The sequence below is a fragment of the Leuresthes tenuis genome, unplaced genomic scaffold, assembly GCF_036924035.1.
Source record: "Leuresthes tenuis unplaced genomic scaffold, fLeuTen1.0.hap1 SCAF_20, whole genome shotgun sequence".
NCBI classification, from domain to species: Eukaryota; Metazoa; Chordata; class Actinopteri; order Atheriniformes; family Atherinopsidae; genus Leuresthes; species Leuresthes tenuis.
Genome location: NW_027325374.1, coordinates 32756670 through 32828758, shown reverse-complemented (window position 1 = coordinate 32828758; position 72089 = coordinate 32756670). Strand labels below are relative to the sequence as shown.

At 41.3% G+C, this 72089-nt stretch overlaps 2 protein-coding genes and 1 long non-coding RNA gene across 5 annotated transcripts in view; 2 read left to right on the top strand and 1 right to left on the bottom strand.

The window, feature by feature from the left end:
- The first annotated feature begins 12572 nt into the window (after nucleotides 1–12572).
- LOC140278448 (uncharacterized) lies at nucleotides 12573–13394 on the top strand. The gene is made up of 2 exons (XR_011909198.1): nucleotides 12573–12650; nucleotides 13044–13394. It is a non-coding gene; the product is annotated as an uncharacterized lncRNA (long non-coding RNA).
- Nucleotides 13395–13461: 67 nt separating this feature from the next.
- Nucleotides 13462–57206, bottom strand: reep3b (receptor accessory protein 3b). The gene is made up of 8 exons (XM_072373460.1): nucleotides 56861–57206; nucleotides 41989–42061; nucleotides 37912–37988; nucleotides 33796–33916; nucleotides 33546–33659; nucleotides 23238–23385; nucleotides 14565–14698; nucleotides 13462–14428 (listed from the first exon to the last, which is right to left on the bottom strand). The coding sequence occupies exons 1-8, from the start codon at nucleotides 56890–56892 to the stop codon at nucleotides 14357–14359; spliced, it is 771 nt and encodes a 256-aa protein (XP_072229561.1). The 5' UTR covers nucleotides 56893–57206; the 3' UTR covers nucleotides 13462–14356.
- Nucleotides 57207–66979: 9773 nt separating this feature from the next.
- The window catches only part of jmjd1cb (jumonji domain containing 1Cb), a 179787-nt gene continuing 174677 nt past the window's right edge, over nucleotides 66980–72089 (top strand). For 2 of the 3 annotated variants that reach the window (XM_072373442.1, XM_072373441.1), the window contains exon 1: nucleotides 66981–67409. In XM_072373442.1, coding sequence (XP_072229543.1) covers nucleotides 67254–67409 — 156 coding nt within the window. In that variant the 5' untranslated portion in view covers nucleotides 66981–67253. Of the gene's footprint in view, nucleotides 67410–72089 lie in introns of all 3 variants that reach the window. The other variant, XM_072373443.1, reaches the window with a different exon arrangement.

Below are 72089 nucleotides of genomic sequence, written 5' to 3'. Positions count from 1 at the left end.
AGACAGAAGCAGAGAGACACAGACAGAAGCAGAGAGACACAGACAGACCCAGAAGGACACAGACAGAAGCAGAGAGACACAGACAGACCCAGAAGGACACAGACAGAAGCAGAGAGACACAGACAGAAGCAGAGAGACACAGACAGAAGCAGAGAGACACAGACAGAAGCAGGGAGACACAGACAGAAGCAGAGAGACACAGACAGACCCAGAAGGACACAGACAGAAGCAGAGAGACACAGACAGAAGCAGAGAGACACAGACAGAAGCAGAGAGACACAGACAGAAGCAGAGAGACACAGACAGACCCAGAAGGACACAGACAGAAGCAGAGAGACACAGACAGACCCAGAAGGACACAGACAGAAGCAGAGAGACACAGACAGAAGCAGAGAGACACAGACAGAAGCAGAGAGACACAGACAGACCCAGAAGGACACAGACAGAAGCAGAGAGACACAGACAGACCCAGAAGGACACAGACAGAAGCAGAGAGACACAGACAGACCCAGAAGGACACAGACAGAAGCAGAGAGACACAGACAGAAGCAGAGAGACACAGACAGACCCAGAAGGACACAGACAGAAGCAGAGAGACACAGACAGAAGCAGAGAGACACAGACAGAAGCAGAGAGACACAGACAGACCCAGAAGGACACAGACAGAAGCAGAGAGACACAGACAGAAGCAGAGAGACACAGACAGACCCAGAAGGACACAGACAGAAGCAGAGAGACACAGACAGAAGCAGAGAGACACAGACAGACCCAGAAGGACACAGACAGAAGCAGAGAGACACAGACAGAAGCAGAGAGACACAGACAGAAGCAGAGAGACACAGACAGACCCAGAAGGACACAGACAGAAGCAGAGAGACACAGACAGAAGCAGAGAGACACAGACAGAAGCAGAGAGACACAGACAGACCCAGAAGGACACAGACAGAAGCAGAGAGACACAGACAGAAGCAGAGAGACACAGACAGAAGCAGAGAGACACAGACAGACCCAGAAGGACACAGACAGAAGCAGAGAGACACAGACAGAAGCAGAGAGACACAGACAGAAGCAGAGAGACACAGACAGAAGCAGAGAGACACAGACAGACCCAGAAGGACACAGACAGAAGCAGAGAGACACAGACAGAAGCAGAGAGACACAGACAGACCCAGAAGGACACAGACAGAAGCAGAGAGACACAGACAGACCCAGAAGGACACAGACAGAAGCAGAGAGACACAGACAGAAGCAGAGAGACACAGACAGAAGCAGAGAGACACAGACAGAAGCAGAGAGACACAGACAGACCCAGAAGGACACAGACAGAAGCAGAGAGACACAGACAGACCCAGAAGGACACAGACAGAAGCAGAGAGACACAGACAGACCCAGAAGGACACAGACAGAAGCAGAGAGACACAGACAGAAGCAGAGAGACACAGACAGAAGCAGAGAGACACAGACAGACCCAGAAGGACACAGACAGAAGCAGAGAGACACAGACAGACCCAGAAGGACACAGACAGACCCAGAAGGACACAGACAGAAGCAGAGAGACACAGACAGAAGCAGAGAGACACAGACAGAAGCAGAGAGACACAGACAGAAGCAGAGAGACACAGACAGACCCAGAAGGACACAGACAGAAGCAGAGAGACACAGACAGAAGCAGAGAGACACAGACAGAAGCAGAGAGACACAGACAGAAGCAGAGAGACACAGACAGACCCAGAAGGACACAGACAGAAGCAGAGAGACACAGACAGAAGCAGAGAGACACAGACAGAAGCAGAGAGACACAGACAGAAGCAGAGAGACACAGACAGACCCAGAAGGACACAGACAGAAGCAGAGAGACACAGACAGAAGCAGAGAGACACAGACAGACCCAGAAGGACACAGACAGAAGCAGAGAGACACAGACAGAAGCAGAGAGACACAGACAGAAGCAGAGAGACACAGACAGAAGCAGAGAGACACAGACAGAAGCAGAGAGACACAGACAGAAGCAGAGAGACACAGACAGACCCAGAAGGACACAGACAGAAGCAGGGAGACACAGACAGAAGCAGAGAGACACAGACAGAAGCAGAGAGACACAGACAGACCCAGAAGGACACAGACAGAAGCAGGGAGACACAGACAGACCCAGAAGGACACAGACAGACCCAGAAGGACACAGACAGAAGCAGAGAGACACAGACAGAAGCAGAGAGACACAGACAGACCCAGAAGGACACAGACAGAAGCAGGGAGACACAGACAGACCCAGAAGGACACAGACAGAAGCAGAGAGACACAGACAGAAGCAGAGAGACACAGACAGAAGCAGAGAGACACAGACAGAAGCAGAGAGACACAGACAGTCACAGAAGGACACAGACAGAAGCAGAGAGACACAGACAGAAGCAGAGAGACACAGACAGAAGCAGAGAGACACAGACAGACCCAGAAGGACACAGACAGAAGCAGAGAGACACAGACAGAAGCAGAGAGACACAGACAGACCCAGAAGGACACAGACAGAAGCAGAGAGACACAGACAGAAGCAGAGAGACACAGACAGAAGCAGAGAGACACAGACAGAAGCAGAGAGACACAGACAGAAGCAGAGAGACACAGACAGACCCAGAAGGACACAGACAGAAGCAGAGAGACACAGACAGAAGCAGAGAGACACAGACAGAAGCAGAGAGACACAGACAGACCCAGAAGGACACAGACAGACCCAGAAGGACACAGACAGAAGCAGGGAGACACAGACAGAAGCAGAGAGACACAGACAGAAGCAGAGAGACACAGACAGAAGCAGAGAGACACAGACAGACCCAGAAGGACACAGACAGAAGCAGAGAGACACAGACAGAAGCAGAGAGACACAGACAGAAGCAGAGAGACACAGACAGAAGCAGAGAGACACAGACAGAAGCAGAGAGACACAGACAGAAGCAGAGAGACACAGACAGAAGCAGAGAGACACAGACAGACCCAGAAGGACACAGACAGAAGCAGAGAGACACAGACAGAAGCAGAGAGACACAGACAGAAGCAGAGAGACACAGACAGACCCAGAAGGACACAGACAGAAGCAGAGAGACACAGACAGAAGCAGAGAGACACAGACAGAAGCAGAGAGACACAGACAGACCCAGAAGGACACAGACAGAAGCAGAGAGACACAGACAGAAGCAGAGAGACACAGACAGAAGCAGAGAGACACAGACAGAAGCAGAGAGACACAGACAGACCCAGAAGGACACAGACAGAAGCAGAGAGACACAGACAGACCCAGAAGGACACAGACAGAAGCAGAGAGACACAGACAGACCCAGAAGGACACAGACAGAAGCAGAGAGACACAGACAGAAGCAGAGAGACACAGACAGAAGCAGAGAGACACAGACAGAAGCAGAGAGACACAGACAGACCCAGAAGGACACAGACAGAAGCAGAGAGACACAGACAGAAGCAGAGAGACACAGACAGAAGCAGAGAGACACAGACAGAAGCAGAGAGACACAGACAGAAGCAGAGAGACACAGACAGACCCAGAAGGACACAGACAGAAGCAGAGAGACACAGACAGAAGCAGAGAGACACAGACAGAAGCAGAGAGACACAGACAGAAGCAGAGAGACACAGACAGAAGCAGAGAGACACAGACAGACCCAGAAGGACACAGACAGAAGCAGAGAGACACAGACAGAAGCAGAGAGACACAGACAGAAGCAGAGAGACACAGACAGACCCAGAAGGACACAGACAGAAGCAGGGAGACACAGAAAGACAGAGAGTGACACAGACAGACCGGTCGGTGAGTGTAACACACATGCAACTTGTGTGTTAGCGCACCCGTAAAACTCTGAGAATTTATGACCGCACATTAATAGAGATGCATTGATTTTGTGTCTTCTCCCTTCTCGCAGGAGAAAACACGTCATTTAAAGAGATTCATGGGGTTGTTTGTTTTGTCTCCCTGGCCTGCACGTCTTTTGATGCACTGGTCAGGAATAGTGGTCCTATGTCGTTGTTTTTATTTAGTTTTTAATTAAATAAAGACTGTTTCATATTCAGTGGCAGCTGGTAAGATATATTTTAGATGAGGCTGTGCCACATCCAGTGATTTGGCAGTGAGTTGCTGCCAAAAAAGTAAAGTAAGATATTTCCACCTAAAAGGTTATACACTCCTGTATTTCATTGTAGCGCAGCACAAGCACCAGCTCACAGTGGGTGGAAATGTCCGTCATCTCGTCTGCTTGAATGGCGACAAAATTGGCGTTCTTCACTTGGTCCTGAATATAACTCCTCACCACGGAAAACACACATTCTCAATACCAAGTACGTCAAGTACGTACTCGTGTACTTGCTAGTATGGACTTGTCGGAAGTACGGATTTCTGAGGACGCGAGTACGCAAGTACGCTCATTGTGCATTTGGAACAGAAGTGTACTTGATTACGTCAAATACGCCAACGTTGCCGCCAAAAATATTTTCTAAAAAACGATCGTTTTTGATTTTTCTGTTCATCGCAGCCTCTCTGCTCACTGCCCGTGTGTGCAACAGCAAAGTAAAATCAAAACCAAAAATGGACCAAGCTACAATTGCATTTGCAGTTGGAATGCTTTATTTTAAAGCTGAAGAGGAAGCGGTGAAGCTGAGGAGGGAGCTACGGGAGCGAAGAGCCAGGATGTGGAGGAGCAGGAGGCTAATAGCATACCTGTCAACTTCGGTACGTTTTTTCCAAACAGAACTTCTCTGCCATCTTCTCTTGTGCCGCATTGCTTTCTGGGATACGCAGAAGCATCCTCGATAAAATGGGCGGAGCAAGTACACACCAGGGAATGTGGAGCGTACTTGCATACTTTGAATTGGAACAGTACTTGGTCCTTAAGTGATAACGTTAAAGTACAGACAAGTATGCATATTGAGAAACGGCCACAGTCGCTGTTTTCAGGTGCTCCTTTAGCACGTTATCCAGGAAGGGAACAAGATCTACCAGACCCCGAAAAAATACCGGAGTTTTCTGACAAGTCAGTCTCATCATGTCCACGCAAGGCCAACTCAAAAGTACCACAAACTTTCCTCACCGCCAGCTTGTGACCGTCATCCAGCTGCGTAGCGATGTTCTGCCGTCCTAATATGGCTCGCTTCACAGAGTTATCCATGTGTGTTCTGGTGTTTCCTTATTTTCTCGTAAAGATGTTTCATATCCCTTACTCCTGTAACTTTGTAGGCGGGATCTGTCCTAGTCGTTTTAAAAAAGCATGGCTGCATCGAGCTAGCCAAGCCTTTCTGGTGTACCAGTTAGGAGAGAAGCCTCTCATGTACCGCTTTCCCTTCTCACTTGCCGGTTGTTTGCTCGCAGGTCAGGTTGATCCGGGCACAACTTTTTTTATCCGAAGCTTCTCCATCAAAGTTCTCCTCTCAAATGGGTCTTGAAGGAGAGATCTTACAGAGTTAGGACTGGGTCTCATCGGGGGTTGACATTTTTCTTGCTGTCATTTAGAAAAATGGAGCCTGTTGAGAGTCTAACTGTTACCGGGCGCTCACACCAAAAGCATCTTGAGGCCGTGGCCGTGGTCATCGATACATCGGTTCACTCTTTCACCATAGATCGCACTCTGGGCGGTTACATGCTGCCATTCCGACATCTCGCCATTCCGACATTGGCCTCCAATTGTCTGAATGGCGACACTTATTTTTTTTATCAAACGTCCCGTCATTCCGACACTTTTTTCCTCCTATGGTCGGAATGGCGGTATCTTTTTTTTTTTTAACATACCGCCATTCCGACAGTTCCTTTTAATAGCCTATGTTTTACCCAAAACATTTTACACTAATGATATGCCGGCGCAAATACGCCCTAAAGTTTGGCGCACAAACTCTGCACATGCAGAGGCCACAGCCCCACAAACAAACTTTAATAATCTATTATCAAAAACCCCTGAAATGTCAAATATAAAAATACAGATATTAATGTAACTCTGGCGAGACTGAAACTGATTAAGCAGAAATACAGTGTCAGTGAGCTGTCAGGCAGCCAGCTGGAGCGGAGCTCTCCACAGAGCCCATGCGTCTTTTGCACGCTGTCATCATATGCAAAAGTAATAATTGCAGTTACAGATATCACGGCTACTGTACAGGACACAGTTGCGAGCACTCTGCCTTGCCTTGCCAATAGGAGAGGAGAGAAATGACAGCATAGAACGTATAAAACACAACAAAATGCAGTAAAAACGTTTATTCATGTTATTCACGTGATTTATGAGTACTCGCTCCAATTTTGGGAAGCGCGGATGGGCTTTGCGCATTTGGCACAAACACACAGCCGTTGCGCAAGGCTTTAAACAGCCTGTTGATATCTTAAGGACCTAACTGGTCACACCTGGGAGTAAATGTCATGTAGAGATTGTTTTTACATGACATTAAAGCTGAACATATAGCTTTCATCCACAAACCAACGTGGGAGAGCCCGAAGACGCATGTGCCAGACGCACATAGGCATGCGTAAAACCAATTTTGAACACTTCATGCTGTTTATTTGCTTTCTTTTAGTTAACTTTCGTTTCTTTTGGATTCTTGTGCGTGTTATGGAGCCGTTTCGGTCCATGTTTGTAAGCCTTTTTTTCCTAGATTAAATTTTCGGAAGTGGCATTGGAGTGTATGATTGAAAACCACCGCGGTCTGCTTCTCCTCCTCCAGTTGCCGAGACTTTGTGTTTTTAATAACGCTTATCTGTAAACATGTGTTAAACATATAAATTGCATGAACAGAAAGAAGGGACTCACCTGTTGAGTAATGCACATTTCCTTATACTGAAAGCCTTGTCGGAATGGTGGGACGTTTGAATGTCGGAATAGCGGGATGTCGGAATGGTGGGATGTCGGAATAGCGGGATGTCGGAATGGTGGGATGTCGGAATAGCGGGATGTCGGAATGGTGGGATGTCGGAATGGTGGGATGTCGGAATAGCGGGATGTCGGAATGGTGGGATGTCGGAATAGCGGGATGTCGGAATGGTGGGATGTCGGAATAGCGGGATGTCGGAATGGTGGGATGTCGGAATGGTGGGATGTCGGAATGGGTGTTGCCACCCCTCTGGGCAGCCTTCTTTGTGTTGCATCTGCATATTTGCGATTGAAATGCAGGACTCGTTGTCGTCGGCCCATCTGGGTCCATAACGTCCTGCGAACAATAATAGCATATAAATTATATTAGAAATAAAGCAACATTTTAGAAAAATAGTTTATGTTCCTGTTTTTTTATTTTAGATAAAGTTTTAATTAAGTTTAACCCAAATGTCTGTTCACCTTGAATGTGTTGTTTATGTGCACAATATATGATTATGTGAACGTGTGTGTGTTTTTAATATAGCCTAATCACTTGTCTTTAACATCTAAATTTCTCGTTTAACAGATACCTTGCAACTGGGTACTCTTTCCGCACTATAGCTATACAGCTATCGTGTGGGGCATTCCACAGTGTGCAGCATTGTGGCAGAAGAGGCCAGGGCAATATGGGATTGTCTGGTGGAGGAGTACCTGCCTGTCCCAACAACAGAAGATTGGAGAGCCATTTCTGCTGACTTCTACCAGCGCTGGAACTTCCCAAACTGTTTGGGATCCATAGATGGGAAGCATGTAGTCAACCAGGCTCCAAACAACTCTGGCTCACTGTTCCACAACTACAAGGGGACATTCTCTATTGTCCTCTTGGCAGTTGTGGATGCTCAATACTGCTTCTGTGTGGTAGATGTCGGCAGTTATGGGAGGAGCAGTAATGGAGGGACCCTGGCACACTCCACCTTTGGTCAGGCACTCGTGGATCACACGCTCCAGTTTCCTGAAGATGCCCTGCTTCCAGGAGCGGAGAACTTGGGACCACAGCCCCATGTGTTTATGGCAGATGAAGCCTTTGCCCTCTGCAGGGATGTCATGAGGCCTTTTCCAGGAGCCAAGCTCCCTCCCAGGAACAGGGTCTTCAACAATAGGCTGTCAAGGGCGAGGATGATAGTTGAAAACGCCTTCGGTATCCTGTCCAGTCAGTGGCAAACGTACTGCTGGGTCATTTGTGTGAGCCCTGAAAATGTAGACGCAAGTGTGAAGGCGACCTGTATCCTGCACAATTACATCAGGAGGAACACCAGCACCAGGAGGAAACCAGTGCCAGTGTCAGCAACAATGCTGCACAGAAGGCAATTCGTGTGAGGGAGATCTATGCTTCCAACTTCTCAGCTGAGGGTGCAGTGCCTTGGCAACCTAGGCTATAGTCACAAAACACATCAACAAAAAAGGTTATTTAAAGAACCAACCACATTAAACTAAAGTGCATGTTCTCCTCCTCCTGTCGTTCAGAAATAATAGTTTAGCAGAATTATTAGCAAACACAGAGTTACATTCCAAGCGTCATTGTAATGATTAGTAAAAAAAACAACATTTTTTGGATCAGGAAATATTTATTAAACATTTTTATATAACAAAGGAACGTGCTTTGAACAAAAATAAAAAAAGAGAATGAAAATGTAATAAAAACAAATTGGAACAAAAAACACAACAAAAATAATGATTGTTGGCAGGTGGCCTCAAAAATTAGCTTGTGCATTTTGAATTTTATATCTGCCTTCCTCTTTGCTGACAGGGACATGAGGTCTGGGAGAAGGCCTTAAAATAATTGCCTGTCCGGATCATGGGGTGCTGTCTGGGTCACAGCCTTCTCCACAGCACCCATCAGCTGCCTCTCAAAGGGAGAGAGGGAATCTTCATGTGGCCTCTTTTGTGCCGTAGGCCGAGACCTCTTCCTGGAGGTAGATGGTGATGGTGATTGGAATGTGTATGATGGGGCTTAAAATTCAAGGGGCACAGGTTGCAAAAACAGAAGGAATTAATCTCTGCATCACTGGTGGTGCTGGCATCCTCCCCTCCATATCCCCCATCTGCCTGCCCCTGACTGTCACCTTGAGGGAAATTGCTGCTGGTGGCCCTGTCCTCTGTAAAGGCATTTAAAAATGATTTGGCTATAATGCCATGGCCTGCTGGTAGATGCCTCAGCCCCGCTCCTGCACCTCTCCTTCTCTTTTTTTCTCTCCCTCCCTCCTAGAGTAATTGTTTCTGTTGTGGAAATTACTGTATTTCTAATGCCTTGAACTGTCATTCAAGAATATTGCAAAATCGTTACACTTAGATGTAGAAATGAGTTCTAAAGGCAGTGAAACTGGAGGGTTTGTTCATCTGTTTACTGTAGCAAAAAATACACTAGAGTTATTACTGCAGTTTTTGATGATTTCAGAAAAATAACTCTCCCTTGTTCTACACAAAGTCTGGTTGAACACACAAAGCTGTTCTTTGTATTTTTTCTTGGTCAAACTGTATGTTTCCTTTTTACAACAAGTTTGTACTTGTCCTTAATTTTAGACACAACTGACTGCCAATAACATATTTTCTCTCAGTCATAGTTTAATTATCTTATCGAAGGAATTTTTTAAGTCCAATAACAATGCATGGTCTTTGTTTTCTACTGTTGACAGATCTTCCTGTGCCAGTAGTCTCGGAATTTCTGCCTACAAAACCCTGCAACTTTGCCTTTCCGCAAACGTCCAGTTCTAATATAATGACTAAATTTTATCCATTCCTCAACTTGCTGTCTGGACGTTTTACGTTTTATCTTTTTCAAGAACACTTCCAGTTTTTTAACTTCAGACCTCCTGGATGTTGTTAACATATCTCCTCTAAAAACAGCGATTGTCAAACCAATATTAAAAAAGAACAATTTGGACTCCCCACAAATGAATAACTACAGGCTGATTTCAAACATTTCCTTTTATGGTAGAAGAATAGAAAAATCAGTTTTTTAACAGCTGAACCAGTTTCTGACATCTTCCGGTCAGCGTTCTGCCCACACCACAGCAGAAAATCCTTGTTAAAGTGATAAGCAACATCCAGTTAAACACCAACAGTGACATTTCTGGCTTAGCTTTACTGGATCTGAGTGCTGCATTTGATACCAATGACCACATACTGTTCCACTGACTGGAAAACTGTGTGGGACTTTTTTCACAGCACTGATTTCACATTGAAATCTTTAATAATGATAAATACCACTGCAATATAATATCCCTTTGGGGATTAATGAGGTGCTGAATTGTTACCAACGATTGTAGGACCCACAAAACTGAAAGAATTACACACGTGGACAAAATTGTTGGTACCCCTCAGTTAAAGAAGGAAAAACCCACAATTCTCACTGAAATCACTTGAAACCTACAAAAGTAACAATAAATAAAAATTTATTTAAAATGAAATAATCAAAATCAGCCATTACTTTTGAATTGTTGATTAACATAATTATTAAAAAAAAAAAAACTAAAGAAATAGGGCTGGACAAAAATGATGGTACCTCTATAAAAGATAGAAAACTATTTGACCAGAGTGACATGATTAACTCAGCTGTGTCCTTTAATTGACATCACAGGTGTTTCCAAACTCATAATCAGTCAGTCTGCCTATTTAAAGGGAGACAAGTAGTCACTCTGCTGTTTGGTGAAAAGGTGTGTACCACACTGAACATGGACAACAGAAAGCGGAGGAGAGAATTGTCCCAGGACATCCGAAAAAAAATGATAGACAAACATCTTAAAGGTGCAGGCTGTAAGACCATCTCTAAACAGCTTGAAGTTCCTGTGACAACAGTGGCTCATATTATTCAGAAGTTCAAGACCCACGGGACAGTAGCCAACCTCCCTGGACGTGGCCGCAAGAGGAAACTTGATGACAGATTGAAGAGACAGATCGTTGGAATTGTATCCAAAGAGCCCAGGACAACCTCCAAAGAAATCAAAGGTGAACTCCAAGGCGTTGTTTGAGCCAAAGTGGACTTCATGGGAGACGACCAAGGAGGACACCACTGCTGAAAATAAATCATAAAAAAGCGAGACTGGAATTTGCAAAAATGCATGTTTACCAGCCACAAAGCTTCTGGGAGAATGTCCTTTGGACAGATGAGACCAAACTGGAGCTTTTTGGTAAGGCACATCAACTCTATGTTCATAGACTCAAAAACCAAGCATACGAAGAAAAGAACCCTGTCCCTACGGTGAAACATGGAGGAGGCTCAGCAATGTTTTGGGGCTGCTTTGCTGCATCTGGCACAGGGTGTCTTGAATGTGTGCAAGGTAAAATGAAATCTGACGACTATCAAGGCATTCTGGAGAGAAATGTGCTGCCTAGTGTCAGAAAGCTTGGTCTCAGTCGCAGGTCATGGGTCTTCCAACAGGACAACGATCCAAAACACACAGCCAAAAACACCCAAGAACGGCTGAGAGAAAAGCGTTGGACTGTTCTAAATTGGCCTTCCATGAGCCCAGATCTGAATCCCATTGAACATCTGTGGAAGGAGCTGAAACATGCCATTTGGAGAAGACACCCATCAAACCTGAGACAACTGGAGCAGTTTGCTCATGAGGAGTGGGCCAAAATACCTGTTGACAGCTGCAGAACGCTCATTGACAAATACAGAAATCGTTTAATTGCAGTGATTGCCTCAAAAGGTTGTGCAACAAAATATTAAGTTATGGGTACCATCATTTTTGTCCAGCCCTATTTCATTAGTTTGTTTTTTTTTTAAAATAATTATGTTAATCAACAATTCAAAAGTAATGGCTGATTTTGATTATTTAATTTTAAATAAATTTTTATTTATTGTTACTTTTGTAGGTTTCAAGTGATTTCAGTGAGAATTGTGGGTTTTTCCTACTTTAACTGAGGGGTACCAACAATTTTGTCCACGTGTATAGTAACCCAATGGAATGTTCAACTGAACATCAGGACATTTTGGGCCATCCAGAATTTCTGTCGGAAAGCTGGGGGTTACAGGGCTGCAAGGGCATGAGCATTCAATATCAAATTGATAACTATGATTTTAAATAAGTTGACCAAGAGGCAGCATGTAAACTGAAACAAGAGTAGCAGCTTCAGTTAAAACGTTAATGCTGTGTGCCTTTCAAATCAGCTACACCTCTCTAAAGCCTCTGCCAAAAAGTTTTATATGCAAGTTTTTTAATAAAAGACATCCATTGAGTTGTCAGGCAGCTTTCATTTTATTGTATGTATCAGGAAACAACATGTTCCCAACACACATCAAACAAACAGATAACCACACGTGTACATAAAGTTTTGGTATCATTAGTCAGTTATGAGCAATAAATGGACACCATAACATGAGCAAGTTTGGCTTTTTGTTGCCCTTCAGTGGAGGACAAGCAGGTTGTTCGTCAGTATGTTTGAAACACTGATAAAACCAAACCCTTAGTAAACATCACTTTGCTTCAGTACAAACATGATGCTGGATGAGAGGCACACTGACACAAAATGTTTCCTTTACATTAAGAGAAAAAAAAGTCTGAATTCTCTCTCCACAGACGAGACTTGGCGCAGCTTCTAAGCAGTGTGCTGCTACACAACAAGCCAATGTGAAAATGTCACGAGTTAACGTTATTAAAAAAGTCAATTCTGTCACAGCTACTGCATCCTCTCACATATATATTCAAATGAGATGACATGCAACAACAGCAGAGATTAAGTAAAGAAACGCTGGAAAGGGGTATATGTGCAAATCAAGTAGTTACAATACACTAGGCTTTTTGATTGAAAACAGACGTCATATAAAAAGTAGGGCTGTCATAGTTAATTAATCACATCACGATTAACGCGTTAAGAAAATTAACGTGTTAATTTTTAAGCGGTTAATCGTGGCCTTAATAAATAGGAGAAAAGTCACAAAGAGTTCTGAATCTGATGTGTCTAATGACTGCAGTTTTTCATTCATTGAACTGTCATTAGGCCCTGCTCTGTTTGCAGTTTGTTGTCTACTACCTCTTCAGTTTTAAGAACACATTCTTGTAGCATTTTATGTGCTGTTTGTGAAATAGACATGTCAAGTGGATCTACAATGCACTTTTTGATTTGAAAGAATAATATAAAGATTAATCGTGAGTTAACTATTAATAAAAAATTGATTAATCGCGATTAAATAAATGAATTGTTTGACAGCCCTAATAAAAGCTGATCCTAATATTCACAGTTATGGCCAGGACACAAAATGATATCTAAATACACGAGGAAAAGGCTCAACAAATGTATGCCTTCACAATGACAGACATTCTCTCAGGGAAATCAGCCAGAATCTCCCTTCATTCATTCCTTTGGTTTTATCTGTTTCACCTCTCTGACAAGAAAAAGCAAGTGTTCAGCTGCTGGTGCTTGAAAGACTAATTCAAGTGTGCTCCACTCCGACATGCTCTCCACGTGGTATTCATTCATCTCTGCTCAAGGTTCAAATGTTCATGTTAAATCTCTCTTATTATCAAAGGGAATGTTGCAAGTATCTGAGCCTAATTGTGGCCCTTAAGGTAAAATCAGTCCCCTGTAGTATATTGAGACTTGCGTAAGGTGTCAGATTTAAGCACTAATGACAGAGGTTCAGGTCGGAGCAAGTTGATTAATGCCTGAAAGACAGCAGAAGCAAAACTGGTATCAAAAGATATTTTTCATCATGGAGTAAGAAGTTGAAAATAATAGCTTAATAAATTGATAACTAAATCAAAAGGAATGTTTTGCAAGTTACTTGCAGGGCAATAATAAAAACAACTTTGGAAAGAGAAATTTCAATTAAACCAGTGAACCTTCTCCAGGAGACCATTTTTTACTTTATCCCATATTAAAGACTGTTAAAGTGCATTGTTCAAGCCAGACTGTATACCTGCTGCTGAGCAATAGCCACTGTAGCTGCTTATATTCAGTTCATTCAACTCAAACGCGTCAAATATCCTGTAACTTTCCAAAAACCACATGGTCCATTGGATTAAAGGTCACTTTCTATAATGACAGTGTAAATAAGATCCTGTACAAAATCTGGCAGCCAAAAAAATTGTTCTTATTAATAGTTTAGAATTGGGTTGTAAAGAACAGTAGTTAAGCTATCAGTCTCAGCTTCTTAAGAACTCAAGAGAAAGCCTTATTAGTAAGTGGTACCACATAACTTGGGTAAAATGACACAAAGAGGGGAAAGAAAGCTCCACAATCTAAAAGACTACACACATAACACCGCTAAAATTCTAATTAAAAAGCAAAACTCCACATATAATCCATGCAAAATATGTCATATACACCATAAACCTACCAAAATGATCTGTAAGAGCCGCTGGTTTTGGATGAATAAGATAATAAATACGCCACCAGAAAGGTCACCATAGAGGAGTTCAGCACAGTAAAAAGTCAGCTGGAAAACAAGACCATACCATCCACCAATAAGCAGATTGCTCTGCAGTGTGTTTCTACACGTTTGTGTGCCAGCAGCAGTCCCATCACATTCCATAAGTGACTGAGCTGAGTGCAGGTCTCTTCTTGCCTTTAATCTTCAGAGATCCATAACGAGCCTGGTGGCAAAAATCAAAGCAAACATGAATGAATGAGCATACACACAAACAAACAAACTTTTTCATATTTTAATGTATGATTTCCATTTTGTAGATATCATTTTTTCCTGTCAGCAGTATAAAGAAGACCACTTGCATCTTTGCGGACTTTAGATCTTGTTATCTTGACGCTCTGCGATCGCCTCAGTCCTTTCTGACTGACAGCCTCATCTTCAGAAAAGGTGGGCTCCGTCTCTTCGTCTGTCCTCTCCTCCTGCTCATAAAAGTACTCTGAAAAGCAGAAACAGACACACCACATGCAGCTATATAAAACCATGGAACTATATCAGGGGCCATGTTTGAAAGTTCATGTAACCTTTAATTAGGCAGAACAATCTCGCTGAGACTGAAGGACCCTTTCAGATTTGACTTTCTCCTCCTCTCACGAAGAAGAACCCTGAGATACTTAAACTCCTCCACAGTGACTCACTCTCAACCAGAGAGGCCAGTCCACCCCAGTGCCTGCTGGAGGTCTCTGCTTGATAATGCCAACAAGATCACAAGCACAAAAAGCAAAGATGCTATCCAAAGCTGACCAAAATGGAAAACCTACAGCCCCGGAGTGCTTAGAAATTCTGTCCAGAAAGTTAGAAACATAAGAAGTGACAAAGAGCAGTCCTAGAAGAGTCCACACACACTGACTTACAGCCAGCAATGTGAAGCTCTCCCTGCAGATGCAAAGGGACTGGATGGCCCACAGAAAAGGTCTGATACTCCCACCTGCACCTCCCACATGACACTAAGGACACAGGGATACGTTTTCTCCCAGTCCACAAAACACATAAAGGCACGTGGTCCCTGTTGTGAGACCAGAACAAAAACTCATTGCTCCTCCTGAATCTTCTGAAGACTCTTCTTGAGGTAAAACAGACTATATGGATCTATATGTTCCAAACACTTTCCAAACTGCCAGTTTCAGACCACCAAGGCCTGCACGTTTGACTGCCACACAACCCCGGACACAGAAAACACGAGGGGCCCTGATGGTATCCTGCAGGCAGGTTGGGATTCTAAATGACAGATTTCTCCACTTTTGGAATTGTGGTTTTTTCTTAGCGTAATTTCTTCATTTTTTTCCCCTTGTCCTGTCCAGCATTATGCCAGCAGAATTGTAATCTGAATACCGTTTATGCCAAACAGATTTGCTTTGCCAAGGGAAGCTTTAAGAATGTAAAGCTCCCTTTGATGAATGTTTCATTCTTAAGATGGCAGAAAACACTGACATAGTGACATCTTTTGCAGCAACGACGTGTGTAAATGTTTTGTGCCGCTAACTGTCTGCAGCACAGGGATTCAGTTCATTGTTAACAGGGAAATATTCATGTTCCCAAAAGAAGAAACAGTAAAGTTCTGACATTTTACTTTAAAGATCTGTTCATCAAACAACCATGTGTTTCAGTTCTTTGTGGCTGTTTGAAATGGTTTCATCATTTCAGTAATCTAAATGACTCAACTGGATGTGTTAGTACTCTTCAGAGATTTAAAGCATCTGAAGGTTTATTTCTAACATACAAAAGTATCATTATGCACAGTAAGGTACAGTTCCTTATGCTTCTATTCTAGTGTGAAGACACAGGACAGAATAAAACAATATAAAGAGAGAAAAGGATCAGCGAACACAGACCCGTGTTATTCATCAACAGGTGACAAACCTACTGTGAAATGCAACCAATAATAATAATGACAAGGGAAAATCGGACATCATCATCACCTGTCAGAATCAGTCAACCTTGTTGATGTCTTGTGACTGCTGGTGATTACAGACCTGGGCTGACTTTGTGTTAGGCAGCTGACGGATTTAAACTGTGAACGTGTGGGCAGCTGGTCCAGCAGAGGTCAGCAGAGGCCTGCTGTTACTTTGAAAAACACACTTGCTATTTTAGGCACCAGCAAGTGAAGTCTGATTTACAAGCATTAGGGGTCTACCAGCATGGGTGAAACATAATCATTTGGCTCAAATTAGAAGAAGAACTGAGTGCATCAGTCTTTCTCCAGGGGCTACTGCAGGCCATTTTCCTTCTTGTAACTTTCTGCAGATATAAGTACCTCTCTCCATGTTTCTGATCAATGGTTGCAGACACAGTGTTAATCATTACATAGTTGCTATTAATTCTGTTTTTTCCTGTCCTGGTGCCCCCTCATCTAACTGGTCGGAGTGGTTGGCTGCCTTCCCTGAGCCTTATTCTACCAAATTTTTCTTCCTTACAAAAAACTTTGTGAGAATGTTGTTTCTGTTTCTGGTTCTAGCTCTCACTGTTGTTACATCTGGATTCTATAAGGGGCCCCTTCCAACTCTCAAGAGTTGGAGGCAATTCTTCACTGTTCCCCTCCGAGGGGAAAGAGAGTGGAAAGAGACCAAGTCCAGCTTTATATAAGATTTCAAAATATCAAACAATATGAAAAAATATCTTCTGCACGGCACACTTTGGCTGGATAGTATAATCCTATTGAACAGAAACCAGACTGATGTGTGATGTCTCAAGTTGTTTCAGCAGACAATTCTCCCATTTTGAAAACTGGAAAAAGTAATTTGCACAGGACTAACATATTACTGTAATTCTCCAGGAGTTCCTTTTTTTTGTCTGGACTGTAGAGAGGAGAGGATATTCCAGTCATTGCAGCCAAAGTATTCTGTGGTAAATCTCTTCAATTTCCTGTTATGTAGCGACCTGTAGGCTTTGTAAAACATCACCTAAACTAGCTTTGGCCAAAAAAGTCTTACAATGGCCAGCAGAGACCCAGAGCAGCGTGTCCAATCAGGACTTGGCTCCCTTAAAGCCCTAACAGAAACTCTCATACAGCAACTAGACCAGGTTTAGTATTGACATAGTTTTAACCTTCTATTGAGGTTCACTATTATTCTCAAAGTTCTGACCAACAGCTCTGTTTTTCATCTTTGGCTCAAAAACAAAAAAATCCTTTCACTGGAGTTTATCTGAAAGTATATCTGTAAAACATAATAAAAATGACTAAATATCTGCACAACAAGGTCATCTATGATGAACTCTGCTAATTTCAATTATTGTTATGCTTATAAACCCACTAAATGGTAAATAGACTGTACTTATACACCTCTTTTCTACACAAGCTGATCACTGAGGACCTTTACACTGAAAGCCACATTCCCCCATTCACACACAGAGATGTAGAGTGTTACATCTTACAGGCTATTCAGGGCTTTTTTCTAACACACACTCACACATGGATGGATGCATTGAAGACAGCGTGGGTTTCAGTGTTAAAGAGTTTGTTCTTTATAGCAAAGGTAGTTATTACCTAAGCATGCCTCCACAGAACAGTGCGGGGAGCTGAGTGAAAATATCCTTCGCTGTGTGTCATGGTGTCTCGCCGACCATCTTAATTGTTTATGGAGAAGAAGGGAGACATACAGCTCAAATGAACAGGATGAATTAGGTTTAGATACACATCCTGTACTTGTTAGTAGATCCGGTCATTGATCCCCGTGCTTGAGGTTTTTCAACTATCAAATGATAAATTCCTTAAGAATAATGAGCCACCACTTTGGTCAGCAGAGGGTGTGATATGAACTAGATGAAAGAATTTATATAATATAATATAATATAATATAATATAATATAATATAATATAATATAATATAATATAATATAATATAATATAATATAATATAATATAATATCATATAATATCTCACTGCTTTAACTGCCCTTCCTCCTCTCATCTTTCTGCTGGCTGCCTGAGCTGAATACATAACACACCTCTTCCTCTCTCAGTATGCTAATGCTGTCTTCCAGGCTACCATTCATCCATCCATCTCTTCTTCCTCCAACATCTACCCTTTACATCTCCATTCTGCACCTATAAATTCATCTTTGTCCTCTCCTCTTTCATTCCAACACCCTCTCACTCTCTTTTTCCGTGGCTCAATGACTGCTTGTGTGTGTGTGTGTTTAAGAGAGACACAGACAGAAGGAACAACGAGAGTATGTGTTTGACATTCCACTGGCATCCCATTCAATCTCATCTCATCCCCTCTGTCTGCTATAAAGTCATCTCACACAGCTGCAGAGTGCTTTCATTGAAATGCCAGCCAACCTGCAATTCTCATTAGGCAGAGAAGGAAGGAAAAGAAGAAAAAGTAACAGAGATAATAAGTCAGTAAGGGCTATGTGATGAAAACCATGTGGATACAGTGGTATAAATGATAGTATAATTGTGTGACTTTGACTAAATTGACAGTGGCCGTCTGGTTTAAAAAAAGGTGTAAATTTCCATTTTTCAAAGCATAGATTCAGTAACAGGAGAGCTGTTAGTGAAGAGACAAACTGAGCCAAAAGGCAAAGCTGTCGATTTAGCAGTCAATCTCCATTCCAAACCTGACCTACGATTGGGAACGTTGGGTAGTGACCAAAGGAGTGTGATCACAAATTCAAGTGGCGAAAAGGACCTTCCTCTGAGAGTGTCAGAGCTTTTTAGGGACAGGGTGAGGAGCTCAGGCACCAAGAAGAGGCTGAGAGTAGTCGCTACTCCTCCACACTGAAAGAATCCAGGTGAGGTAGCAGGTATTATATATTCAATTTATGGTGTCATTTAATCTGTTAAAAGTGATGGCATTCAGTCATTGGTCACTTTCCATTAATCTTCCTCATGCTTCATTTCGGGATGTCTGTGAGAGTGACGCAGACAGCCACAGCACATGCATGACATCTGAGTAAGATTGGACATTACAAGGCCTCATAGAGCAGCCATGTTCACAAGTCATTTTTTAAGTAAGACCAATAACAAGTCAAGTTTCAAGTCTTTTGAAGTGAAGTCTCAAATGACTGAAATTAATGTTCTATCATTACACACATGCCTTTTGGTCTCGATAAGACTGCATTGCTGTATGTTATGGCATGAAAGCATGTACTGTATTATCAATATATATAATATCATTATACACTGCAGGATCAAAATTGATCAGAGCATGGTCACTTGAGAGGGTTATTTCAATCCAATGTGAAGAAACGCCTTGAAAGCTTGTTTGAAGTATATAAATGTATTTGGAAATATGCGTGCTTGCTCTGCACCACAGGATACATTAACAAACATATTAATAACTGGCTGTGTAGCCTGAACTTCTCATGCTTCACATTTTTCAGCACGATTTCAGTGCATTTTTCAGTTTTTTGACAGTCAACCTGGAATTTTATTAGCTGTCCCTGAAATTGTAAAAGTGGGCTACTTTAAAACAGCAATTAGATTAACGTTAAACTACATCCACATAGACTTGGCTTAGCAATTAATTTGGTAACTGTTAACCTAGGCTACTTAACCAAAGTCTTTCTCAAATTTCACAGGCTGCTGCTGCAGATCAAATAACTACACATAACTAATGTTAGGGAAATCTGTTTTGTTATGCATTTCTGGAATTTCGTTTTTAAAATATATATATCGGAATATCGGATTTTTAAATCACCAAATCCCATATCAGTCGGGCTCTACCGTTTACTTTGATTAGTTTGCTAGCGGTTCCTGTCGATAAGTTTCACATTACAAAGAGACTGACCTATCCTTGTGCGTTTTGAGGTGCCAGATGAAGTTGGACGTAGTTGAGTCGGTATCATTTATCCTGATAGCACACACTTTGCAAGTGGCCGTTCACTTGTTTGCCATCTCTGTGAACGCTTTATAACCAAATGTGACAACATATGGCACAGTTCCAGATGAGCTTGACGCTGCGTGAGGCTGTATTGCGCTCAGTCTGCCATCAGCCTTGTCATACATTGGAATTAATTAAATAAAGATCAGAAACAATAATTTTATGAAATGAAGATTGTTTACGAGTCCCAAACCTCAAGTTCAAGTCAAGTCTCAAGTCTTTTGAGGGCAAGTCTAAATTCAAGTCTCGAATCTTTGTTTGTGTGACTTAAGTGCAACTTAAATCGAGTTATGCGACTTGAGTCCCCATCTCTTTCATTGAGTCACAGTTTACATACAACATCATGTCACATCGCCTTAACAATTCATGGTAACCCTAACCTGGGGATGAGAATCGAGAACTGGTTCTTGAAGAGAACCGGCTCCCAGTAGTTTGATTCCGTGGAATCGTTAATCCGCCTGCCTAACGGTCCCGTTTGTAGGTTCTGCTAACATCTGACACATTTGCGCGATGATGTCATGTGCACGCTTTGTATTTTGGATCAGAATGTTTCCATCATGGCGTTGAGGCAGAAGCGCTCCAAAGTTTGGTTATATTTCACCAAAAAGGACAATACTAGGGCCAGTTGCAACACGGACAGAGCTTTGATCACATCATTTGACCACACAGCATGCAATTACTTTGCACGAAAGTAAAGTCTTTGACGCGCTGCTAAGCAATGGCGGCGACTCTGGTGGGGGAGCTTGTGGCACAGCGTCTTCCGTCTCTAAAGTCCCGGGTAACGCAGGGCTCTCAAGTCTCACGCATTGAGCGTGACAGTCACGCTTTTCCGTCTTTTGTCACACACTCCTGCCACACATTGTATTTCTCAAGCTGAAAAAAAAAAAAAAATCTGAATATAAATTTCCCTGGCGCCTCGCTATGGAAACAGCAGGAAACAAGCACGTCTCCCATGAGTCTGAGCAGAGCAGTTTTAGCTTTAGCAGGAGAGATGTCACTCTTGCCTGCATTCAAAACTTGAGAGCCCTGTAATGCAAAACTTCCAGGTCCTGTTGATTGTAATAATTTTAGCGACATACTGTATGAATAATTTCCATCGGATATTAACATTTAGTTGACGAGGACTGCAAGAGTGGGGGAGGCTCAGAGCCAGGCTCCCGCATACCTGTAGCTACCCCTTTCATTGAGGCAGGGAAAAGTAAAATGATAGATAAAATGTTGGTGCATACTTGAAATTAAAGTATTACTGCAACTAAAGCCATTTGTACTATACATAACTGGATGAGAATCGAAAAGAGAATCGACAAGGAACCGAATCGATATCGATAATGGAACCGGAATTGCTACATTCTTAACAATTCCCATCCCTTCCCTAACCCTTAACACAGTGGTCAGGTAATATAAAACTAGGGCTGGGCAAATATTAAATTATTTAATTGCGTTAATTGCAAGATTTCCTGTGATTAATCACGATTAATGGCATTGTTATACGGAAAATCCAATAATGAATTCAACAGTAGCATATAAGACACTTTTATTGGAACCGAAACTACAGTAATAAGACAATTCAACGGTGCGGTGCTTACAAATAACTGTGGCTCTGTCGACTGCACCGTCTGGAAGAACTTTGAAATGTAAATGGCCATGTAAAAGTTTTTTGCCCGCTTCATCTGCCATTCTTTTCTTTCCTGACCGTTTCCTGTGAGCGCTGCAGCAGTAAGCAACATACTAGGCTCGCCCACGATGGACTTTTTCAAAATAAAAGCCAGTGAGCAACAGACGTTTACAATAAAAATAATAAAAACTGCGTTAATGGGAGAGAAATAATGAATTCATTAGTTAACGCATTAATGTGCCCAGCATAAATAAAGTATAATAAAAACTAAGTTACACTGCAAACTTGACAATTTTGGCATCACATCCTCATCAGCAGGTACTACATGACACAGACCAAGAGCAGAGCTGCTGCTGAAATAATTTTTAACCTGTTTTTTTCTTACTCATATGGCTCAGGTACATGGAAACCATGCAGTAAGAAAGTTTGGACAGTACTGTTCTTCATTTAATGTGCCAAAAGTGGATAAAATGTTACCATGTCCTACTTATGGTGCTCATTCAGACATCACACAGACAAGATCAGTTATCCTCAGATTAGTGTAACGCATTTACATCATAGCATGACACTGCACAGTCTTCGGTTTCAGGGCAGATGGTCAACATGGCCTCAGTATCATGTTAGCTTTTACTGCGGCACACAGTCTTTCACTTTATTGAATGAAATCTAAATGAAAAATCCGTTGACATATAAGTTTTCATTAGGGCTGTAAAGTCCTAGTCGACTTATTGGTCGATATGTTCTGGGTCAACCAAAATTCTGATTAGTCGATTTTTTGACGTATTAATTTCATACAGTCTATGGTTAATTTCATATGGAGGAAAGTACCAAGTGCTAATGGGGGTGTTTTCAGTGCACCCCTGTTTCACAGGTAACAGTCTGACTTCAGAGAACACCCCTTTGTTTTCACTATTTTGGATTAGCCCAACCACCTCGAGACAGGTAGATTGAAGAACGTCCACGTTATTCAACATCCGGTGGTTTGCTGAATATTTATTTTTATTTTGAGCGTTTCATTTACAGTGAGTCCTCTACCATCCATGTCAAAGACATTGGCAGTGTACGACTACAAACATGGTGAACCATCTAAAACGGTAATATTTCAATATTATAAGCTATTAATATCATATTAAACATATTTCAATATTTTAGACTAATAATCGTTTATTTGTTTCTATTGATAGAAAATGCTACATACTTACTCATTATCTTTGTCAAGACAATCACAACTTAGATCTAGAGCACCCTCTGTTGTAAATGGTCTTCATAGATGTACAAAATGACCCAAAGTTGCTTTGTGGGGCAAACCATTGTAGATAGATTTTTAACAGTGTGTAGTCAACAACCCAGAAAGTTCCCCCGTTCTTAAGCCATGTCAATGCAGAATTCACAATTTCCAAAAGAAAAAAAAAGTCGAAATGGAGCAACAGATCAGAACAAACTTTTACATGGAGAAAACATGTCTTCATCAAGACATTTTTTTAACTCTTGTATTGCGTGTATATTTATGGGTGTGTGTGTTTTTTTGTTTGTACCCTCAGTGTTCTGAGATCTCCTGATGGCAGGGTTAGCTGAGTGGGAGCTGTACTGGTACAGCTGGTTTCCTCCATCATCCTGCTGGCCTATCTGTGTAAGGTCATGCATACTCAAGCTACGCAGCTTTTCTGTTATGGCCCCCTGACCCTGTGGAACAAAGACAATATTACATTTCTAACAATCTCAACCCTCTTAAAGATCAATAAGACAAAACCTGACATGTGGATAAAGTATCAACAGCCTGTTGAGCACATTTTATTATTTCCCACAACATCTAAAGGTAGTCAGTTGTCTTCACACCTTTAACACAATCAATTAAAGCAGACTACAAGAAAACTGGATAGAAAATGGTGTTCCTCTAATTTAGAAGTCTCAATTAGTCTGGAAAGATAGTTTAATAACGTATAAGAAAGCCCTTCGTAAAGCCAGAACTGCTTATTATTCATCACTGAGAATAAGAATAATCCCAGGTTTCTTTTCAGCACTGTTGCCAGGCTGACAAAGAGTCCAAAGGTTCTTGAAAAAATAGTCGCAGCTCAACTTTGTGATCATTTACATAGAAATAATCAGTTTGAAGAGTTTCAGTCAGGATTCAGAGTGCATCATAGCACAGAAACAGCACTGGTGAAAGTTACCAATGATCTCCTCTTAGCCTCTGATAGCGGACTTGTTTCTGTGCTTGTCCTGTTGGATCTCAGTGCTGCATTTGATACGATCGATCACAGCATTCTGTTACAGAGACTTGGACATGTTATTGGGATTAAAGGAACTACATTAGGCTGGTTTAAGTCATATTTATCTGATAGATAAATATGATAGATTCCAGTTTTCATACTTATCTATGAAACCAGATAAAACCAACAGGTTGGTCAGACTACAAGCCTGTCTTAAAGACATAAAGACCTGGATGACTCAGAACTGTCTGCTTTTAAATTCAGACAAAACTGAAGTTGTTCTCTTTGGACCTGAGCACTTCAGGGAGAAATTGTCTAGTTATATAGTTACTCTAGATGGTATTTCCTTGGCTTCTAGTTCTACAGTGAGGAACCTTGGAGTTATTTTTGACCAGAATTTATCATTTGAAGCACATATAAAACTGGTTTCTAGGACTGCCTTCTTTCACCTTCGTAATATTGCTAAAATCAGGAACATCCTGTCTCAGGGTGATGCAGAGAAACTAGTCCATGCATTTGTTACTTCAAGATTGGACTACTGTAATTCCTTATTATTGGGCTGTTCCACATATTCTCTGAAAAGCCTCCAGCTGATCCAAAATGCTGCAGCCAGAGTTCTGATGAGAACTAACAGCAGAGATCATGTTTCTCCAGTTTTAGCTTCTCTTCATTGGCTCCCTGTTAAATTCAGAATAGAATTTAAGATTCTTCTCCTCACATATAAAGCTCTTAATGACCGAGCTCCATCATATCTTAAAGATCTCATTGTAAGATATTTTCCTAACAGAGCACTTCGCTCCCAAACTGCAGGTTTACTTGTTGTTCCCAGAGTTTCTAAAAGTAGAATGGGAGGCAGAGCCTTCAGTTATCAGGCCCCTCTCTGTGGAATAAGCTGTCAGTTTGGGTTCAGGAAGCAGACACCCTCTACCTTTAAGATCAGGCTGAAACTTTCCTTTTTGATAAAGCTTATAGTTAGGGATGGCTCAGGTAATCCTGAAATATCCCATAGTTCTGCTGCTATAGGCCCAGACTGCTGGGGGAGCTCCCACGATGCACCTCTCCACACTCTGCTTTCTTTATTCTCCATGTACATATGACATCATTGTTGTCACTGGTATTTTGGTGTTTTTTCCCCCTCTTTTCTGTCTTCTCAAACCCCAGTTGGTCAAGGCAGATGTCTGCCCTTCCTGGTTCTGATGGAGGTTTCTTCCTGTTAAGTTTTTTCTTCAGTTTTTTTTCACCTCGTGCAAGCTCAGGACGAGCGATTGCAGTTTCAGTGCAATCTGTTTGGTTTCCTTAGCAAAGCAATTTTTTAAATTGGCTCTGTATGAATTGGACCAATGTGGAATTTGATTTGATTATGATTGTATTGGACACTGACTGACTAAAATTGGATTGCATTTTTGAAGTGCCTTGAGATTAAATTTAATGTGATTTAGCTCTATATAAATAAAACTGAGTTGAATTTAATTGAACTGAATCAGATGTGTACAATTGCAAAAGATTTATACCACTGGTTCCATTTACTTTACAAATTACTTAAGCAGTGGCCATGCAAATCATTAAATATCACTATGATTAACCAGCATTTGACCTACAAAGTAGCGTTATTTGCATCAGAAAAACACTAAGATTATTGGAAGACTACATGTCTATCTTAAAAAAAAAAAAGCCTAAAAATCACTCTTTGAGGGCTGAGAGAGAAGCAGATGGATACCTCGATACAAGCACAAAGAGGCTCTTATCACAATAATAACCTACAAGCTCAGTAGAAATTTTCAAGAGAATATGAAATAAGGCAATATGGCCAGACCTGCTGCAACGGTCAACACTAATGCAGCACTTTTTTACAATTAGTTGACGAGGCAAAACTATGGCAAAGCAAAAAACAAAAAATATCTTTGCTTCATACTGCATGCAGTTAAGTAAAGGCCAACGTAAATGTATCAATAAAAGTTTTTTCTTGTCAAAATTTTCTTACTATGTCAACTTTTTTCTAATTTGGAGCTATACAAAAGGCGAGACTGATTAGTACTATCAACAGCAAAAGTGATTTTGTCCACTGACAAGCAGCTTATGGCGATGTCAGACAATTAAAAAAAAAAAACTAAAACAATATTGCTAGTACCAAGTAGCTCTGTAATGATACAGAGATGTGTGGTGAAAACAGAGGTTTGTCTTAACTTCAGGAGCCAAACGTAACATAACAGTAACATAATGCGACATACTACGTAATCAATAATGTTACAGTAAAATCTGTTAAGCAATATAAAACTATTAATCAGTCTAATTCAATCATTAAATGTAACACACACACACACATGTAAATGGTGTCAAACTAGGATTCAAAGAGTATGAACAATGGAAAATATATTATCATTATTGATAAAATTCACAACTTAACCAACCAACCAAAATACTTGATATTGGCATTATGATAACATTTAATGAAATGAGTGACACCAACAGTAAAAGGGTAGAAAAAACAAACTTGACATTTTCAATAAAACAAAGTAAGTGAGAAAGAAAATAGGAGCAATTGTTTCAATCAAACTCATGTTTAAAACAACGAAAGTCCTAAAATATCATGGGAAATTAATGCAAAAACAATAAGGTTGAAAGTTAATTGTATTAAAACAAATATTAGTGATTCTATGGATACACAAAGAAGTTCTGAAATCTACAGAAATTTTCAGGCAGCAAGTCTGTTAAAAGAAGAAAATGGCGGAGCAAGTTTGAATGGGACAAAAATGCTGTATGAAATGAGAAACGAGTGTTTTGTTCATAGAGCATACACAGACTGGTCTTTACCTCCCAAAGGAGCCTGCTGAGGCACAGAAACCCTAAAGAAGTGTGTCAGTGCAGGCAGAGAAAGGGAAACAAAAGTCACAAGAGAGTTAAATGTGTAACTGTCCAACAGAGGTAAACCGTGCTTTCCTGCTGCCATTAGGTAACAAATCCATTCACTGCAAAGGCTGAAAAACGTAAATTCCGGACAATAAGCCACTACTTTTTTGCTCTTTGAGCAACGCGGCGTATAATACGGTGCGGTTAATATTTTTTTTCTTTTGCCTCATAACATTAGACCAATAAAATTAATGAATAGTTCAATTCAATTCAGTTTTATTTATATAGCGCCAGATTACAACAATTGTCATCTCAAGGTACTTAGATAATATAGTCCAATTCAAGCCAATTGGAATTCAATTCATTGTAATCATAATCCAATTAATTAATATAGAGCCAATTAAAAAAATAATATCCTAGCTAAGGAAACCAACAGATTGCACCAAAACTTGTCTTCAGTCCAATCTCCCGTCCTGAGCGTGCCTGTGGCAACTGTGGAAAGGAACGACTCCCTTTTAACAGGAAGAAACCTCTGGCAGAACCAGACTCAGGTAGGGTGGTCCAATGAAATTGTACGAGAAATCAAACACACTTGCACCATTAAATCATTGTAAATCGGTCATTTGTACTCACTCTCGACATGGAAAACAAACGAAAAAATGCATATGATGCAGCTTTTAAATTAAAGGCCAATCTCATATTTAAGTTAAAACCATCTGTGTTACAGGCACTGTTCAGGAAAAAAAAGCATTTACACCACGTATTTGTGCATTGACGACAGGTATTTAAGTTAAAACCATCGATGTTACAGGCACTGTTTAGGGAAAAAAAGCATTTACACCACGTATTTGTGCGTTACCGTTAGGTAATTAAGCTAAAACCATCAATGTTACAGGCACTGTTCAGGAAAAAAAAAGCATTTACACCACGTATTTGTGCGTTACCGTTAGGTAATTAAGCTAAAACCATCAGTGTTACAGGCACTGTTCAGGAAAAAAAAGCATTTACACCACGTATTTGTGCGTTACCGTTAGGTAATTAAGCTAAAACCATCAGTGTTACAGGCACTGTTTAGGGAAAAAAAGCATTTACACCACGTATTTGTGTGTTACCGTTAGGTAATTAAGCTAAAACCATCGATGTTACAGGCACTGTTTAGGGAAAAAAAGCATTTACACCACGTATTTGTGCGTTACCGTTAGGTAATTAAGCTAAAACCATCAGTGTTACAGGCACTGTTTAGGGAAAAAAAGCATTTACACCACGTATTTGTGCGTTACCGTTAGGTAATTAAGCTAAAACCATCGATGTTACAGGCACTGTTCAGGAAAAAAAAGCATTTACACCACGTATTTGTGCATTGACGACAGGTATTTAAGTTAAAACCATCGATGTTACAGGCACTGTTTAGGGAAAAAAAGCATTTACACCACGTATTTGTGCGTTACCGTTAGGTAATTAAGCTAAAACCATCAGTGTTACAGGCACTGTTTAGGGAAAAAAAGCATTTACACCACGTATTTGTGCGTTACCGTTAGGTAATTAAGCTAAAACCATCGATGTTACAGGCACTGTTTAGGGAAAAAAAGCATTTACACCACGTATTTGTGCGTTACCGTTAGGTAATTAAGCTAAAACCATCTATGTTACAGGCACTGTTCAGGAAAAAAAAGCATTTACACCACGTATTTGTGCGTTACCGTTAGGTAATTAAGCTAAAACCATCAGTGTTACAGGCACTGTTTAGGGAAAAAAAGCATTTACACCACGTATTTGTGTGTTACCGTTAGGTAATTAAGCTAAAACCATCGATGTTACAGGCACTGTTCAGGAAAAAAAAGCATTTACACCACGTATTTGTGCGTTACCGTTAGGTAATTAAGCTAAAACCATCAGTGTTACAGGCACTGTTTAGGGAAAAAAAGCATTTACACCACGTATTTGTGCGTTACCGTTAGGTAATTAAGCTAAAACCATCGATGTTACAGGCACTGTTTAGGGAAAAAAAGCATTTACACCACGTATTTGTGTGTTACCGTTAGGTAATTAAGCTAAAACCATCGATGTTACAGGCACTGTTTAGGGAAAAAAAGCATTTACACCACGTATTTGTGCGTTACCGTTAGGTAATTAAGCTAAAACCATCGATGTTACAGGCACTGTTTAGGGAAAAAAAGCATTTACACCACGTATTTGTGCGTTACCGTTAGGTAATTAAGCTAAAACCATCGATGTTACAGGCACTGTTTAGGGAAAAAAAAGCATTTACACCACGTATTTGTGTGTTACCGTTAGGTAATTAAGCTAAAACCATCGATGTTACAGGCACTGTTCAGGAAAAAAAAAAGCATTTACACCACGTATTTGTGCGTTACCGTTAGGTAATTAAGCTAAAACCATCAGTGTTACAGGCACTGTTTAGGGAAAAAAAGCATTTACACCACGTATTTGTGCGTTACCGTTAGGTAATTAAGCTAAAACCATCGATGTTACAGGCACTGTTTAGGGAAAAAAAGCATTTACACCACGTATTTGTGTGTTACCGTTAGGTAATTAAGCTAAAACCATCGATGTTACAGGCACTGTTCAGGAAAAAAAAGCATTTACACCACGTATTTGTGCGTTACCGTTAGGTAATTAAGCTAAAACCATCGATGTTACAGGCACTGTTTAGGGAAAAAAAGCATTTACACCACGTATTTGTGCGTTACCGTTAGGTAATTAAGCTAAAACCATCAGTGTTACAGGCACTGTTTAGGGAAAAAAAGCATTTACACCACGTATTTGTGCGTTACCGTTAGGTAATTAAGCTAAAACCATCGATGTTACAGGCACTGTTTAGGGAAAAAAAGCATTTACACCACGTATTTGTGTGTTACCGTTAGGTAATTAAGCTAAAACCATCGATGTTACAGGCACTGTTCAGGAAAAAAAAGCATTTACACCACGTATTTGTGCGTTACCGTTAGGTAATTAAGCTAAAACCATCGATGTTACAGGCACTGTTTAGGGAAAAAAAGCATTTACACCACGTATTTGTGCGTTACCGTTAGGTAATTAAGCTAAAACCATCGATGTTACAGGCACTGTTTAGGGAAAAAAAGCATTTACACCACGTATTTGTGCGTTACCGTTAGGTAATTAAGCTAAAACCATCAATGTTACAGGCACTGTTCAGGAAAAAAAAGCATTTACACCACGTATTTGTGTGTTACCGTTAGGTAATTAAGCTAAAACCATCAGTGTTACAGGCACTGTTTAGGGAAAAAAAGCATTTACACCACGTATTTGTGTGTTACCGTTAGGTAATCAAGCTAAAACCATCAATGTTACAGGCACTGTTCAGGAAAAAAAAGCATTTACACCACGTATTTGTGTGTTACCGTTAGGTAATTAAGCTAAAACCATCGATGTTACAGGCACTGTTCAGGAAAAAAAAGCATTTACACCACGTATTTGTGCGTTACCGTTAGGTAATTAAGCTAAAACCATCAGTGTTACAGGCACTGTTTAGGGAAAAAAAGCATTTACACCACGTATTTGTGCGTTACCGTTAGGTAATTAAGCTAAAACCATCAGTGTTACAGGCACTGTTTAGGGGAAAAAAGCATTTACACCACGTATTTGTGCGTTACCGTTAGGTAATTAAGCTAAAACCATCTATGTTACAGGCACTGTTTAGGGAAAAAAAGCATTTACACCACGTATTTGTGTGTTACCGTTAGGTAATTAAGCTAAAACCATCGATGTTACAGGCACTGTTTAGGGAAAAAAAGCATTTACACCACGTATGTGTGTTACCGTTAGGTAATTAAGCTAAAACCATCGATGTTACAGGCACTGTTTAGGGAAAAAAAGCATTTACACCACGTATTTGTGCGTTACCGTTAGGTAATTAAGCTAAAACCATCAGTGTTACAGGCACTGTTTAGGGAAAAAAAGCATTTACACCACGTATTTGTGCGTTACCGTTAGGTAATTAAGCTAACACCATCGATGTTACAGGCACTGTTTAGGGAAGAAAAGCATTTACACCACGTATTTGTGCGTTACCGTTAGGTAATTAAGCTAAAACCATCAGTGTTACAGGCACTGTTTAGGGAAAAAAAGCATTTACACCACGTATGTGTGTTACCGTTAGGTAATTAAGCTAAAACCATCGATGTTACAGGCACTGTTTAGGGAAAAAAAGCATTTACACCACGTATTTGTGCGTTACCGTTAGGTAATTAAGCTAACACCATCGATGTTACAGGCACTGTTTAGGGAAGAAAAGCATTTACACCACGTATTTGTGCGTTACCGTTAGGTAATTAAGCTAAAACCATCTATGTTACAGGCACTGTTTAGGGAAAAAAAGCATTTACACCACGTATTTGTGCGTTACCGTTAGGTAATTAAGCTAAAACCATCAGTGTTACAGGCACTGTTTAGGGAAAAAAAGCATTTACACCACGTATTTGTGCGTTACCGTTAGGTAATTAAGCTAAAACCATCTATGTTACAGGCACTGTTTAGGGAAGAAAAGCATTTACACCACGTATTTGTGCGTTACCGTTAGGTAATTAAGCTAAAACCATCTATGTTACAGGCACTGTTTAGGGAAAAAAAGCATTTACACCACGTATTTGTGCGTTACCGTTAGGTAATTGAGGTTGAAAGATCCAAAACCCCAGATAACCTCACTGATAATATGTCCAAGTGCATCATTAGAAGTATGTCAACACAGGGTGTAGGGGTAACAGCAACAAGGCGACATAAAATGAGATATTATGCCAGAGACATTCTTCTTATAAGTTAATGCGGCTCCCTGATGTCTTGACGAAATGTCTGTGATATTTTATTGCCAAATTACCACAGAGATGAAGTATATTAGCTCATTTTCAAACTATGAATTTACATCTTCATTGAGAGAGGAAAGCTTTAGGGCTCATAGTGCCTGCCTGATTCTACTTCTCTCCTCCACAGTCTGAGATTGATAGTATTCAATAACCCCCTTGAGGCACATTATTACTGTGCATGAGAGCACACAGAGAAGAGCCTGCAAGCTCACACTAGCAAATACAGCAAACTGATTGACAGGATACAATCAGCTGGTACTGATCACTATTGTAGACACATTCTCTCTGCATGTCACGAGTTGAGCTGGTCTTGGTTGTTAAAACACCACTCGTCTGACAAAGTAAAGAAATGCCCTACTGGCTAGTTATTAAATCAGTCTATAACATATCAGATCGATAAACTGGGCCACACTGTTGGTTCATTCCCTTCTGAAATTAGATGAACAATAACTTCTGTAACTATAACACTTGTAGATGTTTTACAGATGCAGTCCCTCGCTATGTGTGTGTTGAAATGCACCCCGCATGCATATTGGTGTACTAACTATGACACTACACATCTAAAATATCACCAAGGACCTTGAACAGTGCTAAAAACAAAACTTTGTGTGAGGGAGAGACATAGCCTTGCAGCAGAGATAAATAAAAGTTAAACATAGGCAGCGAGGAGAGGATTCTCACAAGTCCTATACTAAAGACTACAGTGAAGTAGGAGTTAAAGCTGCACAGTGAAATTCAGTTAAATCCTTAATATCGAGTAGCTGAAAACTACTAGAATAGAATTTTCTATTTCAAACTGTTTTCCATGAAAAAGAAAAAAAACTATTGCTTGGGAGAGGATATCTTCCTCATTCAGTGATGGCTCTCTATAAATATGCTGATGAGGCTACACACCTCAGCCCCTCCTCTCCTCTGACTATGAAACTTACTCTTCAATGCTCATATTGTAGAAAACAATAAATAAAATATTGATGGCAGCTAATTTGTCATTCACTGAGCACCACAATCATGGGCTTTAAAAATAAGATGCAGCAACTTTCTGTACAAAGAACCTTTTCAGCAACATACCGACAGGTCTGCCTGGGAAGAAGAGAATCAGCTTGGATACATGCAAAGTTCAGTTCAGCTACTGTTACACCACCATGACCATTTGTCATGTTAACTTGTCATCAGATCAGGTAGAGAGAGAGAAAGCGAGATCACCGAACAGCTGTTCAGTGCAGTGAATTAACTCTGTGAATAATTATTTTTCTGTGAATAAAGCTTAAATGCTAAATAAAAAACAATCCATATGAGTTTAAATTGTTTATTTAGTTTAAATTGAGTTAGAACCATGTTGGATATAAAACTGAACTAATAATAACTAATAACTGAAACATGTTTACCCTTCTGAATAATTCAGAGACTCCGGCTCTGTTCTACACAAAACGTTGTGTCCTCCTGCACATTTGTACATTTGCAGTTGGAGGTTGTCTTTCTGTTTGTTAAAGTGCAATTTTTTCCGTTGGGAGGGAGACTTGCTGTCACCTCCTGTTCTTAATCATGGTTTAGTGTGTAAGAACCCTGATACGCAAGCAAAAGACACCTTAAAGACTTTCATACTATAGCATCTATCATCAACATCTTAAATGTGAACTGAAATATGTCTCTGGTAGTGTTGAACCTACAGAAAACAGACTTACATCACTTGTAAGACTAAGTTTTGGTGTCATTCTCTACACGTTGAATAGAGACCTGGTTTTGTGGCTGGAAATGGTTTTAGACTAGGTATCGCTCCAAACATGTCATCAATTTCTCGTGGTTGTGAAATTTTTGTCAATCCAAAAAGGCATTTTATGATGCATTTGAACAATAGCACATGCAGATAGAAATAAGAAAAAATAAAATGTAGCATTTTTTTTACAATAATGCCAAAGAGAATATTCAGTGTTCCACCAATACTTGCCTTGACAGCCGCAGTTACAGCAGCAGTTGCTGCGATACTCAGTCCCTGCTTGCCAAAGTTCACCATGGTCTCATAGCTTCTCTCTTTGGCCTGCACAATATATTCATCTATTTCCTACATAAAGACAATGAATAACACATCTATAGTAGACAGTTTAACCAGGTAAAAAGCAGTATGATCATAAAGGTCTCAACAAAAAATAATCCACGTAGAAATAAGCAGGCATGGATGCATGGACTGATGATCTTACTCTTTCTCTAGAGGACAGTAGGGGGTGCAGACACTTCCTGTAAATGAGACTTGCTCCTCTGGTGTAGGGAGACAGCAGCCAGATCACAAAAGCTATCTTCAGCTCGTAGTACAGAGGGAACCTGGACACACATAGAGAAGTAGTATTCAAGGGTCAATCTGGTAGTGTCTTTGTCCTTGTTCACTGTGAGGCCAATGAACAACAACTTAAACCATCAGTTCACTGCATCTGTTTCAACCAGGATATAACATCCAATCAACACATCCACATGAACCACATAAGAGTAAAGGCTGTTCAGTTAGTCTACGGTTATGGGGAAAAAAAAAAGTGGACAGGGCCGGTGGAAATGAAATACAAAAGTTTGCCATAGCGCTATCTTCTACAGTTAGGACTGAAGCTTATATTGGGTTTATAATACGTTGGAACTGTATGATAACTCATACAGAAACAGCTGGGATGAGTTAAGGTTCAGTTGGGTTTAACTCAAGGTTTGTTCTACCCCTTCTTTTACTAATAGTCTAGTAAATGCATATTTCCCTTGTCTACCAGGCAAACAGATGCAATCAGTATAATTGCAGCCTTTCTAGTGAGATACTTATCTGTAGTTTGGAGCATTAAAAATTAAGTGAGGATGTCCATAAAAGTTTGAGACTCAGCATAAGCACAAACATTTGTATTTTCATATTTTGCGGGTAGGCCTGACAGACAGTGATGTTTGTCTTTCATTCTCTTGTTTGCTTTTTTTTTTTTTTTTTACATGGAATGTAAACCCCCACTTGATAAACTGTCACAGTCGGCTATAGAAGTTTATGTTATGTCAGTTTGTTTAATCATGTTTTCAGTTATGTTCTAGTCATGTTTGTCCCCTGCCACCTCAGTTCACTCAAGTCACCTGGTTAATTGTTCACAGCTGCAGCTCATTCACTGATCACTCCCTCCACAGTATTTAGTCTTCTGGTTTCCTTTCAGTCACTGCAGAATCCTTACCTCACTATCCCTTCATGCTTCCACGTCATGCCGAGTCACAGAAAGATAAGTCTGGTTTTGCTTCATAGTCCTGTTCCTTTGTTTTTTCATAGTCATAGTCTTGTTTCATAGTTAAGTATTTTTGATCCGGCTCTGCCGCGCTTTATGTTTTTGCCTTGTCTTGTTTTTTTGGAATAAACCTTGTTTTGGAAGTTAAAGAACTGCATCTGGGTCCCTTCTCGCACCACGCACCGTGACATAAACAGAACTAAAACTGTGAAATGGTCATAGGTCTCAAGTGGTCATAGGGTGTTCTTAAATGAGTAGCCAACTGTATAAGTGCCTCTTTGTTTCTCCGACATTATTTTGAATAATTGGTCCAGGTAATACTTTAAGTGAAATACTGCAATTGGAAGTTATTTGTTGAGGACAAGAAGGTTAGCTTCAGTAAGTATCACCTGTTACTGTGACTGGCAGAGCTGGGTTCACTCCTTTTCCTACCACCTTTGCGTAATAGCAGGATAGGCCTGGACAAGCCAGCAGATGGCCAAATAACTTGCATGAAATGCTTTTTTTTTTTTTTTCTGATGCAGGGTAACTGGGTTGTTGGCTATGCCAAACCTTGGATATGGACTTTGGTTTTCAAAGTGAGCATCGGTGAAGTACTGTGACCATAGTGTGAATGAGTTCAAGTAAATTTGGATATGTGCTGTCGGACTTCATTGGTAGAGTTAAATGGGCTAATGAGTAAATATAAAAATCCACATGTATACAAGTTAGATTTAGTATATATTTTAGAACTTATTTTTAAAAAGTTCTGCTTATACTTAAACAATCTTTAAACAAATTTTTCTCCTTATTTCTTTGTTCAAAAAGTACATATGTTTTATGTATTTGGCAGACACTTTTATCCAAAGCGACGTACAATAGTATCCCAGGTAGGCAGGTAGGGTAAGGGGGTCTTGCCTAAGGACCCCTACTGAAAGGTGGCAATCTTACCACTACACTACTCACTTCTCTATCGTCAGTTGGAATTAAACTCAGGGCTTGCCACTACTCTCCTATAGGGGTGTGCCAGTCAGGGAAAACCAGGTGACACAACGCCTCACTGATAAGTCTGTGGTTACATTCATAGACTGTCTACAACAAATAATATGTTAACTACTGTACAGATGCATTATGCCTTCATCAAAAGGTTTTTTGGAGCCAGAAGTGCCCATATTTGGAAAAATAGTGAGCACATCTAAATAATCAGCAAACTGTAGCACTGCGCTGTTTAATATAAAGCATCCTTAATGCCTCTTAATTGTAATATCAATCCCGACCCTCTGTTTTTATCATTAATAAAACTGTGTACAATGTGCATTTGGACAAGAAAGAAGACAGGAAACAAATTCAATTTACTTTTTTTGGGGGGGGGGGGGGGAGACCATTCGTTGGTCCAATGAACTGAAAAACAATCCTAACAATTACGGTGAATTAAACTCTAATAAAAAACAATAAACTGAAGATGATACTGACAAAATTGCAGTCCTTAATCAATACAGTAAGCAGGTCTCTCAAAGTTTTCTGGTGACTGAGCCTCCTGTCTCATCTACCTCTTTCCACTGGCTTGTCAGTCATTCACACCAGCTGCCAGGTATGAAAGTCAAGTCAGTCATGGCCCCAAACACTGACATTTGAGGGCTGAAATTCCCATATTAAATTATGGGACTATTTTCTGAATAGCCACCAGCAAACTGAAGAGTGGAATTGGCAAAAAAATACCATAATAGCCTGTAAGCAAAATTTTATTAAATTACTATTTCGTAAGTAGGGCAGGATATCAATCAAACAGTAACATCGAGATTACTGCCGGATTTCGCTGAACGTTATTTACGGCCCACACACTGCGCCGTCCTCGGCGCTCTTAGATGAAGCCGAGTCCAGTGGGCTCTGTGGTGTCCACAGGCTGACTTGAATGCTGAGAGAAGGATGGCTGTGATCCGACCTTCTTGCAGTCAAACACGGAGCAACATTCTGCTCTTAAATTGATTTTGTGCACGGTCAAATAATTCATTAAATTAGTTGTGTTGCTGACTTTCTGGCACATGTTGCATCAAACACTACTGGCATCAATCTATGTGAAATGGAGCCACGCTTTAGACCTTGGTGGCATTGTTTAACCCGTTCGAGCACGCACACACTAAAGTTTGCTTATCGTCTGACAATGTGAGGATCATGTTCCTTGGTTCCTGTAGTGCTTTTAATAAAATACAGCCTGCACTGTTATCTAAGAAGCTGCAGATAATGCAGGTGGATGCCTCCACAACCACCTGGATTATTGACTACCTGACAAACAGACCATAGTTTGTGAGACTGAAGGGTTGTGTGTCTGAGATGGTGGTCATCAGCACAGGAGCACCACAGGGGACTGTACTCTCACTGTTTCTCTTCACTCTGTATACCTCAAACTTAACTTATAACTCAAGTCCTGTCATCTCCAGAAATACTCTGATGATTCTGCAGTTGTTGGATATATCAGTGATGGACAAGAAGCTGGGCACAGGGAACTGGTCAATGAGTTTGCAACATGGTTTGGGACCAGGAAAAATCCAAGTACTATATCTATACTGGGAGGATAGCAGCATCTGTTGGGCAGCAGCATCAGAGCCAGAGACTCAAAGAAACTGAACAAACTGATAAAGAAGGCTGGCTCTGTGCTGGGGACTGCTCTGAAGCCCTGAACATGACTGTACCAAGACGAATGCTGCACAAGTTACTAAATGGAATTCATAACACTGTCCACCGTCTAGAGTGCATATGATTTAAGAAGTGTGAACAGAGGCTTCTTCAGCTACAGGAGGTCATTCTTGCCAACAGCAATAACTATACACAATTACATTTTTTTTTTTTTTGCTTTTAATTATATCTGTTACTGATGACTTTGGGATTACTAAAGTAAAAGTACAAAGCAAAGTAACTCAAATTAAGTACAGTTTTACATTTCCCTTAGCATAACAATTTCAGCTCTGATCTGTACTTAGCCACATTAGCTGTGTAATGTCCAAACACCAAGGATTTACAAACTAATTACTGGATGATTAGTTCCTCAGCATGGGTCTGTGTGCGTTTAGTGGGGTGAGTGTACAGTATTAGAGAGTAACTTACCATGCCAATGTTAGATCAGTGATAGTCTCCACGACAGTATAGAGGGCAAATACAATCCAGTACATCATCCATCGGACCTACACCCATGCACACCCAGGAATGAGACAGAGAACAATGGATGACGAAGTTTATTGTTTTTAATCAGCACTGCAATATTTCAGCAATCCCACAATTTGAAGACAGAGGCAAATATGGACAATAAAATAACAACAAATGAATGTGTGTTTGTATTTATGTATACACATGTATGTAGAATAGAATAGAATAGAATAAAATAGAAAAATACTTTATTCATCCCCCAGTGGGGGAAATCCAAAATTAGTCAAGTAGCTATTTTTTTTTCTTTTTTAAAAATATATTTACAATGATTGCATATTAAACAAAAACAATAACTAGCTGCGAAACAGCAGTGAGAATGCTGATGATAGCTGACCATGCTAAAAAAGTTGAAAATTTAGCAGAAAATATTTGCTCAAGATTCAAAAGGTCTGAAAGGTAATTTTGAAAAAGAAAACCAAAAATTAAAAAAAAAATTCAGAAAGAAGAGAAACGATGTAGAAACATTTGGTAGAATGCTGAAGTTTCAAAATGTCTGAAAGGTATTTTTAAAAGGACCTAGTGCTGAATGAAGGCAGAAAACTACAGAAAAGAGAATAAAAATGCAAAAAGGATTGGCAGTTGGAAGGTACTGCTGTGAAAGGTATTTTTGAAAGGAGCTGGAGTTGGGTGAAGGCAGAAAACTATAGAAAAGAGAAGAAAAATGCAAAACAAAAAGTGAAAAAAGAAAGATGGGAAACACTGCAGAAAAATGTAAAAATTTAGCAGCTGCGGCTTAACAGCTCACTCCCAGTAGAACCAGCAGAAATGGCTGAATGGATACTATGACCTCCTGTGAGAAAACTGTAAGAGGGAGGAAAATAATTTGAAGACCGTAAGAACCAGAAGGGTTAGAGAAACGCGGTAATGTAGTTTTTATTTTAATGGAGTGCAAGATTTTTTAAACGGCAGAGAGTTGAACACAGTTGAACCTGTCTCTGGTGTAATACCAAACTCTCCATTGGAGTTAGTGAGAGAATTTGAAAGGTTTCTCTTGCTTCAAGGCTTATAGCTGAAAATCTGTAAATGTGAGCTCCTTAGTAGTTACATTGGCTGAAAGAGGCCGAATCTTCGTATATTTTAAGGTATAATTTGTTTCTCCAAGTTAAACTGTATGAAAGTTAGAGGAATTTGTTTGAATATCAGAAAAAGTTAAAATGATCAGTCTGCCACTCTGCTGGCTCTTCAGTCATAAAAATCAAGAAGAAGCAAAAATGCTTATGCTTTTGAAACTGTTATATTTTAAAATTGGCTTAATATATGAAAAAGCTGAACCATTTTGTAATAGCTGAATGTCTTGTGACCCGTTTATAGTTTGAATGGTGTCTCTAGCTGAAAGTATTTTTATGTTTATGCATTTAGCAGACGATTTTATTCAAAGCGACTTACAGCGACTAGCGAATAACAATAAACTACATAGAAGGAAACCACTAGTCAGACTCTGTCAGAGGTGACAGAGTAGAGATAAGGGTGCAGACATAAATTACAGAAAGATAAAGTGCAGAGGGACTTGAGCTGACCTGCAGACGCAATGGTCGGAGGGCACTAGAACTACTGCTAATTATACCTCAGTTTTGATATTTAGTCAGGTTACAATTTTGATAATCGGATTCTTTGAATCGGTACAGCAGTGGGAGATGTCGGGGGACAAGAAACCGGGCGGTTCGCCAGCCAAAATTCCTACAATAAAACGCAAACCGTCGGAGGGCGGCGGCGTGGATGCTAACATTGCTAGTAGCGTTAGCATGGCCACTGAGCTAGCGTCAGCCAAGCAATAAGATAGACTGGAAGCAGCGGTGACATGGGCTGTTCAGGGAGCTAGCGACGGTATGAGAAACTCTGTAGATAGCTTGGAGAGGAAAGTGGAAGCCCACATGGAAACAGTCAAGGGACAAGTTGCGAAAGTGGATCGGGTACAAGCTGAGACGAGAGCCGTGAAAAGGAAAGTAAGTAACAACACCTCCGATCTGGAAAAGATGCAGCCGAAAATTGCTTCGATGGAGGACCAAGACCGGTGGAACAACGTGAGAATTACGAGGATCGTGACTGGTAGAGAGGGGGGGGATGCCATCGCTTTCCTACAAGACATGTTGCCGAAATGGATCCCCTTGCTCGGTAATGTCAAGATTGAAATAGAGCGCGCCCATAGGATCCGCAGTAATAAAACCAGCCAGGATACCATGATATTCAAAGTGCTCAGGTACCAGGACCGCAACACCATCCTACTTAAGGCTTGCGAGGCGAGGAAAAATGCTCCCATACAAGACGCCAGGAAGACAATACGGTTTTATGCAGATTACAGCGCATTCACTAGTAAGAGGAGGAAGGCGTATGGAGGAGGTGATGAAGGAGCTGTACGAGAGAGGCATCCCGGCTTTTCTAATCTACCCGGTCACCCTGAGGATGATGATTGATGGTGAACAACGCACCTTCACCTCAGCGCATGAGGCTGCACAGTTCCTGAAGAAGACGGCTGGTGCGGGACCGTCATCGCGCCGCCAGCTGTTCACCGTCGGATCTGGGGATGCATCACGACCGGAGGAGGACGATATGGAGCAGTCCGACATTTCGGATCAGCGCGGATGAGATTGGGCCGGTGAGGATCATATGGAGAGCACTTGTTGGAGACTGATGATAGTCATAGGACCTCACAGCCACGGTACTTATAAGATGCCCCCATCTGACTGTACTGTTATTTTGTTATTCTAGGATGGTTGTCAGATGAGCAACCTTGCAGGGGATAGTTATGTTTACTTAATATTATTTTGATTTATGACCGGAATTGATGAAGGAGGTCACAATATGCACATTTATATGCCTGATTTTGTTTCCACCTGCACTTTACTTCGACTGTATTATTGTTTAGGATGGAAAATGGATTTCCAGCAGGTGTATGTTTTACTATGGTGAGTTAACCTGACAGGAAGTTGTTAACTGTTTCAAAAGAGGGATAAATAGGAGTTTAGGAAGTCTTGCTGAGCTGCGTTATGCATTATTTATGTCCTATATCAACTGCAGCTAAGTCTTGAGCGGATATGAGGCCTTTCTCTCTATGCTTGAAACAGAAAGGAACAGTGCAAGGTAAAGAAAAACAAAATATAAAGTCAGAAAAGTTTGTTTAAAAGCCTATATATATGTTATGGGTCTGAAACAAAGTCTAAACTTGGCCAAGTCCTTTTGATGACAGTGCAAACCAATAAGTGTCCCTGCTGTGCAAGATAATGTTTTAATCTGGTATGAGCATTAGGGGCAAAGAGGCCGATGGAATGTCTGTGAGTGCCAGTGATAGAGAGAGAAAGAGAGGGGGGGGGGGGGGGGGGTTCAACTGAATCGTCACCATTTGGATAAGAAATACTAAAAATATGTCAGTACATTGCTAAATGTAGTTAGATGAGCTGTAAATATACCTTGGCAGCTCACCCAAGTGTTAACATTGTGTACAAAAGGTTTTTACAGCAGAGGACAGGAATATGTGATGTTAAAATATGTCAACTTTATCAAATGGTGAAAAAGAAAGTGGAAAATACCACATTTTTGTCAGGTTCACTCAGATGTTTTTAAAATGATTATGACAGTTATGTTACCATGATCACGACTGTCTCAGATAAATGTCATTACATCAATAAATATTAATGTTAATCCGCATCATGCCTACTACAACCCCACGCATCAGAAGACAAAGTAAAGTTACAGCTTACTGTCCTTCAGCCTATGAGCTGCTGTGTTCCAGCTGTGAATGACTGGGATTTTATTCTCACACACATTAATTACATCACCTACTTTCACAAAAAAAAAAACAGCCCTGAGAAAACTTTCATGTGTATTTTCTCATCAAATTCTCAAAGAGAATGAGACACATTCCACGTATATTAAATGAAAAAACAATAATAATGTGGCCACTATTTTCACATTTAAGTACTCATAGTTTCTGTTTGTGTCGTCACCTGTTGCTGTGTAATGCCATGTAATGTGTGAACTTACGTATTCCTTGACATTTTTGGTCTTGACAGCTTTGTAAGAGTAATATGCAGGATACAGTGTTCCAAACAGCAGCCTGTCAAGAGAGACAATTCACTTTAGGACAATGTTTCCATTATGTTGTTTATATGAGTTGCATAAAGAATATTCCATGCACATTTCAATTAATATGTTACAAAGTATGTACCAATTAATGAATCACACAGGGGTGTCCCTCTACGCCAGTGTTTCTCAATTCCGGTCCTCATGACCCACCACCCTGCATGTTTTCGATGTTTCCCTCCTCCACCACACCTGATTCCAATGATCAGCTCGTCATCAAGCTCTGCAGTGGCCTGATGAGGAGCCACTCATTTGAATCAGGTGTGGTGGAGGAGGGAAACATCGAAAACATGCAGCGCAGTGCGTCATGAGGAAACACTGCTCTATGCTATAGCAATATGTAGCAGAGGGTCATTGGTCATCTTAAAAAGAGTTGCTATCATTCACGAATAAGATCAACTGTGCAGAAATGCCTTTCTCCACAACCTTAGATAAAAATTTTTTTTAAAAAAGTTTGGAGATTGATTTATGGTTGCCTAAAGATGAGGGGTTCAAAAAAGTCTTTTTTTGTAGGAAGTGGATGACCAACAACATGTTTGAAACTGTCTGGAAGAAAAACCTAGGTTGAAAAAATCCATATCAAACCTACCATTCTTCGGCAACAGCACTGAGACGGCTCTGATCAAGGTGACAAACGATATCTGCCTGAACACAGACGCAGGCAAAGTCTCAGTCTTAGTTCTGCTGGACCTGAGTGCTGCCTTTGACACAGCTGACCATGCAATCTTATTACAGAGGTTAGAAGACTGGGTGGGAATCTCTGGTAGTGCTTTAAACTAGTTCAAGTCCTATCTCAAAGACAGGAAGTATTTTGTTGAAATTGGTAACTGTGTCCCAGACCAAATAGCTATGACCTGTGGGTTTCCCTAAGGGTCCATCCTGGTACCCCTATTGTTCAATCTGTATATGCTCCCATTAGGCCAGTTAATATACAGCTATAATGTGTCCTACCACAATTATGCAGATGACACTCAGATCTACGTGTCACTGACAGCAGGAGAACATGGGCCTGTAGATACATTGTGTCACTGCATCGAACAGATCAGTGTGTGGATGCAAAACTATTTTCTCTAGCAAAACTGAAAACATTGTCTGTGGCCCACAGAAACAAAGATAAATTGTTATCAGTCACCTTGAGACTCTTTCTCTAAAAGCTAATAATCAAGTTAGAAATCTAGGGGTAATATTGGACTCAGACCTGCACTTTAACAGCCACATTAAATCAATAACATCAGCAACTTTTTACCATCTAAAAACATTACCAGAATCAAAGACATAGTGTCTAAACAAGAAGTAGAAAGACTAATCCATGCATTTGTCTCCAGCCGGTTAGACTACTGTAACGACCTGCTCACTGGGCATTCTAAACGACCTGTAAGACAGCTGCAGTACATCCACGCTGCTGCTCAAGTCCTGACTAGAACCAGGAAATATGACCATATTAGTCCAGTGCTCAGGTGTCTGCACTGGCTTCCTGTTGCTCAGAGAATAGACTTTAAAACAGTTCTGCTTGTGTACAAGTCTCTTCATGGTCTAGGCCAAAGTACATCTCTGACATGTTAGAGCCATATGAACCGACTCGGACTCTGAGAATCTCAGGGAGGGGTCTCCTGCTGGTGCCCAGAGTCAGGACTAAACAAGGTGAGGCTGTGTTTCAGTTTAATCCTCCTAAAATCTGGAACAGTTTTCCAGAAGATGTGAGACAGGCTTCTACTCTGACAATGTTTAAATCCAGGCTGAAAACAGTTCTGTTTAGCTGTGTATATGACAACTGAAAGTATTTTATCTGCACTCTTTGCTTTGCCTTCTTGTGATTTTATATAGCTGTAAAGCACTTTGATTTGCCTTGTGTATGTATTGTGTTCTACAAAGCGGGTATAGAAAATGGATGGATGGATATTGGGTTATTGGGTTGGGCGGACCGCTCTATAGAAGGCATGCTGTGTTTTGCACAATATTGCCATGAACGAGGGTCCCCCACTACCTGAACCAGCCCAGGCAGACCAGAAGGTGTGGTGCCAGAAGACCCCCTCATGGACCGCCCCATCAAAGTGCCATCATGAAGAGGCAACAACTGACTTGCACGACTTTAGTTGCAGTTAGAGTTTTTTTTTTGTTTTTTTTAAGCTATTTGCATATCAAACCGAACTACAGGTGACATGGAATTAACAGCACTCATCACATTTGTCAGAACCTCTCCTCGAGACTTTCAAGAGGAAACACGTTGTTCATGAGATCCATCTCCTTGAGAGAGCGAGTGAGAATGGGGGTATTTTGGGTAGCAACAGGGCGGGTTACCGCACCTTGGCCAACCCGTTTGGCATCGCAAAGTCCTCCGTTTGCGCTATTGTGCATGACTTCTGCAAAGCTGTGCACCAGGTCCTCATGCCTGAATATATTAAAGTCCCCCGGGGAGACGATCTCCAGGAGGTGCTGGGCTTCAGGCAGAGGTGGGGTTTCCCCCAGTGTGCTGGGGCGATCGACGAGCAGTGCAGTGCGGGTCAGAATGACTCAAAGTCGCATTAAATGCAACCTGGTTGTTCAAACTGCGGCCGCATTAAAAAAAATCAGATACGTATCCAATTCAGTACATCCAATCCAATCCAATGAGATGGATCTCATGAACAACGTGTTTCCTCTTGAAAGTCTTGAGGAGAGGTTCTGACAAATGTGATGAAAGGCATTCCTTGACATTCTAAAGTTCTGGAAGAATCAATGCTCCGTGTTGGGCAGATCTTTCAATACTTCAATTATTATTAGTGTTGCTCTGCTCAGACTCATGGGAGACGTGCTTGTTTCCTGCCATTTCCCATAGCGATAGCTAAATTATATTAGATATATTATATTATACTTTTTTTTCAGCGTGAGAACTTGTTGAGATGTGTGTGTCTCGTGAGACTTGAGAACTCTGATTTTTAGCATTAAGCCATACAGTCCTGCAGTACCGGTTGCCGTTGCAGTAAACACCATTGCAGCGTGGTCTATGGGCGTGATGTCATCAATGATCAACTGCACATGCGGGTCACTTCAGCAATATGAGCTGTTCACACAACAATCCGTAAACAGGCCACATTTAGAGAGGTTATGTGAACAGCCAAACAAAAAAATAATAATAAAAAACTAATCGGATTTGAGCAGTAAATCGGAATTGTGCATTAAGACCTGCAGTGTGAACGTAGCCTAATATGTCAGTTTGTGTTCAGAGGTACTACATTAAAATAAAAATTAAAAACTGCAGCGAAACTGAATTACTGTGTTAGTTTAACTAAAAACTCAAATTTGAAATTGCATGTGAGCACGTTAATTCATCAGAAATCATACCAAATTGAACTTGTTAAAGTCAGCCTAACACATTCAGATAATGAGGTAGATTACTCCTGGATATAGAATTTCACTTGGACTCAAACTGGGCTAAGTGCTGTGAACACACCCTACAGTTCCCAAGCTTTGTTACAATGGTGGAGGAGGATGAATTAGAAGAAGAAGAAGAAGCCATTAACAACAGAGAATAACAAAAGCTTGTCTACATCTTATTTGTTTTTTTTTTGTTTTTTTTTAAAAAGAATGTACATAGATATAAAGCCATTTTAATGCTCAACATGGGAGCAATGTAAGCCAGCTAAATTGTAGGTGTATAAGCTTGGTGAAGGGTTGTTGGGGCTGGCAGTGTTTTTTAGGATCTTGGCCCATTAAACCTTTAGAAACTTCTCTGAGACTTCCCTCTGCCCCTGTGGTATCTTTATGGTTTTTTTTTTTGCTTTAATGTTCCGTTGGGAAAGATTACACGTATAGGTCCACAAATTCAAAGAGCATGGATGATAGAAACTTCAAAGGATAAACCATAACGCCGCCTAGCGATCTATGTCCATCCTTGTGTATCAAGTTTAGATTTCTTGTGTTTTACTAGGGTGAATTGAAAATAAATACTAGATAGCTAAAATGTGGATGTCAAAGAGGGCTGGTGAAGGTCACAGGTAAAACGAAAAAAAGTGTGGGAGCTAATGATGTATCAGAGGAATACAAGGTGACAGGTGGCCCAGTCTACAGCCACATATACCTCAGCCATTTCTTGGCTCATGTACAAAAGAAAGTAACCTGTTGACACAGTCCTGAAGCCCCCCCTAAAAAAAGAGAAACTTCTCTGAGAGAGAACTGAGCAAATGAAAATGTATGGAAACTCGAGTTTACCAACAGAATCTGGAGCTGGGGGCAAGAAGATGGATGTCATGCATCTCAGATGTATCTGACACAAGGATGAAGTTGACATGTAATTGAGAAGAAGGCAGCAGTGTGTGAGAGTTGCCAGGGAGAGATTTTATGGTTTGGAAAAACCTTACAATCATTTAAACATCATGCAGTTAAAATAAATAGTAATCACATTTCTTTCTTTTTTGTAATGGAAGCATCTTTGCCACTTCAGTTTTCATTCTTTAGCCAGCGGCTTAGAACAGGGCACTTTAGTATTGTATCCTAACCACACTAACCACACAGTGATCATTGGCTTAAGCCCTGAGTGGCAGAGTATCTATGTTATGTGTTGGTGGAAAGAAAGATCAATAAGGGTTTATTTGTCTGGACAACTGGGGGTAGGACGAGCGTAAATATCAATGATCTGATATCAAAACAGATGATGCGCATTAAGAGACACAGTGGGAACGAATTACAATCACCAACCAGCATGATTCGCTTAAAATGTCATTCAAATAAAAGCTTTAAGTGTCAGCGAGGGCAGAAGGAGGCGAAACTGATCACCAGACAAATCAGTACCTAAAGCTAAAACTTCTTAGAAGCAGAGTTAGAGAGCAGGTCTGGTGTGGAGTGGATTTAACATACACCACTGCCCCACCTAGGATGGTCTGAGAGATAAATATCAAAAGAATCTTTGCCTAGTATAGATTTGAAAACAAAAGAAATAGCAATAACATCAGCACCCTCTAAAGCAGCCAAGATTCACTGGATATATATTCTTGGAGGCAAGCTGCAAGCAATTATATGTAAATTTTGTGATGTCCAGATATGTTTATTAAGTCAGTTAATAGACCAGGGTTAGGCTGGGAACTAGACAATAATAACAACATAGCAACCAAACATCAGTGTGATCTTTGCTATAGTAAGGTCCTAAGAGCTAATATTGTGATAAAGGGCCATGTGGATATGGTCTGTGTAGACATATCAAGAGAACAGCACATATGCAGTATTCAAAGGCAATAGAGCATCCAAGAACAGTCAGATAAAACAATATTCACAGGCACGTTACTTTTCACTTTTTATTGAGGATGCTGGACAATTTGTAGTGACCAACAGTGGATGAGTGGCATCTAGATGGCCATCAGCATAACCAGTGAGGCTCCATGCTGTGATAATGCAGCAAACCACAGAAGTCCAACCATAAAGAGGCATTCAAAAGCAACTTAAATAATATCACTGTGAGGCTAAGAGCTAACATTAGTAAACTACAGTGATAACAGTTCACAGATGTGGAAAGAGCCTGGATAGAGAGCAGAGTTACGCATTAACAAGGATGAACAGCATGAAGTTGTACTGCATGTTGCCATTTTGTAGCTTTCTGCTGTTCTGTTCATCTCCTTCACTGTGAGAAAACTAGAATTTATCAGGCAGGCTGGTAAATTGGTCTGGCCACAGAGACATCTACAAATAAATTCTAAGTCATTAGATTGTCTGAACAGGAATTTGGCCATTCTGCTGCAGTTCTAGAAAATTAACTCTAGCAGGGAGACTGGGGCATGTTCAGGTGAACATTATCAATGGAAAATCATTCACTGTTGTGTGCATCAGAGAATTGTGGAGGAGAAATGCAAATGAAAAGGATGATGCACTGGATGATGTAAGGAAGTCACCATGGCTCCCTGGAAATGACTTAACTGACTGAAAAACTGATGCACGAGAGTAAAGTCTTATTACACTTCAACTGTTTTTTTTATTGACTTTGTATGAATGTGACTAATTTGGAATTGAATTAATTGGATTATGATTGGATTACAATGAATTGGTATGTAATTGGCTTGAATTGGTTTGTACCTTTGAATTGCCATGAGATGACAGTTGTTGTCATTTGATGCTATATAAATAAACTGAATTGAACTGAACCAGTAATACCAACATTACCCCACAAGTGTTAAAAGAAAATGGGGAAAAGGAAAGAACATAGGTGAAATTTACTAAGAAACTAAGGGCCCATCCACAGGAGTACATTTTTGTCGAATCCGCACAAATACTTTATCGTTTCGGCGTCGCGTCCAGACGGATCCGGCTTTTGGTGTGAAACCAGTGTTTTTTGAGAACGGGTCCCAGAGTGGGAAAATCCTAAAACACCAAATAGCCCAGAGTCGTCTGGATTCAATTCAATTAAATTTTATTTATATAGCGCCAAATTACAACAATTGTCATCAAGGCACTTAAGTAATATAGTCCAATTCAAGCCAATTGGAATTCAACTCATTGTAATCATAATCCAATTCAAAAATTAATATCCTAGCTAAGGAAACCAACAGATTGCACCGAAACTTGTCTTCAGTCCAATCTCCCGTCCTGAGCCTGAGGGACCGTGGAAAGGAACGACTCCCTTTAACAGGAAGAAACCTCTGGCAGAACCAGAGGCCATCCGCCTCGACCAGCTGGGCTTTGAGAAGACATGGCGAATGTGGATTTTTCCCAGAAACGATGACATATAAGCCCCGTCTGGTGTTATGGGGCTGGTTTATAAACAGCGCGTGACCTTTATACGCATGCTCCATGGCTTCTCTTCCGGCTTTAGTGTATTGGTGTGGCGGCATCACAGCGCCACATTCAGGCCTGGCGTGTGTACTACAGTGTTTTGGGTCGTTTCCAGTGAATCCGTGTGGACGCAGATATTTCTGGAAACGACACCATGTTTACGGAGACTTTTTTTCATGTGGACGGGCCCTAAAACAAGCATTATGGAGACTGCCACACTTTAGTGCACCTTAAAGAAGACGGGCCCTTTTTGACACCATTTCCTGAGATCTGAATGAAATGTCTGTGATATGCTTTGGTCAAAACACCACAGAGATATAGTAACACACTTCCCTTTCCAACCAAGATCGAGCGAGATGTGACACCCAATTCTAGAAATGTGCAGCTGGTTTTAAGGGTGCTTTTGTTCAGTGAGGATGTATGGCACCTCATTTGAGACTATTTGAGTTGGTTCCACCTTCAATACAATCATCATCCAAACACTGGTGAAAAAACTTCCAGTGCTCGGAATATCCTCTCCTGCAACTGGATTTTGGAGTGATAAGAGCCTGTTTCACATAACAACCTCATTGTTAAGATTGCAGATGACACGGCTGTGTGGGACACATCATGGCAGAAATGAGTTAGCATACAGGCAGGAGAGAGATAAACTGGGGTTGTGATGCAAAGAGAACAACCTCAACCTAAACATCAGTAAAACCAAAAAGATTTCCAGAAGACAATCCCCTACACCCTCTCTATGTTAAGAGAGGAGCTGTGGAGACAGTTCCCTGCCTCAAATAGGTAGACAGTTAATGACCAAATCATATATTTATCTGTAATGCAGTTAAGATTAAAAAATGGAAGGCGCTGCATTAAAGTCATTACACCAACTTTATAAAGTAAGTCTGGAGCTCTGGTTGTTAGAAATATATTATGTCTCTCTATTTGATATGTTTCACTTGGTGGTATTGAAAATAGAATCAAGTATGTTCCTTGGAATTGGTACAGAGTTTAAACTGCAGTACTGTGACAATCCCTGAGGTTCCTGTAAGACTCACCAAAGAGTTCACATGCCTGTGTTCTTCAGATGATTTATTCCGGATTTTCCCCACAGTTTGAAAAGTCACAGTTCTTATTTTGCCTTTCCTACCAACATACATAGAGTTGGTGTATTTGTTTGAACAACTTGTCAGTCTAATATGGTTCTTTAAATGTTGTGTGCCATTTATTTATGTAGCAGTTTGATCCCATTACTTCAAAGGGTCTGTCCAGTTCTGGGTAGACGAGCAATTTAAAAAGATACAGAAATAAACCACCACTGTTCTCCTTAATACTCCTTTTAGGTAATTCTGTTAAAATGAATTAATCTACTCAATGGTTTCTCAATAATCCCAAACAAACTCTAAACAAAGAAATACTCCAGCTCTGGAAATTCTAATAATTTAGTTATCTCATAAACAAATCTACAAGCCCCTGGAACCCCATCAAAAAGCAAAGCTGAAGAAAATAAGGATCCTCACATGGAACATAAGTAAACCAGCTATCACCAACTGTGGCTTAGAAGAAACAAAGACTTTTTTTGTGAAATAGATTGCTGTTTGACTAGCAAAATGATTTTGTGGCTAAATAAATCAATGGCACCCTGTCCCAGTGAAATCTCTGCTGATTGTGAGCAGACGCCATTAATCTGATTTTCCCTTTTTCTTAAGCATCTGGTGTTCAGTCTCGACCCATAAATTAACCTTGGCTTTGACAAAGCCTCACAGTACAGTTAGCCCTCACTGGCCCATGGATAGCTTGGTCAATAGCTCTGACAAGCCCTGCTTAAACCCCAGAAGTGACAGTGGATAGACATTGTTGGGGCAACAGTACAATTGTGGCTACTGAGTACACTGTTCATTTAAATTCAGTTTTATACATATAGAGCCAATGCACAGCAAAAATACTTTCAAGGCTCTAAGATACAGCCCAAACATTACTGATCTGGGGCAAAGTGGGATCCAATGTCTTTCCCAAGGACATCGACACATGAATTGATATCATCCAATTGGTTGATAACCGCTCTTTGCCCACTGCCCAATACGGACATTTTGACCTAATTACTGAGCTAGTTTGAAGAAACCTGCAGTTAATACTTGCATATTTTTTTAGGTGAAAACTGAACTGGAGACTCTTGACAAACAATAACATTATCTTGACAACACGTATGGAGCCGCTTTCCAAAAACCTTTAAGGAGGCGGTGGTGTAGACTGCACAGCCATTGGCTACTATGGCCATTGCTATGCTGATGATACTCAGCTGTACTTATGTATGAAACCAGATGAAACCAACAGGTTGGTCAGGCTACAAGCCTGTCTTAAAGACATAAAGACCTGGATGACTCAGAACTGTCTGCTTTTAAATTCAGACAAAACTGAAGTTGTTCTCTTTCTGAGCGCTTCAGGGAGAAATTGTCTAGTTATATAGTTACTCTAGATGGTATTTCCTTGGCTTATAGTCCTACAGTGAGGAACCTTGGAGTTATTTTTGACCAGAATTTATCATTTGACGCCTTCTTTCACCTTCGTAATATTGCTAAAATCAGGAACATCCTGTCTCAGGGTGATGCAGAGAAATTTCTCTATTCATTTGTTACTTCAACACTGGACTACTGTAATTCCTTATTATTGGGCTGTCCCACATATTCTCTGAAAAGCCTCCAGCTGATCCAAAATGCTGCAGCCAGAGTTCTGATGAGAACTAACAGGAGAGATCATGTTTCTCCAGTTTTAGCTTCTCTTCATTGGCTCCCTGTTAAATTCAGAATAGAATTTAAGTTTCTTCTCCTCACATATAAAGCTCTTAATGACCGAGCTCCATCATATCTTAAAGATCTCATTGTAAGATATTTTCCTAACAGAGCACTTCGCCCCCAAACTGCAGGTTTACTTGTTGTTCCCAGAGTTTCTAAAAGTAGAATGGGAGGTAGAGCCTTCAGTTATCAGGCCCCTCTCTTGTGGAATAAGCTGCCAGTAAATGTCCGGGAAGCAGACACCCTTTCCACTTTTAAGATTAGGCTTAAAACTTTTCTTTTCGATAAAGCTTATAGTTAGGGATGGCTCAGGTAATCCTGAAACATCCCATAGTTAAGCTGCTATAGGCTTAGACTGCTGGGGGACCTCATCTGTCACACCTTTCCTCACTTTGCTCTCTTTTTCCTCCTGTTTAATTTCTCAAATGATATTATGTACATGTGACATTATTGTGGTTATTAACTTGTGTTTCCCTGTTCCAACAGGTATCCTTTGAATGGCGTTATGGTGTTTTTACCCCCTCTTTTCCCTCTTTTCTGTCTCAAACCCCAGCTGGTCGAGGCGGATGGCCACCCTTCCTGAGTCTGGTTCTGCCAGAGGTTTCTTCCTGTTAAAAGGGAGTCGTTCCTTTCCACAGTTGCCTCAGGCACGCTCAGGACGGGAGATTGGACTGAAAACAAGTTTTGGTGCAATCTGTTGGTTTCCTTAGCTAGGATATTGTTTTTTGAATTGGCTCTATATGAATTAATTGGATTATGATTACAATGAATTGAATTCCAATTGGCTTGAATTGGACTATATTATTTAAGTGCCTTGAGATGACAATTGTTGTAATCTGGCGCTATATAAATAAAATTGAATTGAATTGAACTATGAGAGAAAAAACATTTCAGATTCATCCTTCGAACTCATAAGCTGTGTACTGATCAGGATGCTTCCAGCAGGATTCATCTTTATTTATTGAACAGCATTCTGAGGTGTCATGTGTGATGTCCAAGCTCCAGGATTAGCTTGGAGTTTTGGAGATTAAGTTTTAGACTGTTCGCACCCTGTTCTGTAACATTTATTAGTAAAACAATTTAACTCCAACACAACGGCCTTTGTCATTTCACAACTTCTTCTACTTGACATGGCTTCACAGGTTACATGAATGCCAACAATGAGGGTATTTCGCTCATTCTTTTACATAATTTATACGATAAAGCTCTGAAGTAAGGAATTTTTCACAATAACAGCAACCTCCAAGTGCACAAAGAATTATACAGTCTTGTATGCATTCTCCCGGAGTCTTTTTAGCAGCAAGCAACCACAACAACTGTAGTTTATTTCCCCGCTGTTGCTATAGAAACTGAAAAGCTGCCAAGGCTTCCAGTCTCTCTCCTTGTATCTACACTGTGTAATTTCAAGTCACTGAAGTTTTGTATAAAGGTACAGAAACGTGCTAAATTCTAAAGACAAATTTGTAAACATGAGTTTCTTACAGCACTCACACTGTTTTTTTCCAATAAACTTTCCTGAGCTTTCAAACCAGGGTTTTCTGCATTTTGATGACACACAGCAAAGATTGTACTGCATCAGCAGCATCAGAGCTGCACGCAGCCACTAAGGAACTTAAAGTGTCTATCATGAAGGCTAAGCAGAAGTACAAAACAAAAAAAGACAAAACGCCTATCAACAGCCTTGGTTCAACCTGGTCCAGCATGAAACTAGTGCTGGCCTCCAGAATGTAAGAGACAGCACAAGTGTGACTCTAAATGGCTTCAGCTCAGAGACCGACTTTAATGCTCTTCATTGTTTTTATAATTATTATAACATGTTTGATTTTAGCAAAGAGATCCAGGAACTGTGTTTTAAATAGTCAGTGGGGTTACATGAGTACCATTGGATCGGATTAATGGCTAAATTACAATAAGATTGAGTTATTAACTTCATGTAGACAACTTAATCTGACAAAAATTTGGACTGGATCGGGTTACTCGCAATCAGATTTTGGAAGTTTTTTCAAACTTTGTTTTTCTCTCAAAACTGCTGCGGCACCTTCCACCTTCCACTGCTGCGTCTGGCTTTCTGTCCTCATGCGCAGTAATGGTAACCGGGGTCAGCCATGATGTCACAGGAAGTTAATCCAGATGGGCTCTGGTATCATGACTACCCGGCAACGGAGCTCAAAAGTGTGAGAGCATTTTAAGAAAACTAAAGACAAATGTGTGCAATGCAATATCTAAAAGGCAGAACTTGCCTTCCACGGCAGCACAACGAAGACGCACGAGCACCTGAAAAGGAAGCATGTTGTTGTGGCTTCTTATAAAGAGGAACCGTCATTCTTGGAAAGCTAACTGGCTAGTTAGCTGCTAAAATTAGCGTAACCAGAGAGTTAACTTGCTGCTTACTCATATTATTAGCTGTAAACGTTAACATTAGCGATGATGATTTGATTAATTAGCCTTAGCACACATATTTCATGTGTTTTCTGTAACGTTATAACAGTGATGTGTTTGAATAGGAATGCTAATGTTTTCTAACACTACGTTTCAGTGCTAAAAAAGTATGTTCATCTTCAATGGACGGCTTTATTTCAACGCTATCTACATGCACACCTCAGCAAGCAAATGTCCTGACTGAGTCCATACTGAACATGTTGGTGTTATATTTGACTCAGTGAGACCAAAACTTTTTGTGAATAATTCCTTAGTTTCAGGTGCCTCCCTCATTTGATTTAAATGCCAGAGACAAATGAAGGAAAGAAAAACAAAAACCTTAAGTATTTATTTTTGTGTGTTTGCTACACAGTTAAATAACTGTTTGTTTCAACAAGCTGCATGTTTCATGAAAGGGTTAATGAACTATGATATTAATTGTCTTTTTTTTTTAGTTAGCATATACCTTAAACACTCCAAGCTGAAAGATAATGGTTATATAAGAGCAGCTGCTTCCTGGTGCTGTACGTTTTACATTCAATATACGTATGATCCGATTAGTCGACTAACAAAATGTTCTAGAGACGACTTAAAAAAGCAAGACCCCCTTCTTTATACTAGATCTACCACCTCTCCTTAACCCACACACCCACCTCCCCACCCTGCAAGCAGCTGAGAAAACAGGCTTTTAGATGGGGTTTGACTCTGAGTTCCAGGTCAATTTCCCTGGTTTCCTGACATCAAACACCACCAACAACCAGATGGAGGGAAGGAGAGCACAGAACAGAAAAAAAGAACAATAAAACACAGGGAAACACAAGAGACATAGAGTAAAGGGGGGGAAGGGGAGGGTTCCAGTGATCGCCATCATTTTGAGGACCCAGCTTTGAGCTTCAGGAAAAATCATTTGATTAGATGACTTTTCCCCTAAAAACACAGAAGGTGGATAGTAGAAAGGACTGCTGCTTTTGCAAATAGGATGGAAAAGGGGGGGAAATAACATATAGACTATCATTTACACTGGGTCTCTGAATGTTCCCACATTAGAAAAATATGATTGAGTAGTTCAAACTATGATTTTCTGGTTTTACTCAATCTTATTTCATAGATTTTATTTAGAAAGGTTTTCTTGTCAATTGTAGCATAAATTAAGCAAATATTCTTTGTCTCCAACAATTATCAACACGGTGTCGTAGCTACCCAAGTACTAATCTGAACCACTTTTACAAACAAAATGTCATCTGCTGCTCACAATGACAGAAAGATTAGAACTAATGAAACTGAACTTTTTCACTCATTCTCAGTGACAGATTTGGTCATGTTCCGTGCACTTAGGCCCAGCAGGACAGTTTGGTTTTTAATGGTAAATAGTACTTATACAGCACTATTGTAGACTAATTTGAGCTCTCAAAGTGCTTTTACACTATATGACCCATTCACACACACACAACAGTATGTCTTATGTGATAGAGGAAAAAAGAACTGTGGAGGCTGTACAATTGTACAGAACAATTGTACAGCCTCCACAGTCGAACCACCAACCTTCCGATTGGCAGACAACTCTTATTTATCTTATTTAACATGTGCTATTCTAACTGATTGATATACTATTTCTGTTTAAGTAGTACAGAGATGTTTATCTGCTTATCTAATTTAGCAATACATCATTTAATAGTGCTTAATAATGTTGATTCATTTTGCTCATTAATATCTATCCTAATGGGACACCCCCACCATAAAGCACGCAGTCAGAGGTTGCTTTGATGAGTATTCAATAGCCTCGAGCTTAACCAAAATATAATCAGTGATTTTGGATTGATCCTCAAAACACCAAATGAGGGAATATGTTTTGAAGACTGATATTGCAGTGTTTAATAGAGTCAAAGTTAAGGTAATGGGATGATTTGTAGCTCTGGCATCAGAGCCAAACACCCCCACGCTTCATGTACTCTGATCCAGCTCTGGACAGACCATAAGGAACCACTTCTCAAAATGAGACAAGAGTCTTTTACAACCATCTCTGAAATTCTGTGTCAGAGGAGTTGTGCTTGAAGGCAAAATGTGCTAAATGGAAAGGTATTTCTTTTTTTTCTCCACCACTCCCTTCTGGTCTTTCCACCACATTCCAAGCCCCATTACCCTGAATTATGTAACCACTGCTTCTGAATATATACACACTGGAAAAACAGAAGTGGGGAGAGGAAAGAGAATGGCATAGGGCAAGAGAAAGAGCTGAATGAAATACATCACACTTCCACTGTATTAACCCGAGATGTCATTGACATGTTTGGGGAAAACTATCCATGTACATAGTAACCAAACACAACCACAAAAAGCCAGTCGACTCAGTCTGTGCGTTCAGCCTCACGGTTACCTGCTTGAGCTGGTTAGTTAATAACACCTCAGCTCCATCTGACCTGACTGGGCACGTAGAGACTTACGAGTCATTCAACGGCACTAAAGACAAACACACATTCAGTTACGGCAGACTCACCAGCAGCAAAGATGACTATGAATCACACACACGGTGTTAGCATGTCCTATAGACTCAACAGCAAATCATTCCGCCACAAGGCTAACAAGTGCGGGGACACAACACATCAATATCACAAAGGGAAGAACATTGAGGCGTCTACTAATAATTTTACAACCTGGTATCTCCTGTTCATAAAGTTTTTGCAGCAATGTAAGACTTAGAGCACTAAGGTCAAAACTTAGCTTAACCACGACACCAGGTCAGCGGAGCAAGCTAACGAAGCTCAGCCCATTAGCTGCGCTCATTTTTATCTGATGTCAAATAACTTTTGGAACTAGTTGGAAGTGCTCTCGACGGTCGTTATACTCACACAACGCTTCTCGAAATAATCCAGGACACCATATCTTCTGCTTTTGTTGTGTGGAATTGTGTCACAGGTAGAGGACAGTCCCGGTGGTTAACGTCAAGCCCTACAACTGGAAACTTCTTCAACGAAAACTTCGATAAGCGAATCCAAGAAGCAGCCAATTATCTCGTTCTTCATGGGTGAGCCAACGCGGCGAAAAGACCTCACTGTTCGGTTTTTGTCGTCATAGCTTGATAGTTAAATGCATATATTCTCTGGACAATGTCGGTTGTTTTGATGCAGCTATGCAGCTCTTTTTTCCGTCTCTACTTTCCTGCTCAGTTCCTGATACCGAAGCTGTGTGCGGATGGCTGACAAAGGCTCTGACGTCAATAGGAACGGAACAACCTCCCGTACATACCATTGGCCAGTTCAGGCTATTTACACAAACTATATATTATCATTGGCTGGCCATGACCGACCGGTGCCTTTTGTGTTTGAATGGAGCGATGGAATTAAAATGAGGAAAAAAATTTGCTTCGTTTTTGTAGGTATTGGGTTGCATTAGTAAAAGGTTTGCTTTTTTCAGCAAGTCATAATTATAAGCCATATTCTCCACATTTTACAACCAAGGATGCACCGAAATTAAATTTACTGGCCAAAACCGAAAATGAGGAAACACTTACTGAAAAAAACTGAATAATTCCAATCATCAAGAGAAAGGCAATGACGGAATTTGCTGAAGTTTCCAGCTTTGATGTTGAATAGGAAAGGAATATGTTTCCAGGCATGTACATGAGACAGGAGCCTGAGGGTTTAGTCTTCGAGAAATATGCTTTCTTTGTAAACAGAAAACAAGATGAAAATTAAAAGAAATGGGTAAAATGAAAGGTAATCTACCATTTTAATCTGTCATTTTCCCCATTTCAATTCAGTGCCAATCTAATATTTTTTATTTATTGTATCTGCCAGCTGAGGCGTGACAGTCCATCAAATGGCATCTCAAGGCACTTCAATTAATACAGTACAATTAATTGTAATCGTTATCCAATCAAATCAAATTAATTCAATTCAAAATTATTCCATTTTATACACACAGAGCCAATTCATAAACAATTCCCTAGCTAAGGAAACCAACAGATTGCACCGAAACTTTTCTTCAGTCCAATCTCCCGTCCTGAGCGTGCCTGTGGCGACTGTGGAAAGGAACGACTCCCTTTTAACAGGAAGAAACCTCTGGCAGAACCAGACTCAGGAAGGGTGGCCATCCGCCTCGACCAGCTGGGGTTTGAGAAGACAGAAAAGAGGGAAAAGAGGGGGGAAAAACACCATAACACCATTCAAAGGATACCTGCTGGAACAGGGAAACACAAGTTAATAACCACAATAATGTCACATGTATATAAAAATCATTTGAGAAATTAAACAGGAGGAAAAAGAGAGCAAAGTGAGGAAAGGTGTGACAGATGAGGTCCCCCAGCAGTCTAAGCCTATAGCAGCCTATAGCAGCCTAACTTTGGGACAATTTCACCTGAGCCATCCCTAACAATAAGCTTTTTTTGAGTAATTCTGAATGAATAAATGATGTCTTGTATTTCAAGCCCTTTCAGTAGCTTTCAGTAGTATTGGAAACTGTGGCTGTATTTTATCAGTACAAAATATACTGTTTGGCTTTGTTTATTTGCTCAAATATCTAAAGCCAGACACTGCTTGTGGAGCATGGTTATTGCTTGGATCCAGGGACAGGTGTGACTGCATTTAACCTTGGGAATGTAAGTGCTCGGGGGGTTGTATGTATGGTGCATAGCTCTGCACTCTGGGAGTGGTGGTCTGGGGGTTCCTTTTAGTATGTTACCTAGAGAGTACATTAGGCTAGCCACACTGTACTGTGCAATTTCCCTGTAATGTTTTGCTTAATTGTCATGCAACAGATTCCAATCTCTGTTGACATCATTACATTTGGTCAACAACCTTACCGTGTCAGAGACAGAGAAGGACAAACTCTATAAACACAGACAATGCTTGCTTCATTGAGAGAGAAATACCTGCGGGGGGTACTTGAAGAACACAAAGTTGCTGTCATCGTTGTCTTCTCCCATCTATTTGGGTTCCTGCAGCGTGTCCTGGGTCTGCCCATAAGTTTTGATTTAGTTTTAGCCTAATAAAATATGATTAATAAAAATATGACTGTTGTGTGTTATTATTCATGAATTTACTGTTATAGTGCTTTGTAAGCAATCCAAACCCTTTGTTCTGTATACTTGTCCTAAGAGTGTGAGTGTAAATACAGAAATTCTGTTCCCATCTAGGCCCAATGTTGCAATATTACAACATTTCTAATACAACAAGTCTGAAAATCCTTCAATTTATGCATCAGAGGCCTCTTTTAACAACAGAGGTGGAAAATAAAACTTTTCTGCGTTTTCTATTTTAGGGTTTTACAGGGTTAAGCTCTACGGTCTGCATAAAGAGATGATGTTTCTTGTCACTATGCAGAAAAAGAAGAACACTGTCTGAAATCTCAGGGTTTTCCATATATTCCTGATGCAGGTTTTTTTGCATATGTAAGCATGGCATGTCCATGTGTATAGAGAGGGTTGGGGGTGTGGGGTGGGGAGCCTCTTGTTATTCATGACAGCAGCTGCTGCAGTGTGAGGGAGATTCCCAGAGGAGCCTTTCCAGTCATACAAAGCACACCTCAACACCAAATCCCTAACTGCTTAATACTAATGTCCAATTACAGCAGAGCAGCTAAATCTAACGATAGCAAACATTTTGGTAAAAATGTTCTGAGATCATTTCCATTTTTCTATTACCACTTAATCTGTCAGTCAGGAGCCTATCCCAGCAGTCATTGGGTGAAAAGCAGGGTACACCCTGGACATGTTGCCAGTCCATCACAGGGTCACACAACCACACAAATGCCTAAGGACAATTTTAGAGACACCAATTAACCAAACATGCATATTTTTGGACAGTGGGAGGAAGCCAGAGTACGCAGAAAGAATACACACATACCCAAGGAGAACATGCAAACTCCACACAGAAAGGCCCCAGCCAGGAGTTGAACGTGGAACCCTCTTGCTGTGAGGCAACAGTGCTAACCACCACACCACGTGCAGTCCTGATGTTATTTTCATTTATTAATTTTTTTAAGTCATATTAGGTGTGCTGTTGCTCATGTAAGGAATCACCTTCTGTGACGTGAACACAGGGCTGTTCATGACAGCTGTTCAATTTTTGTCATTATCATGAATTGTTCTGCAGTTCATTGGACGAACATACATTCATAGGATTCTGTTGTCCAGTATTTTTCAGTGAGTAAATGTTTGTTTTCTTACTGATTTCTATTGTTGGTTAATCAACTTAATAGGCGATTTTAGTGTCAAAGAATGTGTACAGTATTACCCAAAAGTTGTTGTGTGTTGCCTATCAGAGAAGGAAAGACAATTTGAGCCCCACTTATCAATGCATTTCAAGCAAATGAGAAAAAAAACCTTTTAAGTCAACATGTTAATGTTAACAGGTGATACCTTTAGTTCACCTCCTTGTAGTCCACATTTAGTCACCTTCTGCCACCAATACTCCAAGATAGCATCTGTCAGATGCAGATTAAATCAATAGCCCTCAAAGTAATGGATGGTGTAATGATGAGTACTTATATCTTTTTCACAAGGTCTATGTAGTATCTCACAAATAATTTGGTTTTGCAGCAGAAGCTTGGTACAATGATTTGATACAAAAACAACATTCTGCTGGGTCTTTCAGAAATAAAGATAAAGGCCTAACTACTCTTAACTGTTGCATAGGCAATTCATTTGACAATTTACATGTTTCTTAATGTCACATTGCAAAGACTTGAGAGTTTGTTATCTACATTATGCATGAAATTATAAATTCAGAAAACACTGAAAAGTCTGAATGTGCACAGTGAAAAGCTGTAAACCTACAATGAATGCCTCCCAGGGCTTAACAGGCTGCAATGAGAAAATCTCTGAAATTATCTCTATTTGTTAGTCTTACTATCTGTGGACAACTCATAGGGGCTGACAGAACGCATCTACCTGTAGTAGGTTTTGGCTGCCACTCAGGACAATCTTAAAAGTATGTGAATTAAAACTGATATTGAGGAATGCTTTGCAGATGCACCCCTTGGCATTTCAGAATTACATGCTTTGCAAACGGCTATCTGTGGGTCTTTCTCTGAAATTATAACCCCACCGCAGACATACTGGCTCCAACCCAGGCATGCGCACTGCTGCAGTTTTTGCTTAAGTCACAACATCCCGTTTCGGCCATGTTGTTTCGTGTAAAAAGTCTTTCGGCCCGAAAACTGAAAAGGCTGCAAGCCTATGTCAAGAGAGAGAAAACAATTTTCTTTCCAAACTAGACTGCTTGGTTTCCTTAGTTTCACTTACAGAATGTTTTAAAAGTGGTATGGTAGTAATACAAGTCTTGGCTGCAGTACTGTGCAATGTTAATTTTACCCTACAGTGTAGTCTTAAGGATTGTGATCATTTTCAGGACCCAAAGAATGATGTAAGTAAGTAAGATTCTAGGCGTTTAATAAAACTCAGAAGGTGACAGCAGAATGTGGAAAACGATAATGTGGGTATCAACCCCTTGGGCTTCAAACTCAGAACAGCAAATGGCGCTGGTGTGGAATCTGGAGAGAACATTGAGATGACTATGTGACAAAGTATCGGAGATAACTCCAGGTGAGTATGTTAGAAGAGGTCTTACAGGTGTGAAGCAAGGATGGTCTCAATGAAAAAGGTTGTTCCCACAATTGACGACTGCCACTTAGTCACCGAGATGATGTTGAGCAGTGATTAGTACTATTCCAACAGCATCTGCTTCTCAGAAGAGACTAGGAAGACTGGGCCATTCCTTAGATGAGAGCACACACCAGGTAACTGAAGCAGAACCTCCAGCAAGAGGCTAAGGAAACCAAAACCAATATTCAAACCTCTTCCGATACTCTTCTGAGTCCTTTCCTCTTCAGAACAACTTACTCACATTAACAACCCTCCAAAAGGGGAAAAGACATATTCAGATGCAGAGGCAGCAAGCTGAGTAAGAAAGTCAAAACAGGTCCAGAGCCAGAGAATCCAAGAAAATTACACTTATTTTAGGTTGATGTGGAGTTGGCAGAAGCAGGATCAAAAGCAGGCAGAGATCTGCAAAAAAACAACAAAGACAGAAACAAAGGCAGAGCACGTGGTCGGGTACAGAAGGCAGGTAAGTTCGCCAGGAGACAGGCTAGAAGGGCAGGTTGGAGGCAGGCAGAGTCGTCAGCAAGAAATCAGGTAGGTTGTGAACGCTGGAAAGTCTTGCATGGATGCAGTAGAACAATCTTGCAAAGGTGAGAGTGCTTGAGAGGCTACATGGAGGCCTGATGAGCTGCAGGGAATGAGCTGCAGCTGAACTTAAAGGTGAGTTTAGTTTGGCTGATTAGGTTGGAGTAGCTGGCAGGTGACAGGAAAATAACTGAGGGAGATGGATAGGAGGGAAGACAGGAAGGATGAACTGTGACACATAACACTGGATCTTCAACTATATGACTTGCTAGGGTAAAGAGAGGATCTCAGCTGTCAACTGATCACCACCTGGTAGTGTACTTGAATCAGGCAGGGGAGGACGCTAGACAGGATCAGTTCATGCAAGCATCGAGTGAGGTTGTGCTGAGAATGTTGGCAGAGGCTCCAGTCCAGTATTTCTTCAACGCCCATCACTGGTAGAGCTTCTCTGACATCCCAAGGGAGGCAGGGGACAGAAATTTGAGGTGAAAGGAGCCATCAGGCTGAAAGAGTCCTACAGAGCATTGTTAGCTTTTGGGACCACAGAGACAGCTAACAGATACCGATAAGGAAAGCAGAATGCAGCTTGGGAAGTCTCAGAGGCGAACACTCTGATGTGGGAGGAGTTTGGTGAGGCATGGAACAGGACTTTCGGTTGGCCTCCAAGAGATTCTGGAAAACCGTCAGCTACCTGATATGGGGTAAACAGTGCTTTGCCAACACTGTTTACATGGGGAATGGAATGCTACTGACCTTCCTATGAGAATATAATACGATGGCAGAAGGAATACTTCAAGGAAACGCAAATCTCCCCTTTGTCACAGTGGTCATAACCTTTATGAATAGAAATTTTAGGCACAGCCAAGGGGTGGATGGCATCCAGTTTGCTTGGCTATGGATTGCATCATTGCTTATTGCAGACAATATGGTCCTCTTGTTTTCATTTAGCTAAGACATCCAGCAGAGAATAGAACAATATGCAGTTGAGTGTGATGCAGCCAGGTTGAGAATCAGCACCTCCAAGTCTGAAGCCATGGTCTTCAGTAAGAAACAAAGGGATTATCCACTCCAGGTCACTCAGTGGGGTTACATGGCACTGTAAAGAATCGGATTAATGGCTAAATTACAATAAATTACTGAGTTATCAAGTTCATGTGTACACCTTAGTCTGACTAAAAATTGGACCGGATCGGGTTACAGTCGAATTAAGACCCCGATTATGACTCGGTTGATAGTCACACTAAATGTACTTGTAGACGGTGAATTGGACTTTGTGTTCTGCACATGCTCGATATTTTTTCCCAGGGTCGTGACCCACAAGTCAAAAGAGGCGATATTACTGTTGTTGTCGCCGCCGCATTGCGTTTGTGCCATAACCATGCTCACCACAAACGAAATGTAGAGGGACGTAGCTTCATCTTGCTCTTCGTTCGCCGTCTTTGTCGAATGCCTGAGCTAGTTGTTGTTGTTGGTGGTGGTGAAGAGGTCAACTGGAAGTCGCTCTATTAGCAATAGTTGAAATAGGTACAGCGCCACCTATCGTACCGGGGTATGACATGCTTTGTGCCAATGATTCGATTTATTCACTGCCATATATACTTGGATAATTGCCCTTGCTCAAATAAAGAGCATAATCCAACTATAGCTATAATCAAATTAATCTCATGTAGACCCACTGACAACCTCAGGTGTAAGAGTATGGGTATTTTGCAGTCTCGTTCATGAGTGCAGGCAGAATGGCGTGGGAGATTGAGAGATGGATTTGAAGCAGCATCTGCAGTGATGGGGATATAGGTTTTTTTGTAGTGAAGATAGAGCTGAGCCGAAAAGCCTCAACTGTGCCTCAACCAACCCTCAACCGTGGTCATGAGCTCCAGTTAGTGATCAAAAGATTGAGACTGTGATGTCCTCCTGGAAGGGCTGGAGGGACAGCTGGGAGGAGGGAGACCAGGGGATCTCTGCTATGTGACCTGATCTCAGAAAGACAACAGAAAATTAATGGATGGATGTAAAAAGAAGAAAGATAAGTCTATATATTTGAATTGATGCTAGCTGTCTTTTCTGCTAAGCTATATTACTAATTTTAATTAAAAAAAACCAAAACAAAGTAAGCAAATTAGGTTGTATCATCTGAGAACACATTTTTCTACTTCTAATTAAAGGACGGCTCCAACCTTTCCAATATTTAGACTGGAATAGTAATAGAAGGGCGGTGTAACAAATTTCACAGGCATTGTGTATGACAAATTTTAACTGAGTAATAGGTCTCCCAAAGACGCCAGAGGAAGTCCTTTTTGCCTGTGGTCATCAGACCGTTTACTCCATCTACCTCAGTTTGAGAGAAGGTCAGTAGAAACTAGTGTCGTCTCCTGAGGCCAAACGTCACTTTACCCAATGCCACTTCTTACAATGACACTTTCTCCAGATCACTTGTTTGTATGTCTATGTGATTTATTTTTTATTTTCTTGCTTCTCTTGCCTCTTTCAGCCCTGCAGCCCCTTGAATGACATTTAACCATTTCTTTCAATGTTATCCCTCCATCTCAGTCGTGCTCCCGCTTCCTCTCTCACAGCTCAGCCTGTATAAAACTCTGTCAGTGTTATACTGGGTAACCTCCAGCGACGATGGAGCAGGGATCTCTCTGATGGATAACCAGACATCGAGCAATGGATGAGTGGAGATCTCTCAGGCAGACAGCCAGACATCCAGCAATGAAGAATGGAGATCTCTCAGGTGGGTGGCCGGACATCAGGCGCAGTCAAACCCCTGAGATGTCTGGGACCAGGACTAACTGAGGCAAGCCCACCTGGGCCCCCTCTGTAGCAGGAACAGATAAAGGCAAGCTCTCCTGACCCCCCTCAGACACAGGAGCAGGAACAGGAACTGGGATCCCTTTAGAGACAAGAACGAACAGAGGAGAGTCCCCCATTGGGATCCCATGCCTTTGAAATAGGCACAAGAGGAGGAGTGTCCCTCTCTGGGACGACTCAGAGGCAGTGGGTGCCAATGGTGGCAGCATGAACCAGGGCTGGAATGCAACTGGTGTGGACAGCAGCACAAAAGGCAGGGACTTCCTGGACTGGCGTTCAGAGTACGGTGCTCTGAAATGTGTTGCTCCGAAGACTTGGACACTGGGGACTGGTGCTTTGAAGCAGATGAAGGTTTAAGCTCAGATACAAACTCAAGCCAAGGTTCAGACAAAGGCTGGTGCATAGGTGAAGACTCTGATGATGGCTGGGGCTGGAGTGAAGACTCTGGAAAGTCCCCAGCTGGGATTTTAACCAGAAACCCTCTTGCCGTGAGGTGACAGTGCTAACCACCGTGCAGCCCAAAACCAGAGATAAAAAACAAAAAGACAGCTAACAAAGAGGACTAATGGACTAACTTAACAGATGACTTAACTGACTGACAGATTTACCACGTGGAACAAACACACTTACTATGAGAAATGATAGCAGGAGACACTCAACGAACTGGCAAGGACAAAAGGAAAACCAGGAGGATATAAAATGAGGGAGTGATTACAAAATGAACAGCAGATGAGGAACAAGAAGGAAGGTAAATTCATCAGAAAGTACAAGGGGGGAAGCTTAACAAAATAAAACAGGAAGTAAGGAAAACCAATAGACAATATGAAGTATCTGACAGAAATGAACTACAATACAAAACATACCATAAAAATATGGAACATCACATATTACTTGCCCAGCTGTCATTGGATGAGAGGCAGAGAACATCCTCTTGTATATGTATATGTCATCTGTGTTAGCCAATGCTGTCCTCTATGCTGTTGCATGGTGGGGCAGCAGTTTGAGCTATCTATCTATCTATCTATCTATCTATCTATCTATCTATCTATCTATCTATCTATCTATCTATCTATCTATCTATCTATCTATCTATCTATCTATCTATCTATCTATCTATCTATCTATCTATCTATCTATCTATCTGTCTGTCTGTCTGTCTGTCTGTCTGTCTGTCTGTCTGTCTGTCTGTCTGTCTGTCTGTCTGTCTGTCTGTCTGTCTGTCTGTCTGTCTGTCTGTCTGTCTGTCTGTCTATCTATCTATCTATCTATCTATCTATCTGTCTGTCTGTCTGTCTGTCTGTCTGTCTGTCTGTCTGTCTGTCTGTCTGTCTGTCTATCTGTCTATCTATCTATCTATCTATCTATCTATCTATCTATCTATCTATCTATCTATCTATCTATCTATCTATCTATCTATCTATCTATCTATCTATCTATCTATCTATCTATCTATCTATCTATCTATCTGTCTATCTATCTATCTATCTATCTATCTGTCTATCTATCTGTCTGTCTGTCTGTCTGTCTGTCTGTCTGTCGGTCGCTATATAGATGTGTAATAATTGTGTATTTCCAGAGAACAGACTGTTTATTACATAAGAATAATATATATGCATACATATATTATATGCATACATATACATATAGAGTGGCATGAAAAACAAGATAGAGTCATTGAGTTATAAAACAAATACTCATTGTTGTTGATACTATCCTGAAAATGCACATTTATAACACAACTATTCACATCAATTTCTTTTAGGCACGTTAAAATAGCCTGCTCTTACATGCCAAAGGTTTTGCTGTTCTTGTTAATAAGAGGAAAGGTGGTTCGACCAGCATCATAACAATGGTTTTAGAGCACAGCCTGGAAGCACTTGCTTTTCACAGACTTGACTCGTGGCAGTCGTACAAGAACAAACTGTTGTAGATCTGTGCTGGCACAAATACCACTGATCTGACGGGTTCGGCTGAGCGGAGGGATACAATTGTTCAGTGGTCTGTGAATACGCTGGGATTCTGCGGAGAAACACAAGTATGGATGGCAGCTGTGATGCGGCGCTGTTCTGCCGTTTTTTCTAGCTCGTAGGAAAGAGACTGACGCCTGAGCGGGTGGAGACTGCCATACATTTAAATCCCCCGGGTCGTTTTTTAGACTTTAGAAACGAATACCTTTACCTTTTTATTTCCTTTAGGTCGTTTGATTCTTTACAGCCACTTTAATGTCGTAAATGGCAGGTTTGTAAGGGCGTCGTTGTTGGGAAGTTTTTCGAGGGGGGGGTGGGGGGTTTGACCAGCAAAGGGCCATGGCAGTTGAGGCTCGGCCGGAGCTGGTCGGGAAGCGGTTCCTCTGTGTCAGTGGGGATGAGACACATGAAATCGGCGACATTGGTCGGTTGCCGTGGAGGTCTGGGGTAATACGAGCAGTCAACAACCGCAACAGCGACAATTCCGAGCTGACGGTAAGGAAAGCGCTGACTTTGTCCTAGCCTTTGGTCTGTTACATGCAAAGCAAATGGGAAAATCTGTGGTTGTCGGCTGGCCAGCGACGCGATATTGTGGATTTGCAAGCGGGAATTATTTAGCTGTTGCTTTGGTACCGTGGATATCTGGCTTGAAGTGTCTTCTTTTTGTATTCTGTATGGTTTCGTAAAAGTATTTGTCAGTGTTGGTTTTGGACTACTTAAGCAAGCGAGTCAATGTGAGGCAGACTACCAGCAGGGGTTATGGGAAGGCAAACAGCTAGCTTGGATCCAGACAGTTCTCCGCTTATTTACATCCTACTCTTCAAACATATTCACCCATGTACACTGGCTATCTGAAGCATTTATGTGTTCTCATATGTAGTAAATACTGAGAACATTTGGACGACAGTGGGTCCAATTTAGATCGTCTTTAATCTATCTGTCTGCAGAACAGGTAATATAAGATAATATAATTATAATTTAACCCAGTAGTAGATGCTAAACACTAGCTGGATGCTGTTGGTATTCAGGAGTGGTTGCATTTGTAAAAGCATGAGTAGGAATCTCAGTCCCGTGCAGCTAAACGCTTTAATCTGCTGTATACTGCGAATCAGCTGACGGAGGTGAGGTTAGCTTTCCACAGTTATTCCCGCGGTACTGATTTAACGTTGAACTAATCCTTATAAGCTCGTTATTGTTCACATTGCTGTGTGTAGGGCGTATAGATCGATCATATAGCCCGTGTGCCTGTTTCAGTCAGGCCGACGATAACCCCATCGACTTGGACGGGGTGCAGGAATGCTGGGACTTGTAAAAACATCAAACTGGCTTGCTGCAGGCTGAACAATGGCCAGTGTGTCTTCATGTCAAGTATTGTCTGCATCTGCATTTTAAAGAGATTGTGCTACCAATCCCGTGCCGCGGAGCACTGAAGATCTTTCCTGACTGATGTATCATTCAATTCTCACATAGTCACTTTCCTGGTCTTTGATATATTTCAATCTTGAAAAATTTTTTTTTCTCATGATTTTCTTTTTCTTTTACCCAACATGCTAAAACCAGCAGGTAATGAGCTATATGCCTCGACAAGCCCTGGGTTGGTTAACACACAGCATTGCTGCTGTACAGCGTGCCAATCTTTCCTTTTCTTTTGTTCCCAGGCTCCATCTATTTGTATGCAGAAAACTGGGCAAACACCAGCACATTTCACTTTTCATCATTTATTGCGTTATCTTTGCACATTTTGGGCTTATACTTTGGACATTCAGTCATCAGATATTCCATCTTATGGTAAATATCATCATCTGATGGTGCCAGTGCTCTGAGGTAGGGTTATTCTTTGTGTCTGAGCAAGATATCTGTTAAAGCTAGACCAACATACATAGCAGAGACTATTATTCTATATTATTAACTACATTATCTGTTTTTTTTTTAATAGATTGCATTCGCCACATTGCTGGTGTCATAGCTTTCTGTTATTCTGTATTTAAATAATAAAGTTTGAAATGCAGCAAAGTGAGGTGGCATAGCTCTGTTACAGTGCCATAACTGAGCACTCTTTATGGTGCTAATGGAATTGACTGCACTGAAAATGAATGAAACCACATTTTCCCAGCTTCCTGTAGAACTGCTCTTTGTGTGTGATGTGATCTAGGCTCTTCTGGTTGTATCCATATAAAATGGGGAACAGTCTCATTAGCAAGGGGTTTAAGTGGCTGAGTGAATACAGTGGTGGGGGATTCAAGATTAGATTAAAAGTGTGTCAAGTCGAGCTGTCAGGGCTTTGTCAACTGTCTGTGGTTAGACAGGCAAGTGCTCCATGACTGTTGCTTTGCCTTTCTGAAACCTAGTACATGTGTTCACTTTTACTCAAGTCACAAACTGCAATCATAGTTGATGAATAAGTCAGAACTCATTTTTTGGATGTGTCTGACGTCTGTCCCATGTGTGTCTGACATCTGTCCCATGTGTGTCTCACGTCTGTCCCATGTGTGTCTGACATCTGTCCCATGTGTGTCTGACATCTGTCCCATGTGTGTCTGACGTCTGTCCCATGTGTATCTGACATCTGTCCCATGTGTGTCTGACATCTGTCCCATGTGTATCTGACATCTGTCCCATGTGTATCTGACATCTGCCCATGTGTGTCTGACATCTGTCCCATGTGTGTCTGACATCTGTCCCATGTGTATCTGACATCTGTCCCATGTGTATCTGACATCTGCCCATGTGTGTCTGACATCTGTCCCATGTGTGTCTGACATCTGTCCCTGTGTGTCTGACGTCTGTCCCATGTGTGTCTGACGTCTGTCCCATGTGTGTCTGACATCTGTCCCATGTGTGTCTGACGTCTGTCCCATGTGTGTCTGACGTCTGTCCCATGTGTGTCTGACATCTGTCCCATGTGTGTCTGACATCTGTCCCATGTGTGTCTGACATCTGTCCCATGTGTGTCTGACATCTGTCCCATGTGTGTCTGACGTCTGTCCCATGTGTGTCTGACGTCTGTCCCATGTGTGTCTGACGTCTGTCCCATGTGTATCTGACATCTGTCCCATGTGTGTCTGACATCTGTCCCATGTGTGTCTGACGTCTGTCCCATGTGTGTCTGACGTCTGTCCCATGTGTATCTGACATCTGTCCCATGTGTGTCTGACATCTGTCCCATGTGTGTCTGACATCTGTCCCATGTGTGTCTGACGTCTGTCCCATGTGTGTCTGACATCTGTCCCATGTGTGTCTGACATCTGTCCCATGTGTGTCTGACATCTGTCCCATGTGTGTCTGACATCTGTCCCATGTGTGTCTGACGTCTGTCCCATGTGTGTCTGACATCTGTCCCATGTGTGTCTGACGTCTGTCCCATGTGTGTCTGACATCTGTCCCATGTGTATCTGACATCTATCCCATGTGTGTCTGACGTCTGTCCCATGTGTGTCTGACGTCTGTCCCATGTGTGTCTGACATCTGTCCCATGTGTGTCTGACATCTGTCCCATGTGTGTCTGACATCTGTCCCATGTGTGTCTGACGTCTGTCCCATGTGTGTCTGACGTCTGTCCCATGTGTGTCTGACATCTGTCCCATGTGTATCTGACATCTGTCCCATGTGTGTCTGACATCTGTCCCATGTGTGTCTGACGTCTGTCCCATGTGTGTCTGACGTCTGTCCCATGTGTATCTGACATCTGTCCCATGTGTGTCTGACATCTGTCCCATGTGTGTCTGACATCTGTCCCATGTGTGTCTGACATCTGTCCCATGTGTGTCTGACATCTGTCCCATGTGTGTCTGACATCTGTCCCATGTGTGTCTGACATCTGTCCCATGTGTGTCTGACGTCTGTCCCATGTGTGTCTCACGTCTGTCCCATGTGTGTCTGACGTCTGTCCCATGTGTGTCTGACATCTGTCCCATGTGTGTCTGACATCTGTCCCATGTGTGTCTGACGTCTGTCCCATGTGTATCTGACATCTGTCCCATGTGTGTCTGACATCTGTCCCATGTGTGTCTGACGTCTGTCCCATGTATCTGACGTCTGTCCCATGTGTGTCTGACGTCTGTCCCATGTGTGTCTGACGTCTGTCCCATGTGTATCTGACATCTGTCCCATGTGTGTCTGACATCTGTGCCATGTGTGTCTGACGTCTGTCCCATGTGTGTCTGACGTCTGTCCCATGTATCTGACATCTGTCCCATGTGTGTCTGACGTCTGTCCCATGTGTGTCTGACGTCTGTCCCATGTGTATCTGACATCTGTCCCATGTGTGTCTGACATCTGTCCCATGTGTGTCTGACATCTGTCCCATGTGTGTCTGACGTCTGTCCCATGTATCTGACATCTGTCCCATGTGTATCTGACATCTGTCCCATGTGTGTCTGACGTCTGTCCCATGTGTGTCTGACATCTGTCCCTGTGTGTCTGACATCTGTCCCATGTGTGTCTGACGTCTGTCCCATGTGTGTCTGACGTCTGTCCCATGTGTGTCTGACATCTGTCCCATGTGTGTCTGACGTCTGTCCCATGTGTGTCTGACATCTGTCCCATGTGTGTCTGACGTCTGTCCCATGTGTGTCTGACATCTGTCCCATGTGTGTCTGACATCTGCCCATGTGTGTCTGACGTCTGTCCCATGTGTGTCTGACGTCTGTCCCATGTGTGTCTGACATCTGTCCCATGTGTGTCTGACATCTGTCCCATGTGTGTCTGACATCTGTCCCATGTGTGTCTGACGTCTGTCCCATGTGTGTCTGACATCTGTCCCATGTGTGTCTGACGTCTGTCCCATGTGTGTCTGACGTCTGTCCCATGTGTGTCTGACATCTGTCCCATGTGTGTCTGACGTCTGTCCCATGTGTGTCTGACATCTGTCCCATGTGTGTCTGACGTCTGTCCCATGTGTGTCTGACATCTGCCCATGTGTGTCTGACGTCTGTCCCATGTGTGTCTGACGTCTGTCCCATGTGTGTCTGACATCTGTCCCATGTGTGTCTGACGTCTGTCCCATGTGTGTCTGACGTCTGTCCCATGTATCTGACATCTGTCCCATGTGTATCTGACATCTGTCCCATGTGTATCTGACATCTGTCCCATGTGTGTCTGACATCTGTCCCTGTGTGTCTGACATCTGTCCCATGTGTGTCTGACATCTGTCCCTGTGTGTCTGACATCTGTGCC

Excerpts from the sequence above, each read along its gene's own strand:
- reep3b (XM_072373460.1), bottom strand. The coding sequence starts at position 56,892 with ATGGTGTCCTGGATTATTTCGAGAAGCGTTGT. Across the intron at positions 42,062-56,860 it reads ATTATTTCGAGAAGCGTTGT|GCTGCTGTTTGGAACACTGT; the intron begins GTGAGTATAACG and ends CTCTCTTGACAG. Across the intron at positions 23,386-33,545 it reads CTGTAACTGCGGCTGTCAAG|GGTCAGGGGGCCATAACAGA; the intron begins GCAAGTATTGGT and ends TTTGTTCCACAG.